Source organism: Lissotriton vulgaris, chromosome 10 (assembly GCF_964263255.1).
Source record: "Lissotriton vulgaris chromosome 10, aLisVul1.2, whole genome shotgun sequence".
Lineage (NCBI taxonomy): Eukaryota > Metazoa > Chordata > Amphibia > Caudata > Salamandridae > Lissotriton > Lissotriton vulgaris.
In genome coordinates this window covers 886,927,270-886,999,358 of record NC_141698.1, presented here as the reverse complement: position 1 = coordinate 886,999,358, position 72,089 = coordinate 886,927,270, and the positions used below count along the sequence as shown (strand labels likewise).

The 72,089-nt window shown below is 47.7% G+C and overlaps 1 protein-coding gene across 1 annotated transcript; it reads left to right on the top strand.

Annotated features, from left to right (window-relative positions):
* The first annotated feature begins 16,993 nt into the window (after positions 1-16,993).
* On the top strand, positions 16,994-51,193 carry MTERF1 (mitochondrial transcription termination factor 1). Its single transcript, XM_086941843.1, has 2 exons — positions 16,994-17,171; positions 49,997-51,193. Exon 2 carries the CDS (start codon positions 50,027-50,029, stop codon positions 51,161-51,163), a length of 1,137 nt encoding a protein of 378 aa, XP_086797969.1. The 5' UTR covers positions 16,994-17,171; positions 49,997-50,026; the 3' UTR covers positions 51,164-51,193.
* Positions 51,194-72,089: the final 20,896 nt, after the last annotated feature.

The window sequence follows — 72,089 nt, the reverse complement described above, 5'->3', positions numbered from 1 at the left end:
AGCCATGGACAAGGAGAGGGAGTAGTTTCAGTTCCGGTTGATCAGAGAGGGCCTTACGTCACAGTTGCCACATCGGGCGTCGTTGAGCCTTTTCTGTTGGACACTGGTGCAGTGAAAAGTTCCATAATGCATTCGAAACTCCCTGGCGCACCTTTGTCTGGCTTAACAAATGTTTCCGTTGGATTCTCTGGCGCCCCTGTTAGCAATCCAGTTTCGTGCCCTTTGCCACTTACAATTCGGCCTCGAGAGCTGAAAGCTCCGTTGATTTTGACCACTGGCTGTGGTGAGAATCTTTTGGGCCTGGATTTGCTAAAACGTTTGTATGCGACTTTGTACTGTTCTCCTGCGGGAGTAAAGCTTACTTTGGGTGAGAGAGTTGTCTCTCCAATGTACTTGTCTCTCGATAAGCTTCCACCGGAATTGAGTTCTCTTCCTGCATCTTTGTGGGCAACAGGTCCCAATGACGTGGGCCTGCTGGACATCTCCCCTTATGTTGTGCACTTGAAATCTAATGTGCGACTGCCACGTATTCCCCAGTATCGAATCTCTCTTGACGGTGAACGAGCACTGTTGGCGATCATCTATGATCTGATCGAGAAAGATGTTATTGAGGAGACTCGGGGAAACGTGTGCAACAGCCCTGTACTGCCTATTTTGAAACGTACCGATCCCTCCAAACCACCTGTTTATCGTTTTGTTATTGATTTGCGGGAGGTAAATAAAATTGTGATTCCTCAGTTCCCTGTTGTGCCTGACATCACGGCGCTACTGACTCTGATTCCAGCTTCTGCATCTTGGTTTTCGGTGATCGATCTGAAGAATGCTTTCTTTAGCATTCCGATTGCCGAAGAAAGCGGAGACCTTTTCGGTTTCTCTCTTGGTGGCCGTAGCTTCCGGTTTAAACGTGCTCCTCAGGGCTACTGTGAGAGTCCATCGATATACAGTCAAGCCTTGAAGGGCCAACTAGATGCATTTGTGTTGCCGGCTGGTGCAGCCTTAATCCAATACGTCGATGACCTATTGGTGGCCGCAGACACTCAGGACATTTGTAAAGTTGCTACGGTGTCGTTGTTGCAACATCTCTGTGACTTACATCACAAGGTGTCGCCCTCTAAACTTCAATATTGTTGTCAAGAAGTAACCTATTTAGGTCACTTATTGTCAAAGGAGGGAAGACGGTTGACCCCAGAGAGAATTGCAGCGATTGCGCGAATGACTGTGCCAACAACCCAAAGAGATGTGCGTGCCTTTTTAGGTATCACGTCATACTGCAGACAGTGGATTCCAAATTTTTCATTGTTAGCGAAACCATTGGTGACTCTTACGTGCAAGGATGTTCCAACTCCTTTACCATGGACGGAAGAATGTCAGAAAAGTTTTTCTGAACTACGTGACGCATTGTGTTCGGCTCCTGTGTTAGGTACCCCTGACTACAGTAAGCTGTTTACATTATACGTTCACGAGAGGGAAGGTTGTGCGTTGAGTGTTTTAACGCAACCCTTTGGTGGTAAGCAACGTCCATGTGCATATTTTTCCTCGACCTTGGACCCGGTAGCTAGAGCATTGCCGAGTTGTTTGAGAGCAACAGCGGCAGCTGCGGTGTCCATCCGACAATCAGCAGCATTGGTCATGGATAATATGCTTACGGTGATGGTTCCGCATGCAGTTGACACTCTTTTGAATCGTACGAAAACCCAGCACTTGACGAGTGCGAGGTTGTCTGGGTACGAGTTGACGCTTTTGGCAAGTCATATTCAGATAAAACGTTGTAATGTCCTAAACCCGGCGACTCTATTGCCAATCAGTGCGGAGTCAGATGAAGTAGCAGTGCATGACTGTTACTTAAAGACTGAGGAGGAAACAAAAGGTCGAGTGGACCTTAAAAACACTCCTTTGGAAGATCCCGATGGAACCTTGTATGTGGACGGTTCATGTTTTAAATTGCCAAATGGTGATGTGACGACTGCGTATGCTGTAGTAACTTTGAATACTGTTGTGGAAGCTGCGAGATTGAATCAGAACTCTGCCCAAGCTGCAGAACTGATTGCCTTAACTAGAGCGTGTGTGTTGGCGAAAGGGAAACGAGTGAATGTGTTTACCGACAGCCAATACGCTTTTGGCGTCGCCCATAGCTTTGGACGGTTGTGGAGAGAGAGAGGTTTTATGACGTCGCATGGTACGAAGATTCAGCATGGACAGCTTGTGAATGATCTTTTGGATGCACTTACGTTGCCTAAGCAGGTAGCGATTGTTAAATGTAGTGCGCATCGTAAGGTGACGGATGATGTTGGCCGTGGTAATGCGTTTGCGGATGAGACTGCTAAGGAGACTGCCCGGAACCTTAGCACTAGAATGTATGTCACGAGTTCGGTTAGGTGGCCTACAGAGACTGGTATGTGCGAGGATACTATCCAGAGTGTGAAAGCGATTCAGAATGAGGCCACCGAGACTGAAAAGATGAAGTGGAAAGAGAGTACGGGAAAGTTGGATGCGAATGGTTGTTGGGTTGATTTGTCGGAGCATAAGAGATGGATGTTGCCAGATGAGTATGTGCTGGCTGTAGTGACAATGGCACATGGGTTAGCACATATTAGTGTGAAAGGTATTTGTAAATTGTTGTCCCCTGTGTGGAAGAATGATGGTATCACGAAATGTGCTGAGAGATTGGTCAAGAATTGTATGGTATGTATGTTGTACAATCCTGGTAAGGGAACCCCTACACCTCCTGGCCATTTTGCTCCCCCTTCATGTCCCTTTGAGGTGATTCAACTAGACTTCATCCATATGGAGCGATGCAATAACCTGAAATACGTTTTAGTTGTGGTTTGCGCATTCTCCCGATGGATCGAAGCCTACCCTCTCAAAGACAATACTGCCCTGTCTACTGCGAAAATCCTACTGAAGGAATACTTTCCTCGGTATGGAATGCCCCGGATCGTGTGGTCTGATAACGGAAGTGAGTTTGTGGGGAGTGTGATGAAGAGTGTGTGTAAGGGCCTTGGAATTAATCAGAAATTCCATAGCGCCAATCATCCCCAGTCAGCAGGTTTGGTTGAAGGGTATAATGGCACCCTTAAACTCAAACTAGCGAAGATTCAGGCTACGACTGGTCTTTCGTGGCCTGACGCCTTGCCCTTAGCTCTGTTGTCAACAAGGGCGACCGTACACTCCCGAGTAGGGCTCGGTCCCTATGAAATAGTGTTCGGCCGTCCTGCGAATGTTTGGGGGGTCCCTAGACCGAATGTGTTTTCTGATCTTGAGTACCCAATGTTGATTGATTATCTTCATGATCTGACTGCTAAACTGAGGTTAATTCACCAACAGGTTTACGAAGCACTGCCGACGCAGACGGAGGGTCCAGGCCACCAGCTCCAACCGGGAGACTGGGTGGTTACTCAAAACTTCGCTCGCAAAAGAAATCTTGAGCCCCGTTTCACTGGACCTTTCCAGGTCCTCCTTGCCACGAGAACTGCTGTCCGCTTGGAAGGTCGCAAGAACTGGGTGCACGCCACCCACACCAAAAAGGTACCTATACCTTTACCGGCGGATTCGTGGGTGAGGAAGGGCATTGCTTCATCTGAAACCGAAGGATTGCAGACCTTTGTACCCTTTAGCGACGCACAGCCTGTTGGAGAATCCTCAGTGCAGCAGAAAGACATCGTTGAACATTTGCCATCACAAGACTCAAGATCTGAACAATCGACTGATCGACAGAACTCTGTTCCCTCATCGGATCCATTGTTTGACGAACAGACACGTCCTGGGAAAACTCGATACTTTTTGCGATCCAGCACCAAAGACTAATAAAATTTTCGTTTCTGTCCCTCGACATCTGCATTATCCCATTTGCTACGATCAGTCTGAACACTCGTATAATTGTGATTATTTTTGTAAACATTGAGTTTCGTTCCACATGTGTTTTTGCTTCCACAGCTAAGAGACTTTGTATATATTTGTGAATAAGATACCTTGCATCCAGGTGTACCGTAGGGCCGCGCGTATATTTCCTTCTGGTTAGTAGGTCTTGGCACTAGGTCAAAGACCGTCGGTTTCTGGGAACTCCTAGGGATTGACTACTGCTACACAGAACGAAGTGCGTCAAGAAACGTTGCGGACGGTTTTAGGGGATGGCGTTTTCGAAGCTGATGGATTTGGAAGAAGCTCAGGCGCAAAGATTTAAACTGCAACAGATCATTCGTACCAAATGTTTTATGTTTCAAGTGTTCCTTCTGTTTCTGCTTCTTTCTTCACTATTGGCGGGTGGGGTGTATTACATGATGCCGTACTTCCTACCTTCTGCCATACCTACTCCTACTTCTGAACTTAAACCTACCTCCACTGCATCCCCTCATTCTTTCCATATCTTACCCGAACACGAACAGGCTAGACGTGCGGAATTTAGAAATAATTCCTTTATTCAGCTCCTTCATCAGCACCAGTTAGTGGTTAACACTACTAATTGTTGGGTGTGTGGGTTAATGCCACATACCACGGATAAGGGAATTCCATATCTGGTCCTTCCTTATAGTTCCCAGGGTTCAGCTCGAGCATTTCAAACAATGTTTCGAAATGCACTAGATTCCTACCCCAATCGAGAGCCACATCCTTCCCACTCTGGTCCTGGTTCGTACCAAAAGCCTTTGGCTATAGCGATAGATGATTTAGATAGGGATATCTATGAACCGTCGCTCATCCCAGAGGAAGAGGTACAAGCTTATAGGGTCCTGAGTAAGGTTGAGTATAGTGTACTCACGGGTGAACAATAGCTTAGAAGCTCGCCCCCGATATGGGTCGTACCCCACCGTGGTAATTTCTGTCTACTAGGTCGTGGCCGAAGATCGAGAGCTCGTCTTGGAGAGAGTGCTTGCTCTGAGACTTATATCCTGCCGATGCTCTCTTCCCCTGTGTTTCTGGCTGCCAAGGGTACATACTTTGTCTGCCATGATCGTGCGTATACATGGTTACCCTCTGACTTCGTGGGCTCATGTTATATCGCAAATCTGTTGCCTCCGACGTTCACTGTTGATGCAGACTATCACAAGACTAGAGTTGTGAGAGGCGTGATTAGCGAAGAGGACATTGCCGGTCAAGAGGCAGGAGACTTTTTTAAGGGTTTCCTTCCGTTTTGGGGACCTATGGTTAATAGTAGGAACCTGAGACAATTGACTCGAGTGGTGGAATCGACAGCTAATATCACTGCCAGTGCCCTTGGTAATATCACCACAGAACTTCAGGCGGATAGGCTTATGACGTTACAAAACCGAATGGTTTTAGACGTTGTTTTAGCAGATCGAGGTGGAGTATGTAAGGTGATCCATTCGAGCTGCTGTATTTTCATTCCAGATAACGCTCCGACTGTTTATCAAGCCATCTCAAAGTTGCATAAGATCTCTGAGTCCATACACGTGGACGTAGGGGATTGAACGCTACTAGGGTGGTTTTGGGGCCTGATGTTGACTTGGGGTTGGAAGATTCTGATGATCATCGGAGTTGTTGTAGCGTTTCTGTTCACGTGTTGCCTTTGTGTGCAGTGTGGTCCTGCCTTATGTGGCCTCTGTGCTACGACGTGTATAAGACAGCCGCCTGTTACCAAAGGAGCTCGGTTGGACAGAGTTATGTTGCAGCAACATCTAGATGGTCTGATGAATATCGAGTATGATTCTGACTAGTGCTTGCCTACATGAGGGCAAAAGGAGCGTCTGAGGTTCCGTGACGATCGTAAGTGATGTTTTCGACTCACACGAATATGGTCGAGTCTGGTATCTATGAACCGCAAATGACGAGTCTAGTGGGTGTGCGCAGTTTCGCTGTGCTAACCTGTATCGTTCGTTTGTTTCGTGGGTTATCTATCTGTACCCACGGGTTCCATCTTAGATACGGCATCCATTTTGTCTCTTGCCCTCAAGTAGCCAGCGAACGGACGCTGTCCGCTTCGCGACCCTGGGATTCCCAAGACTCTTGCGGAAGACACGTTTCCTTTGAAAGTGTCTTTATAATGAGGGGGATGATAGTATAAGGCAGATGGCCCCGCTCGAGGTACATCTTGCCGTGCCGGTCTATTGTCTTAGCCGTGCATCTCATTAGGCACGTCTCTTTGATGCCTGCAGCTCGTGTTTCCCGATACCGCCCCTTTTACACCCTTTCCGATCTCCCCACTGTTTCTGCCTTCCTCTGCACCTGTCCTTGTTCCTTCTTCGATCTGTTTACTGCCGATTGGAATGTACTAATGGTGGGAAGATGGGTTTTTACAGTTGGGAATCACCGAATGTTTCTGTACTTATGTTCCGGACCTTGAATACATCAAAGCGACCCCTCTTGGGGATAATGATGGGAACCAAGTTGTAAACCTTTGTGTACCATGTTAACCTATGAGAGAGAACTGTATAAAAAGGAGCGATCCACAGTAGCAAATTGAATCAGATCCCGCGAACTTACATGCTGTGTACTTCACGTGACTTCTGTGTTCCCTGCAGTAAATAAACCTCGAATCTTTGACGCCGAAGGAAGTGTCCCGTGTCTCTGTCATTTGTACGCCGGAACAGGTTACCCACGAAGGTTTCAGGTTTTGTCCCCTGGCACCGCTGGGTCTTAAATAACCCAGTCCTTCACACTCATGACCCCAGCACGGAAAACAAAAATTAAGTATTTACGTGAGTGCAGCATTTATTTTTAAAAACATCAATAGCAACCTTTGGTTTTGTTTGGGAAATGGTGATCAGACCTGGCCGGTTGATTGGGACAGAGGGGGCCACGACCTCGACCTTTTGCCCCTCACGAACACTGTCTGTCAGGCTGTACAAAGGTCTGCCTCTCAGACACTCTTCACTTTCCGGTCAGGCCAGGCAACCAGGAGCGAGACATCATGCGCTAAATGCCCAGGCTCCTGGCTTTCTGAGCTGAACTTTGCTGGGCTGAAGAAGTCACAGCTCCTGTGGGTGTGACCTCCTCAGCTCAGCAAAGGTCCCTGCGGCCCTCCCCTAAGTGACGAGGTATAGCGTCACTGATTGCCTCGCACCTGGGTGCTTCAGTTTTAAGCCCTGAAGTGCCCAGGGTTAAGTGTCAATAAGAGACACTTCATAACAGAGTGGGGTGGGGTCAGCAGTCTGACTGACCCCATCCTACTCTGTGATGACGTTGGAACTGCTGCCTTCCCTCATTGGCTGACCTTAGGTAGCAGTCCAAAGCCTCCTGGAACCTCCAAGGCAGAGCTGGCTGCAGGTAAGTGTGTGTTTTATTTTATTTTTAATACATTTTTGGTATGTGTATGTATGAATTTTTGGGAAAGAGTGTTGTGAATGGATGTGTTAGTGTGTGTGTGCATGCGTGTGAATGCTTAGCTGTGAGTGCTATGTGTATGTGTGCGTGTGTGTGTCCCATCCAACCCCCCTCCCTCCAAAGCTTACCGTCCGCCACTGATGGTGATGGGGCGAAAGTAAAGGGGACGGAGCCCTGATGCTCTGGACGAGAAACTGCTGTTGGCTTCCTGCCCTCTTTCTACCTTCTGTTCTTTTTAAACCACCCCACTCTTCCTGTTGTCCGTTTTTTCAGCCCCCTTTCCTCCCATCATCATTCTCTTCAACACACCCTGCCTCTCTAATACACCCACTGTTATGTTATGTTATGATAAATATTTTTATATAGCTTTCAGCTGCCTCAGCAAAGAGGCGTCCCGGCGCTAGTAGCAGTGTCAATAAGGAAATACGGGACTAAGCCACGGGAAAAATAAAGGTTTTGGCAGCCTTACTATAGGACATGAGGCTACCAGACAGAGAATCTGCATAGGTAGGGAATTCCACAACTTAGCCACCAGACAGCCAAAAGATCATCCGCCAGCTCGGAGACGCTTCACTCGGGGACCATAGCCAGATGTTGCCCAGCTGGTCGTAGCTGGTGCATGGGTACGTAGGGTACCAACAATTTAGACAGGATCTCAGGGAAAGACATTTTTAAGATTTTAAAGGTTAGGCACGGGGTTTTAAATTCAATCCTTTTAGTCATAGGCAACCAATGAAGGTGACAAATCGCCCCCGTCGCAGAACAAGTTCTGGGAAGCCTTAGCAGGACTCGAGCTGCTGCGTTCTGAACACGATGCAGATGAGTCATTTCTGCCTTATTTGCCCCTAGCAGGAGCGAATTAGCATGGTCCAATCTGGACAGGATGGCCGCCTGTACTATCATCTGGCGGGTGGATGGATCAGAGAACCCCAAAAAGGATCTCAACCCCCCGGAGTAGGCCAAAGCAGGTACCTGCTATTTTCTTGGTGTATTCCTGAAAGCTGAGAGTGGCATCCAGTCAAACCCCAAGATTTTTTACTGCCAACTTGGGGGTGGGAGCGCAGCCCAAGGTCTTGGGCCACCAATGCTCACTCCAAAGTCCCTGAGCTCTCGCCACCAGCAACACCTCGGACTTGTTAACGTTGAGCTGAAGGCAGTTGTTGGTCATCCACTCAGCGACCACCGTTAGGCCATGCCAAAATTTGGCAGCGCCCCGCGTAGGGTCGTCAGAGAGGGCCACTACCAACTGCGTATCATCAGAATACGAGACCATGGTAAGACCGTTGTCCCTGGCCACCGTGGCTAGGGGTTGAACGTATAGATTGAAAAGTACGGGGTTGAGGGCAGAGCCCTGAGGAACACCCTGCATGATGGAATGGAAGCTGGAAAAAAAGGGTTGAGCAGATACTTGGAATGTTCTGTCTAACAGAAATGAACCAAACCATTCCAAGGCTGGACCTATGACACCAGCCCCTCACAGACGGTCTAGACGGATCCAGTGGGAGACCGTGTCAAACGTGGCGCTAAGATCAAGTAGTATCAGTGCCGCTGTGGGCCCTCCTTCCAGAATGGTCCGCAGATGTTCGGCCACAGCTAGGAGGGCAGTTTCGGTGCTGTGACCAGGGCAAAAAGCATTCTGGGACAGATCTAAGAAGCCGGTGTTATTCAAAAAGCATGTGAGAATGTTGTTAACGTCTGCCTCTGCAATTTTAGCTAACCATGGCAGTAGCGAAATAGGACAGAAATTTTCCAATTTAGCTGGATCCAGCAAGGGTTTCTTAAGTAGAGGAACTACTCTAGCTTGCTTCCACATCCTAAGGACAACTGCTGTGGTAAGCAAGATGTTAATCATCTGACACAATGGTACAAGAAGCACAGGTAGGGAGTCCCTAAACTGAGCTGGTTTCATAGGATCCATGGGAAAACCAGAGATAGACGGAATGGCTGCCAGGTTGTGCGTAGGAGTTGAACCATGTGCAACAGCAAGACCCGTGGTGGGCCCCGGAAAGGACTTATAAATCTCTTCCACCTTATTCACAAAAAAAGTAGCCAGGTCCTCACACTGCCGCTCAGAATATTTCCTGCTTTTAAGATCGTTAAGGATTTTAAAAATACACTTGGCAGGGTTTTTACTGGACTTAATTACCTTAGTAAAATAAGCTGCCAGTGCGTAGTGTAGGGCCCTGTGATAGTTCTTGATGCCATCCTGGTAGCCTTTTTTGGCCACCGGATCATATTCCCTCCGCCAGACTCGTTCCAGTCATTTACAAGATTTGCAATGGTAGCCAAAGAATCGTTGAACCACGGCTTGGAATTAGTGCGAAGGCCCTTGGACTATTAGGCTGGAATAAGTGAATCCAAGGTAAATAGAATCCAGTCACAAAGTGATTTATATGCCAGATCGGGGTCACTGGCTAAAATAGGGGGGGCTAAGTGAAAGGATGGCATGAAACTCCTCCAGATTCAATGTATGCCACCGTCATCAAAAGGAAGCTGTTTAATCAGCTCTGTACGCAGGCTCGTGCAGCGAAAGTGACATGGAAAGCAAAAAATGGTCGGACCAGCACACTGGGCTGGAAGTCTTAAACAGTAAGGGACGGGATTTTAGAGAAAACGGGGTCGAGCAGGTGACCAGCACTATGAGTAGGCCCCACCACAAGCTGATTTAATTGACAAGTAGTGAAGTCAGCAAGTAGATTGTTGATTTTAAGATCAGCAGAGCAATCAAAATGTAAATTCAAATCGCCTACAACACTGAAATTTCCGGTCGGCAAGGCCAGAGAACCTACAGCTTCGAGGATAGAAATGGTAAATTCCGTTGCTGGCCCGGGGAACAATATAATAACAGCCCTATCAAGGTAAAATGAGCGCTAAAGGAGATCCCGAGTGAGCACATTTGCAGCCCGCCACATCCTAATTAATGAATGAGCAGCAGTAGCAAGATTTAAAAATAACATCTATGCCCCCGCCTCTAGATTCTCTATTTAAAGTCAAGATGCGCAAGCCGGGAGGAAGCACTAAACCATCACATCTGACAGCCAAGTTTCAGGTAAAAAGTAAACATCTGGAACTTTGTCCTGAATTCAAAATTTGCAAACATTCGTGACAAGAATTTTCAATTCTATTAAGGACTAGGAGGCAAGGATTATGCTTAGTCTCATTTCTTTATTGAAATGCTCAGCAGCCAAGTAAAAAACCACATTACCCAGAAACACTTGGGTAATAACCATAGAGTCTTGTTAGTATAAATAGGTGCACAGACAATCCCACTTCCTCTTTCTTTGGTGAGGAGAGTCCAGGAAACAGTAAACAATCCAAAAGTCAATGCAACAGCAAAGAACAGTCCATTGAAGGTAACGAAGGGAGACATCCCAAACAGCCGAAGGCAGAAAACCAGGAGACTTCTTTAGAGAAGAAAACAGGCGCTCCTACGAGGAACTGGAGGCGCATCACTTGGGATCAGAACCTGAAAAAGATACAAAGCCGTAATAGCCATCCCAAAAAATCATACATAATTCGAAGTAAGGGTGGGAAAAGAAGACAATGCAATATATACTGTTGTAACAAAGTAATGCAAATCAATTGTCAGTAATACAATGTATAATCTATGGGTGGGATAATCCTCGCCTCCTAGTCCTTAATAGAATTGAAAATTCTTGTCACGAATGTTTGCAAATTTTGAATTCTATTGCAGGACAGGAGGCTCCGATTATGCTTGTTCAAAGCTCATCCAACACCACAGACACAACCGTAGGCACAGGTTTAAAGTAAAAAGTCTTAAACACTGAATCTGTTGACCAATCAGCAGCTTTCATAAGGTCCCCCAATGTGACCCCCAGTGAAAAAGCCTTAGAGGCCATGGCTCCACGAGCAGAATGAGCCCCAAAAACAGAAACATCAATCCCTGCCTCTCCCATAAACCACCGTACCCAGCGAGCCAACGTAGCTGTAGTAACGGGGCGGAAAGGCTTCAGCAATGCAATTAACAGTTGACCCTGCATATCAGAACGAATAAGAGAAGTACTCACCTCATAAGCTTTTAGGCATTGGACCACACAGAGGTTGGGACGCGCCGGAAAAGAAGGGTAAGAGATAATCTCAGTATCAGTCTTGGTGCGCCGGGAAAGGCGAAATGTAACCCCTTCAGGAGTAAAACTCCGACCAGCAAGATCCAATGCGTGAACGTCAGAAATCCGTTTGCAAGAAAGCAAACATAACAACATGGTAAGCTTGGCCGAAAGTTGTTTGCGTGAAAGCAAGGAATTAACTGGCCAGGCCTCTAAAAATCGCAAAACAACCGAAACGTCCCATAAGGCCACATATTTGGGACGCGGAAGGACAGCCATACGAACGCCCTTAAGGACCTTGGACACTAAAGGATGTTCTCCTACAGGCTTACCGTCAATCGGAACATGACCTGCCGAAATAGCAGAGCGGAAATTATTGATAGTACGGTACGCCAGACCAGAAGCTGAATACAGTGAGGCCAGAAAATTGACAATTAAAGAAACATCTGCTGATGTTGGATCAGCTTGCCGTTGAGCACACCAGTCACTCCAACGGTTCCAGGAACCTCTGTAACGCTTGTGGGTATTTGGTGCCCAGGCATTGCTGAGGAGTCTGGTAGCGTCCGAAGAAAGGCCTGACACAGCCCACCGTTCCCCGAAATTCGCCACGCCAGGAGAAGGAGAGAGCCTGACTGAACTAGGGGATGCGGATTCTGAAGCGGATCTAACAGGAGATTCCGCTTCTGAGGCAGAAGAAATGGCAATGCGCATGTCATTTCCAATAGAACAGGGAACCAAGGCTGAGCCCGCCACAGAGGAGTGATCAGAATCAGCTCCGCCTGAAAACGTTTCACATATGCCAGAACCCTGGGGATCATCATAAACGGGGGAAACGCATAACATAGGGAGGTCGGCCACGGTTGAAGGAATGCATCCGTCGCCAGAGCCTCCGGGTCCGGTCTCCAGCTGAAGAACCGGGGAAGTTGTGCATTGAGCCGGGACGCAAAGAGGTCGATCTGACAAGGGCCCCAGGTCCGTAGAAGTTGTCGAAATACCCGCGGATGGAGTCTCCAGTCGCTGAAATCCCTCAGGTACCTGGAATTCCAATCCGCCACCACATTGCGACAACCCGGAAGGTATTCCGCAATAACTGTGATCCCGTTGTGCAGACAGTAATGCCAAAACTCCTTGGCTATTTCCGCCAACAACCTCGAACGAGTCCCTCCGAGCTTGTTGATATAACGGACTGCTGATACATTGTCCATTCGGAGAAGTATACAGCAGCGGGACTGAAGAGGAGACAGACATTTGATCGCGAACGATCCCGCCAGCAACTCCAGACAATTGATGTGGAGACAGCGTTCCTGGGGGGACCAACGCCCCCCTGTCGTGACCGGACCGCAGCGGGCTCCCCAGCCCCATTGACTGGCATCCGACTCGATCACAATCTCCGGAGAGGATCCGAAGAGGGCCCTGCCGTTCCAGGCCTCCATGTGATTCAACCACCACGTCATCTCCGACTTCGCCTCCTCCGACAGAGGGATGCGATCTGAATAGCGAAGGCCTCTCTGAAGATGCTGGATCTTCAAACGCTGCAACGCACGGTAATGCAGTGGGGCCGGAAATATCGCCTGTAGAGAAGACGCTAAAAGCCCTACAACTCGAGCTAATGATCTCAACGACACCGTCGGACTCGAGACAACAGACTTCAATTCCCGTTTGATGTAACAAACTTTCTGACGAGGTAGCAGAAGTTGACAAGAAAGGGAATTGATTTGAAACCCCAAGAAATCTATTACCTGTGTAGGTTGAAGTACAGACTTGGGAACATTCACCAAAAACCCCAGAGACTGGAGCAGGTCTACAGTCCACGTCAGGTGAGACATAAGCTTTATCGGACAATCCGCTAACAGGAGGATGTCGTCCAAATAAATGATCAAGCGAAGTCCTCGACTGCGGAGAGATTCCACGACCGGACGTAACAGTTTCGTGAAGCACCATGGTGCTGACGAAAGGCCGAATGGAAGAACCTGATATTGATACCACATCCCCAGCCACTGGAATTGAAGAAAACGGCAATGGGGCGGAAAAATCAGAACCGAGAGGTATGCATCCTTGAGGTCTAGACGGACCATCCAATCCCGTTCCCTCAGGAGATCCCTCAACAGATGGATCCCCTCCATCTTGAAGTGGCGGTAAACCACTCCCGCATTGAAGTCCTTCAGGTTGAGGACCAACCTCGATCCCCCTCCCTTCTTCTCCACAAGGAAGATTGAGCTGACAAAGCCCTGAGGGTGGCGCACCGTCGGCACAATCGCCCCTTTGGCTTCCAGAGACCTGAGTTCCTCTGTGATGAACTCTCGACTTTGGTTTGAGAAATGGAGAGGAAAAGGAAGACGGGACTGACGTACAGGATGATAAAATTCCAGTTTGAAGCCCTGAACTGTCTCCAGCACCCATGCATCGCTGGAGATTGATCGCCAGTTCTCTAGGAAAAGGCGAATCCTGCCCCCCAGAACAACACTGCATGCAGGAAGAATGCTCACCTGAAGTGGCGGAATCGTAGTAGCCGCCGGCGGATCCACCAGCACGTCCTTTTTTGAACTGGCCACGTCCTTTTCTTGAGGGGTAGAAGTTTGAACGAGGGGTATAACCCGAGTCCTGCTGACTTCCTCTCTGGGACTGGTACCCCTTCTGGGAGGACTGTTGCTGACCACGGCCGGAGGAACGTCCTCTACTTCTTCCGGCCCTGTTGAAAACCGGACGAAGGGTCCGGCGGAGAGACGCTTGAGCCTTATCCAGGCCGCTGAATGTATTTACAAAGTTGGTCAGCTCCTTCAAAAATGGTTGCCCAAAAAGAAGACCCTGAGCCGCAGGACCCGACTCAGAAGTAGCTAATTCTTGCAACTTAGGATCCAGCTTCAGCAAAATGGACCTGCGCCTCTCAGCAGAGAGCGCACAGTTGGCATTACCCAACTGGCAAATGGCGCGTTGAGCCCAATTAATCAGCTCATCCGGATCCACCATCCGGTTAGTGCTTTTAGCCAGGAAACCAAGATCCAACATTTTGGTGAGGGGACCCAGGAGATCTAACACCTTGTCCTGGCAAGCCCGCCAGGACCTATCTAGACCTTTTTTGGGGTCTTTCGCAAACTTGCGGAGGTACGTTGTCATAGTTGGATCAATCTCAGTAGTCTCCGCCAGATGATCAGCCAAGTCTGGTCGCGGGCACTCAGATCGGAGACAGGCACGTACCTCCTTTTCAAAGGGTTGGCGTATGTGCTGCTGGACGTACTCCGTCACAGCCTGGGAAGGAAGCCAAGCCGTGGACTGGGGATGGATAATGTCCTCCGGCTCAAAAGTCAGGACTGGCGGATGCGAAGACGCATCAACAAAATGCTCCTTGCATCTCTTTTTCTTGGGAGGGGGAGGAGCGGGATCCGAGGAAGACGATGACTGCAGGTCATCGCTCTCACCTTCTTCAACAACAACGTCTGACTTGGCAGAGGATAAGGACAGCGGCAATTTTTTGAAGACAGAAGAATGTGGGTTGGCAGGAGAAGACGACGACTTCTTAGCCGCAGGGACCCAACCCTGCTGTTCAGCATATTTAGTCAAGTGCCTTTTGAGAGGCGTGATAGCACGCACTAGTGCTTTATTCATTGTGTGTTGGACTCCCCGGTCCAAAGCTTCCACCAAATGTTGCTCCATGGAGTCCGGAGCCTCCTCATCGTACTCTTCCTCATCCTCATAAAAGTATTCACTCATGATTCACAATAGATGTGAAAAATATATGCCCACAAATGAGGAATGCAAAGTATAAACAAGCCAAAGGCTCAATTAAGGGGGGTGAAAAAACCCACACAGCAAGCCAAAGCTGTAGAGACTACAGGTGAAAATATGTAGAGAGTGGAGGGAAGGCTTACTGTCACCAAAAACGCCACCCTAGGCAAAGCCTATGCAAAATTTTACAACCAGCGTCCTATTTTAGACACCGGCGTCGACAGGGTCAATCCTGGAGGCTTGTGGGCGTGTACGCCGCAGGGGACGACCTTCTGAGAAGCTCCGGTGAGGAAACAACACGGAGCGCCGGAAATACCAAAACGCGCATGCGCGTTAAACCGGCCGCCTGAACAGGAAGGAGAGCAGCTCGCGCGAACAGCGCGAGGCAGCCCTGACCCCAATAAACCACTCCACAATAAATGAAAGAACCCAGGCACAAAGCGCCCGACTTCAGGGTGGAGATGCCTCGCACCCAACCGCGCCGCCACCGAAACGCAACGCGAACGGAATGGCGAAGACAAGCGCAAGCAGCGCGAGACGCGCGGAAAACAAAGCGGCAGATATGATAAACAGACGCCGCTTAAGCAATACAAAGTGCAAGGCAATTAACAACAATAAGGTAAGAAGCACTTAACTGGCTGCGGAGCAGCAAAGAAAGAGGAAGTGGGATTGTCTGTGCACCTATTTATACTAACAAGACTCTATGGTTATTACCCAAGTGTTTCTGGGTAATGTGTTTTTTTACTTGGCTGCTGAGCATTTCAATAAAGAAATGAGACTAAGCATAATCGGAGCCTCCTGTCCTGCAATAGAATTAGATCGTGGATCTCCATATGATGTTTAACTGCCCTCCTCAAGCTGCACATCATCAGTATTGACACTGCCTGCCTTGCTGGATACGTTCTACTGTCTCAGCCGGCACTTGTTTTACAAGCCACTCCCTCGAGGGCTGGTCACATTCACACCCCACACACATCCAACAGAGGCATCACGAGGGACTTGGGCCTGTTAATAAAATGACTCGAGTGCCCATGTTCGTGGACGGTTAACGAACCATATCCACGGTGCATACATGCCAACATTTTTTTGACAGGGACGTGGGAGATTTAAAAAAAAATAAAATTGGGAGAATGAAAATTCCCATTGACTTCTATTGTAGAAAATGCAATTTCAGGCGGTAGACAACTAAAATAAAGCCATTTTTGGCTGGAAAAAACGGTAGTCTCCTGCCTGAATCAGCTCTATTGGCATGTCGGTGTCTGTGTCAATTATTTAGTCGCATATGGGCCTTGGACCCAGGATTCTACACTGCTGCACTTTCGCGAACTATGTCCCGTCTAGCCACCATCACAACTACAGTGCAAAAGAGTTGCTGATACCTTTCTAGGGTTAGTTCACCTCATGCCTAACTTCGGGGTGCACATTATTTGTTCCCCACCGTCCTCCCTCGTGGGGCTTGCCACCCCCAACGCCCCTCTGCTTTTTAAAGACTTTACACAGCAGCATGGGCTGCTGTGAAACATGTAAAGAAAAATGTTAACTAAGCCAATACATTTCTCATATGTGAAACTTATTGGCTTTGCCAATGCTTGCTCTTTTCCCTTCATTTTCTAGCTGATTGTGTACTGCTGCAAATGTATTTACTCCTGAGTTTGCAAATCAGACATTTCTCGTTTTTGATTGCGAGTTCTGCTGCAAATTCATTCCTTTTAATTTAAAGCCGTTTGCAATGGGGCATTTTTGGAATTAACACGATTCAGATGCATTTACTTTTTATTTGCGCACAAATCGCAATTACATTAATAAAAACATGAACCGCAGTTAGATGTTACACAAGCCGGAGGTAAAGCTAAAAACTCTAGCTCCGGCAAACTTTGCTAATTGTATTTTCAACTATAAAGTATAGACTAATAAAAGAATGAAAAGATACCGGCCAGCCTATCACAAGAGTGATCTCTGTGACAAATCATGAGCCTGATTTTGAGACCAATGAAAACGCGGTTTACAGGTTTACTGCAGGAAATAATTCTCAGTTTCGTTTCTGCGGCATGAGAATGGGACACGGTGACTGTTTTTAGCTGTACTGGTGTTTCCTGATGAATCTTGGTAAGAAAGACGACACCCATGGGGGGTATATCACTTCGCATCTGTTTTCAGCAGCTCGGGTTTTATATATGTTTATAAATTAGAAGAGTGGTAGGCAACTCGTAAATTCTGCGACAAAAAGACTTTGCCTGAATAAATAAAACGGCGCTATCAATTTGGAAGCACGAGACCTTCCGAGCCATAGTGATATGAAAAGGGAGTATGGAAAATAATTTACTTGCTACTACTGTCGGAATGCATTTTGAGTTTGGTTTTTTATGTTCACAACTTCAGCAACAACAAAAGAGCAAATCTTAAAGCAGGTGTGTTGCAGGCATTTTTGCTACAGCGATAGTAGAGTACGTTTTCGGTCCACACTGGAAACGTAATTATAATAGCTGTTTGTTTATTTATTTAATGTATTTATTTAATGCATTTTTATAAAGCGCGGACTTTACCAGAAGGTGTCAGAGCACTGTACAATAGAACCAGTTACGTTACATGAGAGAACTGTTGCAGGAATAGAACAAACAAAAATAGCATGAACAAGACTGTACAAGCAAAAGTAAGAATAAATATGATACATTTTACAATGACTAAAGAACTTCCTGGCGAACAATAGCAGGCCATAGAATCAAAACAACGCAGGCAAAAGGAACACAATTTCAAACACAGCAAGCACAGGATGTATAAGCAAAAATATAAACATATGTGACAAATTTACATTGACTAAAGAACTTCCTGGCAGGGTCTGAGAAGGAGGGAATTAGTTCTGAAAGTGTCTTTGGAATAAAAGAGATTTGAGGTCCGCTTTGAAGAGCTGGATGGAGGTGATGGCACGGAGCGTAGGAGGAAGCGAGTTCCAGGTTCCACGCCCATTCTCTGTTGAAGAATGTTAAGGAGGGTGTTGTGATTAACAGTGTCAAAAGCTGCAGAGAGGTCAAGAAGAATCAGAAGGCACGATTCTCCTGAATCGAGAATATGCAGCGCATCATCGATCACTTGCAGCAGGGTTGTTTCAGTGCTGCAGTTTTGAATAAAGCCCGACTGGAACATGTGGAGGAGATTATTGTCCATAATGTGTAGGGACAGTTGTTTTGCAACACATTTTTCTGTGATCTTTGAAAGAAAAGGGAGATTGGTCATGGGGCGGAAGTTATTGAGGTCATTTGCATCTGCAGAGGTTTTTTTTAGAAGGGGGGTAACCTGTCCTGTTTTGAGGACACTTGGGAGGGATCCTTGACTGAGGAAGAGATTGACTAGCCTGGTCCAGTAGGAGAGAGTGTTAGTATAGAAATTAATGGCGATGCCACTGGAAATGGGGTCAGAGGAATGGTTGGAGGGTTTGGTTTCGCGGATACATTTGAGGAGATCACCCGTTCGAGTACACCCAAAGAATAACTAGAGGTAACGAGCCAGCAAATTAACAGGTAGAACCAAACTAAGGGTCTCCGTGAAGATAAAGTTTCTCAACAATTAAAAATACATCTGGAAGCTTTGGCAGTAATGCCATAATGGCACTGAATTGGTAAGTACTTATGAAAAGTGATCATTTTAAAACATAAACCTTTAGGGAACCAAGTGGCTAGACAGTTGTCATGTAAACCCTGTAAGTGGCCTAGATCATTATAGAGCAACAGTGTAGTCAATTAAATCAAACACAATAGGTTTTTGTACAACTGGTGCTTTAAGTCGCATATTTGATAGTGCTTTCTAATGCAATAATGAAGAACAAGCATTGGCATTACCAATAGGTCTCGCCTTTGGGACCGTATAAGTGTGTAGCGTTACAGCACATGATCCTGGATGATTCATTATAGCTTAATTTCTGAATATGTGTCGGGTTATATCAATCCAAAATTGGAACCTGTGAAAGCTCGTGACATTAGAAGCAGTGCTCTAATAAGTGATAATGAAGAAAAAGTAAAATAAAATATTTGCCTAGGATCCCATAATTTGTTAAAGCATAAAAGCTTTGACTGAGCTCAGATTCTGTGATTGTGCAAGTCAGAAAGAAGATAAACCACCCGATCAAACAAGCAGACGGGCTGGGAAGCATACGTGTAAATAAATACCTGGAAGTAACGCGCGCGCCATGACGCACTGACCGAGCATGTTAACTGTAACACTGTGCACAGAGGAGCCAATATAGAGTTCAACAGAATGAACGCAGGTGGAGTTCATACATTTTTTTTTTTAAATACAGTCATGTTCCGCGTGGCTGTGTTGAGATTAGCAAGCATTCACAACGAAGAAACTCCATTCGTGTTTATTTAAGCAGAGCAGGGTGAAAATAGCGTAATTTGTCCACAGACGCACAGAACGGACTTCCATGTGAGCGCAGTGCATGCAACCACCCTCAGTTCCCACCTATTGACTGGTTTCTTTCAGTGTTCCTCTTCAGCCCTGGCATGACATGGCACACGGGATTGGCAGCGGGTGTGGGAAAGGTTTACATTTTTTCACGAATACATAGTTCTGTCAGGTCGATATTTTGCCATTGGGTGTTTTTGAGTAGGGATATTTTTCTTAGTTGCTTACTTCACATGGCCCGCAAATGGTTATCACCTGATGCCACTTATGATATCACATATGACACAAGCGCGTGATGTCATCAGTCACTATGAGGCATGCGCAGTTGGTGAAGTTTGTGAACCTCTCTGGTGATTGAACGTCGGAGTGCATAAATAAATGATACATGTTTATAGCGCTCGGGACCCAGAAGTAGGGCCTCTCGAGGCACCTAGCTGCAGGAGCTTTAGGGTGCAGCTCACCAGAGGGGATGAAGGCACTATGTTGACATCACTCTACCCCAAGGGTTCAGGTGGCACCAGGCCGCGGTGCACGTGGGTTGAAGGTTCTGGCCATCCCAGCAGCACTCTGCTCTTTGACCCATCCCGTCCACCTTTGGAGGGAGGTCACTCTGTTTCCTTCCCTACATTGGTGGTTCCCTTTTTAAAGGCAGGAGTTCCAGAGAGGGACTTCCGGTTGTGGTGACACACATGTACACACATCACATGTGACACCACGCAGACACAGTGAGGTTGTGACGGTGTGGACACAGGCCGGGGTGCCAGCAGCCCACTCCTCTGGGGAGCCTGGGAGCCAACGGAATGCAGAAGAGGTGCCCTCGCCAGGGGACATAGATAAGTGATGCAGATGAGCTGATGGGGGCCCTCGCTTGGGGGTAATGGCCACTACAACGCGGCCGTTTCCACGCATAACATTAACCACGCATGCTTTACAACGCATGCGTGGTTAACACGAATAACCTTTATCACGTATACCTTTACTACGAGATACGTAGTAAAAGCATGTGTGGTAAAGGCTAAAATTAAACGAGACCTGTTGCATTGCAAATGCTTGTTTAGAATGGTATGGCCTGGTATTGTATAATATGTATAATGTGGTAACCTACAGTATGGACTGCCATTGTATTAAATGGTATGGTCTGTTATTATTATACAGTATTGTATGTTATGGTTTGTTATTGTATAATATGGTATGTTTTTGTCTAATATTGTATGGTATAGTGTGGTATGCATGGCCTTTTATTGTATCGTATACTATGGAATATGAGTAAGGTATAGCATGTTATTGATGTGTACAACCTATGAACTAACTGTATACATACAGGTGCATTTAGGCATGCGCGAAATCACTCGTTGGTACAATTTTAAAATATGTAACTGAAGTTGGCTTTCCCCAATTGGAATGCGACCAAAATGTGGACAAGTCAGAAACAAATGTAGCCTTAGTAAATGCTTTACCATGTGGCTTTATTAAAATGCGGACAAGACTGGCTGGAAAAAACGGCTTACTGGAAAGCAAAGTTTTGAAAAAATCAGGAAAGAGAACGAGTGATGGGAGCAAACTAGAACATGATGTGCTTTAGTTGCATACACTTTTTGGATTATTTATTTACAACACAAGCGTCGCCTAAGATCAAGCATTGGTTGTGCCAGAGGAGGGATTACAAATATTTCAAGCTTGTCTATAGGCTTGCAGAGCAGACCGGGTGGAGCATCCTCCTCAGAGAGTAGGGAAAGGTACAAGGAAGCGGACAAGGACGTAATGAGGTCTGAGCTAGATCACACACACCTGTCATATTTTATATACAGCCCCTTACGTTTGAGATGTTCTCCTGCAATACAAATGTTACCTTTCTGGCCATCTAAACAGCAGCCACCTTGCTGTAAACTCTACCACTGCTGCTTAGTGGCATCAAAAACAATTACCACAAAAATAATCCTTCATGCACTTGATTTAAACAGGGGAAAATGAACTTCGCCAATATGTTCTGCTATTCTGCTTGTCATACACTATTGACAGGTCGGGAGGAGCGTTTTATTTCTTCCCAGCTGTTCACGCAGACCTTTCTCTCATGCTCGCTCACAGTGCCAAGAAGAGCGTGCTAGATTTAGGAAAGCGCATCACAGCGTGAGCTATTTTTAAACCTCCTTGCACGCGCGGCCATGGCTGAGTCAGCACGTGTGGCGCGAGGACAGTAGCGCACAGGCGCAGTGATGCTGCACATAGTAAGTAATCCTTTAATTCTGTCTAGGGACAAATAGGTTTACGTGGATGCAGGGTCACCACATGATGTCATGAAGTCTCAACTTGAGCTAGCATTGTTGTATCAAAAACTGAAAAAATTGCAGGAATCAATTATCATGAAAAAGGTAACGTACAGCAAAATGTGCTTCATGCCTAAAATGTGCCCAAAGGAATTGAGTTCAATCTGGATGTGCATTTATAGCATGCATACCATGCGTGAAGTAAACCATTAATGCTAAATATTGGCCCCTCTACTGTTTTACTCACAAACATGCCCGGGAAAAATCCTGCCCAAACTCGAAAATGACAATTACTTGGTGCTCGTACAATCAAAGAGGCAATTGTATGATGGTAAGATGGTCTCTGACGCTTGGGGCGTTACACGAACACTAAAGACAAACTGCCAACATATCCGTCTTGTATCATTACATATGAGTCAATACACATGTTCGGAAACAAACACGAAAACTCCAGATACCTCTAGAAACTTGCAAAAGCTAACTAGCCGAAGCCAGGAACTCGCCCAATGCTCCAGTGTGCTAAATACAGCCCATACATTTGGCGTTCGGACAGTTATAACACTGCTATTTACAGCAATTAAATCTGAAAACAAAGTGAACAGTCCTAAAGTTAAGGCTAGTTACAACCTCCTAACCAGTGCAACGTGCGATATACAGTGTGCGGTGCTTAGCTATAAAAACGTGCCTCAATCCGTTCTCTGGAATGCCGCCATCACCATGCTCCGTTCACTAAGTGAGAACTCCGGACGCCTTTTAAACAGACTGTGGCGTTTTTCAAAAAGTAATGTGACCTAAATGTTGGCGCAAGTAAAATCTACATGGGAACAACAGACTATGGATAGTGCACAGGTTGTGAATTAGTAACAAAAACCAACAAGAAAAGCGCTAGCGCGGCAGCAGGTGGGAGGGATTCACTCGCGGGAGCAATAATTGCGACCAGATGTGCCGCGCACTCCCGCAAGTGGATCTCCTAACGTGCACGCGTTGCCATTGAAGGCAATGACAACGCATGCACGTGCTTGGCTGAAAAGCCGAAGCGCTAGGAAAAGGTCGTTTTCCTTTGCAGTGCATGCGCTGCGAAGGCTCGACCTAAAAAGGAGTTTTGGTGAAATAAAATAATTTCATAAGATCATTCAGTTTGAGCTGGCAAGCAGTGATGTATCAAGGTTTTGTTTGGTTTCACTTTGTACAAATCAGCCACTAAATGGACTTCTCCATTTTTTTTGTTAAAGCTTTGTTTTTACCTCTTTGTACATTCTGCACCACTTGATGTCTTTGGAGAAAGTAATCTGGAAGACCCAAGTAAAGTGTTTTGCCATAATCAAGTCTGAAGTTTAGTGCTTGAATAAGTGTTTTCTTTACAGTAATTAATAGGAGAGGTAGGAAGAAAAGGGAGGTGTCCACGCTTTTTAGGTTTTGCCTCGCCAAAAAGATGCGCTCTGCGCATCTTTTTTGCGCAGCAAAAACGAAATGAGAACTGTAGTGTGGCTTTGGGTCGGCCCTCGTCATTCATTGGCTGGCTCCGTAAATGGAGCCTTGCCATTGGACGAGGGGCCTGTCCGTCAATGCCGGACCAGACACGGGGGCGTTCCCGAGATTCTTTGGCTTTTGCCGACGTCACGCGACGCCGGGAACGCCCCCGTGTCTGGTCCGGCATTGCCGGCACCTGCCTTCCTGCTCTGCGTGTTTGTTCCCGCCCCCGCCCCCCCCGCCCCCCCTCCCGCTCTCCGTGCACCTGCCTTCCTGCTCTGCGTGTTTCTTCCCGCCCCCCCCCACCCCCCCTCCCGCTCTCCGTGTGTTTGTTCCCACCCTCCCCTCCCGCTCTCCGTGTGTTTTATTTATGCGTGTTCGCAGAAGGGGCATGGGAGGTGAATCTGTCCGTCAACGCGGACCCGTTTTCGTGTTTTTCAAGGAATTGTCCCCATCGCCGCCCGGCCCGCGACCAGGAAGTCAGGCAGGCCGGGGGCGGACCTGCGGGACACTCGTCATTCCCCAGGCCGCGCTCTGATTGGCTGCCGGCCCGGGACCTAAGTGGAGGAAGAAGCAGCCTGCAACCTACGCTGGAGACCGAGGAGAGTCCCGAGGAGAGGGAGCTCTTAAGCCGCCGACGAGACCCGGTGAGTGCCTGAGAAGGCATGTAACACGTTAAAGACTATTAAAGTTCTAACGTTTTTGTTACTATTTCACTTTTATGACCCACTTGAGGGCGATGTGCTCTCTCTTATTTCTGCTTCTTTGTTATAGCCTCCAAATGCATGGAAGTGTGTAACTCTGGAGCATAAGTGCGGGGCTCTGGGGTATCTATTTCGGGCACCAAGAGAACGCGAGCAGAAGAAAGGAAGGACTTCTCCAGTGCTTCGATCTCTTAAATAGTTACGAGACAGAGTGTGTGTTGCTTTTTTTTCGGTGTGATCTGGTCCTGGATGTGTGTTGAAAGCAGCGATGCAGGATGGTGGAAAGACGAAAACAACAAAGTGGATGTCAAGCAACAACCTGGGTTGGTGCGGTCGGATGGGATTAAACGGTGCACAGGAGCAACGCGGGACCAGGTGCATAGCTACTATTGGTGCAGCAGATGCTTTTCTCAACCAGTGCCTCCTTTCCCCTCAGTAAGTGGGGCTCGACAGCCCCGGATGTCTGTGAGCGGGCAAGAACGCTTCAACGCCTTGTGCGGGGTCGTAAGCGCTATATAAATACAATTGCGAAACAAGGACACGTTTCGTTCGGGCTTTAGCAGCCCTCGGATCTCTCCCGGCCAGGCTCTGTTTGAACTATGCATTCCGTAGCATAGGAGTACCAGAATTCCAAATTGTGTGGCTTGTCAGACACCTGGGTAGAGCCAACCGCAGCGCCGTCTCACTTTCACCCAAGGGGGAGTGCTTTATCCGCTCGTGTGTATGGCAGTGGCCGCTGAACCCAGTGCCCCCGCCTAAATGCCACAACCCTGTTCTGCGTTGAAGCGCTTGGGGCAGCCTGTCGCCCACCCCCGCTGTTCCAGGCCGGGCCCGTGTGTGTTAGGGTGGCACGAGAGGGGCGCCCGCGTGCATGGAGCCTCGCCGTCGCGCGCTCTCCCAGGTGCACATGATTAGGTCGCGGGGCGGAGCGGAGCACGTCTTTCGGGCCGTTCAAAGGGGAGGCAGAGTTCAGCGGCAAGCCTGGGAGTGGCACCGCGGACTTCCCAGCTCTTCCTCTAGGACTGGAAGAACCTGTCCTGGCACATTCTGCACATTCTGGGCACGAGGAAGCCAGAAAACATTCACTTGCGAGGCGCGCGTACCTGCATATCCAGGGGGCAGACAAGCAAAGAAACTTAACTTTGACGTGCCAGGGCCTGAGGTGCCAGGGCTGTTAAGACCGTTCACGAGTCTCCTAGAGAACCAGGACAGGAGGCACACAAGTCTGTGTTAACCTTTCAAGTTGCTTATCACTTGGTGCCTGAGGCAACTAAGTGTTAACGTTAGAGGCCCTAGCCCCTAGTGCCTTAGAACCTGGAGCATGAAGCCGGCGCTAGTATGAACCCTTGAAGCGCCAGTCCGCTGCAGCTTCTGCCACGAGGCGCCAAGGGCATATCGTTATGGCTGGACACTTCATGTCCCTCTGCAGCTAGGGCGCACTAACCACGAGGTACATTGGCCTGAAACAACTAATCAACTTTGCAATTACCTTTTCAGTTTTGAATAGTCCAGATGCGGAGTCAACCGATTCACATAAGTTTGAAGGGAGTGACCCCTATGGCCCAAAGCATGCGGCAACCTGGCGTATCATATGGCGTTTGTTCACAGCTGAGCACCTGACGCAGCCAGTAAACCTAGTCACTCTGTTGCACAAGGGATAGAACCCGAAGTTCACAAGTTTCCCAGAGTGTACTACATGGGGCAACAAAACCACAATAATTTACTGAGACACAAGTCCAGCAAAGACCATGACCTGAGGCAGTTCTTTCTTGCTAAGAGCATAAGATGTGACCAGGGGCAGTGCTCTGTATTTAGCTGAGATGGGGACGTTGCCTCAGAGAATACCAAAAGCTTAAATATATTTTTGGATTGACCCAGAGCCTCCATCTTGACTAATAATAATGCATACAATCCATGTTAACAAGAGCTAAGTCATGCTGTGTATGTTGCTATATGTGTACAAGAGCTAAGTCATGCTGTGTATGTGTGTATGATGCTAAATGTGTATTATGCTATGTGTATGTGTGGGTCTGTAGCTGTGTATGCGTGCAGATGTGTCCAGGAGCTGAGTGATGCTGTCTGTGTGTAATGCTATGTTTGTATAATACTGTGTGTGTGTGTGTAACTGTGTCTGTCTGTATAACTGTGCATGTCTGTAGCTGTGTGTGTATGTAGCTGTGTATACAAAGCCTGTCAATGTGTGTAGAGGAGGAGCTCTGTGTGTGTGTGTATAGCTCTGTGTACATATACCTACAGGCTCAAAGCTTTGAAGACTTCTAAGAACATTATGGCGTCATCCAACCACATGCAGCCAGTGCTTATTTTGTAAAAGAATCGGTGCGGGCTCCCAAAGCTCTGCTCGGATGTCTGTGGCCTGCGCTATTAAATGTCGTACACCAATCACCAAGGCTTCGTAGTGTTAAATCCAGCTCATGCCTCTCTAATCCACCACGTGGCACTCCCGCCCCCTGTATCTTAGTCAGTATTTGTAAAGTGCAACTCTTGCAGGTTCCTGCTTTATCCCTTTGCAATGTTTTTCTTTCTTTCTTTCTCTTCCTCCTTCTTTCCTTTTTGTGAATTTTCCCCTCTCTTGCTCTCAGTAAATGTCTGATGCAAGAAAATAAGTGCCGGTCTGCAAAAATGAGCCTGTGGGCCCCACCGTCAACCACTGGTTCAAATTAAGCATTGCATGCAGCAGAAACATAAATGACAAAATACATAAATGGTGCCCTGCAACCAGTAATTGAACGGCTTCTCCCCAGAACCGCAGAAGTGAATCGCCTTCAATGGGGAACACCCACTCCTTAGCTCTAAGCAGTCAGTTTAACTTTAAAAGGAACCTTGTTAGACAAATACCGACATCTTTTAAAGAATCTCATCATTCATGAAGAGGGGCAAGAGATTATTTATTTATGTTTACAAAAAACATAAATAAAAATAATGTCAAGAGCAATGCCAATAGCTCTAACTTTAACAAAGGCAAAACCATTGCATTGTAAATGCTTGTTGTCTTCTATCAGTCAGGAAGGAAGTTGGGCATTTCAGAGCTAATCCACCAATTCCAATTGATTGAAGACGAGCCAGCAGTTTCTTATGGGGAAGGGTGTTAAAGACCCCGCCACCATTGCTGTCCACAATGGTGGCGAGGTTCAAAGGCGTGGATAAAAAAACTAAATATTTTGTAATCTTTTTCAGTCTTTCACCTTCAGGTAACTGTATATAAAATAAGTCCTGGCTTAAATGTAAAATAAATGCAAGTTAAGTTAATCAATGAGAAACGAACTATCCTACTTTATGAAACCTTGATTAGTTAATGCACTGCAGCGGTCTGTGCCAGTAACCAGAGAGCCAAGGGATTTAATCCTGGTCGTCGCAGTAGAGAATAGTGAGGGGAGTAAGACAGGCCCTTGTGGTGCAGGGGCCTGTGTTACGCCTGATTCAGAGCTAGACTGGCTTGAGCTTTCAGTGGCTTGCCCTCCTCTTAGAGTAACCCTTTAGAAATGCCTGACACTCTCTCCAGAGCTTGATAGTAGGCAAAAAGACTAATTATCCATCCTGGGTTTTGGAGAGGGGGCTGGCATGTATGTGCACTCTTCAATATTCATCAGGGAGCGCACACACAGGAACATAGAGCTCTTAAGTTTCTCAGGTCCATGCATAAGTAAGTATCTAGTCCTGATCTTATAAGAGAATCAAGTGGGCTACAAGTCCTCGCATCCCAAGACTAAAACCTGGACAGACTTGGAAAACTTGAGAGCTCTGTAACCCCGGCTCATTATATTACACAAAGGACTGTTCTTCTGACATTAGGGCATACCAGGAGTATGTTTTGATAACAGTACAAGATGTGTGCTTGAATGCGTATTACACTACACCTTTTCCTGGCACATAGATGTCACCAGGGCACATGTAGAATTCCTTATTAGTCTATCATGCCACATGAACCGTTGTTTAAGGTACATAGGTCAATATATCATCAACATAAGCTTTATGCAGCTTAAAGGTGGGTGTTGAGAAATTATTGTCCGCAGGTTTACCTAGAACTGTGATATTAGATCTGATATAAAAACACATTTATCGTTATGTGAGAGTGCTACAGAAGTCCTTGTTTTTTTATGTACACTACCTTTGTGAAGTGACCCTAAAACCTCCAACTCCCAATTTGTAAAAGTTAAAGAGAGCACAGTCCTTTCGGTTTGTACTAAATTCTTTGATTTGCCCCTGACCATTTTAATCTTATTCCCATTTTTGATGTTTTGGGGAGAGTTCGCAAAGTCATATATCGGTACTTAAATGAGTACTGCTGGAATATTGTTTTATGTTCTCCATAATGTCTTTGTGACGAGGCCTCTTATTGTCCATTTGACAAGAAAATAGTCTACATCCCTTCTTGATGGTTATGGGAATGTGGCTCTCTACTTGCAGAGCAGTGGCGGTGTTCATTCATACTGATCCAAAGCTTTGCATTGAGTCAAAGCTACACATTTGCAAGTGCATTGTAATAAATTTGAAAATGAAATCAGAATAAATGGTAGTTAACTGTATGGACATGTATTCTAAACTCAGGCTCGAGAATGAATGTGATAATAATCAACTGTGCTAAGGGTAGTAATGCTCATTTGAAAGGTGGTAGGAAGTGGGATGCAGTGAATGAGAGTAGGAGGGGAGCGTGAGAGTGAGCAAAACCTGTGGGAGGTGAATGGGATAGAGGTGGAAAGAGAAAATGAGAGGTGGAGAGGAAAAGTAGGAGGTGAAGAGAGAGAGAGAGACAGAGCAAAATCTGCGAGAGACCTTTGGGAAAGAGTGAAATGCCTCCATTGTGTGTGGCAGAAGGTAATATTGTGAGATGAGTAGCAGTCTGTTGCAGGGTATGAAATGCATATGGTTTTGTGCTGATGTGAGTTGTTAAATGGCAGCTGATGGAAGAGGAGTACTGAGTTAAGGATGGAAGGTGTGTGAGAGGGTGGTAGAACTTGGTGGGGTGCTGTTAGCGAGAGCAGGGTGCAGAGGATCTGGGGAGAGCTGGGGTTATAGGAAATACGGTGTGTGGGAGTGTGGCAGGACTGTTATTTGAAATTCTATTTTTCAGTGCTGCAGGTAACAAGTAACATTTGATGGTGCTCCGCATGTGAACTTATTGCTGAAGATGTCTGTTGTGAACAGTTGCTCACTGAGCTATCTTGATGGTTGTGGGATCATTTAAGGGTTGTTGTCAGTTATGATCTATGGAGGAGGGCCAGGAGCAAATCTGCTTTACAGAGTGGGGATGAATTGAGCGGATGTTCGATAATCCATGGGACTAACATTAAGCTTAAACAGCAAGATGGCTAAGTGAGATGACATGTTGCTGCCGAACTGTTCTAACAAAAAACGTTTCGAAGCTGGAGGGTCTGAGGTAAGATTTAGAGACCACACAGGATTAATTACCCCAAAACTAGACTAAAAAACAACACAAAATCCTGGGGTCTAAAGAAATGATATGTCAAGTGTAACAATTTTACTACTAACTGTTTTACACATATAGTATATGAAATGCCAACAACAAACCAGTGACTAGGCCCAATCAGATAAATAACTGGGCATTTCCCTTTTAAGGACGAAATCCCTCACTCACCAGAGGTGACATGCTTTATCATAGGGATTCCCCTCCCAGAGCAACCTAGTTCCTCTGGGGTCTACAACCCCCTCTCTGAGAGGGAGGAGCTCAGGGATGTTTTGATGTTATCTAGGATGTACTAAATCCACCTATGAGGAGCTAATAGTGTGAGTGAGGAGCAGCGCAAAATATATAGTGAAAAACTGGTAGGATGTGAATTAAAACTTGCTCGAGGCCGTCCAAAAAACTCCTTATTGTAGGACGTACTCCGCTAGGGTTAAAAGCAGTGCACCAACGGTCTAAATTTAAAACCACGGTGGTGTCAAAATGATATACATTAGGTTGAAATGTACCATAATTGTAAGGTCACAAGTTTGAATCTTAGCAAGGCCGACACAGTCTTCCATTCTTGACCCCGCGCACAATTTAGTGAGGACATCACAGACTTCATCACTCCACACGCGCTCCCCTCCAAAGATTACATCCTTCTGGGAGACCTCAATTTTCACCTTGAAAAGAACAACGACCGCAACTCCACCACCCTTTTGGACAACCTCGCCAACCTCGGACTTAAACTACTGGTCACTTCCCCCACCCACATCGCAGGTCACACTTTCGACCCTATCTTCACCTCCAGCAATCATGTCTCCTTCAGCCACACTACGGCTCTCCTCTGGACTGACCACAGCTGCGTTCACTTTACCTACAACAAGCCCAAACACAACAACCACCCCCAACCAACTCTGCAAAGAAACTGGAACAAAATCACCATCGACCAGATCTCCTCATCGCTTCTTCTAAATCCCCCAGCCCACTCCTCAAACCCCGACCAAGCCGCCACCAACCTCACCCTATGGTTATCCAACAGCGCCGACATCCTAGCACCACTGAAAAAACGACAAATCAAACTTGGCAGCAAGAAGGCCTCCTGGTTCAACGATGATCTTAAGAAATCCAAGAAACTCTGCCGCTCCCTAGAGAAGGCCTGGAAAAAAGACCCAACCACCAGTACCAAGGACGCCTTCAAAAACGCCACCCGCATACACCACCAACTGAGCCGAAAAGCCAAGAAAACCGCCTTCAAGGACCGACTAGATAGCAACGCCCACAACAGCAAGGAACTTTTCAACATCGTCAAGAGATTTACCAACCCCTCGGCCAATTCTAACGACATCACCCCTTCTCAAGCCCTCTGCGACTCCCTAGCCTCATTCTTCCACAACAAAATTGCAGACATCCACAACAGCTTCGACAACGAACCCGGAGACCAACCCACCCAACCACCTGATGGACCTTCACCCCCTTCGAACATCCTTAATGACTGGAACCCAATCTCCACTGAGGACACCATCCGCCTGATGAACTCCATCCACTCAGGATCCCCCACAGACCCATGCCCTCACCAAATCTTCAACAAAGCAGACTCCATCATAGCACCGCACCTCCGAGACGTCATCAACTGCTCCCTCAACTCCGCCACCTTCCCGGAAAGCTGTAAACACGCTGAACTCAGCGCCCTTCTGAAGAAACCCACAGCTGACCCCACCGAACTCAAAAACTACCGTCCCATCTCGCTCCTTCCATTCCCGGCCAAAGTCATCGAGAAAGCTGTCAACAACCAGCTCGCCGCCTTCCTCGAAGCCAACAAATCCCTCGACTCCTCACAATCCGGCTTCCGAGCAAAACACAGCACAGAGACCGCCCTCATCGCAGCAACAGACGACATTCGGACTCTACTGGACAATGGAGACACAGTCGCCCTCATCCTCCTCGACCTCTCCGCAGCCTTCGACACAGTCTGCCATAGCACCCTTCTACAGCGCCTCAGAAACATCGGAATCCAAGGAAAAGCACTAGAATGGATCACCTCGTTCCTCACCGGAAGAACCCAGAGAGTCCGCCTACCACCATTCAAGTCAGAGGCCACTGAAGTCATCTGCGGCGTACCACAAGGATCTTCACTCAGCCCCACCCTTTTCAACGTTTACATGAGCCCCCTCGCAGCCATCGCACGCCAACACAACCTCAACATCATCTCCTACGCGGATGACACTCAACTGATCCTATCACTCACCAATGACCCTAGCACCGCCAAAACTAACCTACACGAAGGAATGAAAGAAGTAGCCGAATGGATGAAACACAGCCGTCTGAAACTGAACTCAGATAAAACAGAAGTCCTCATCTTAGGTACCTCCCCCTCTGCATGGGACGACTCTTGGTGGCCAGAAGCCCTTGGAAAAGCACCCATCCCGACAGACCACGCACGGAACCTGGGTGTCATCCTGGACTCCTCACTTTCGATGAACAGACAAGTCAACGCCGTCTCTTCATCCTGCTTCAACATTCTTCGCATGCTCAAAAAAACATTTCGTTGGATCCCCACCGAAACTAGGAAAACGGTCACCCACGCTCTGGTCACGAGCCGACTGGACTATGGAAACACCCTCTACGCCGGTACCACCGCTAAACCTCAGAAAAAACTCCAACGAATCCAAAACGCCTCAGCCAGGCTCATATTAGACATCCCACGTAAAGAACATATCTCTGGTCACCTGAAAAACCTCCACTGGCTTCCCGTCAATAAGAGGATCACTTTCCGGCTCCTAACCCACGCACACAAAGCACTCTACGAAATCGGACCAGAATGCCTCAACACACGACTGTCCTTCTACACGCCCTCCCGCCAGCTACGATCATCCAACCAAGCCCTTGCCACTGTACCCCGCATCAACAAAACCACCATGGGAGGCAGATCCTTCTCCTACCTGGCAGCTAAAACCTGGAACTCACTTCCCAATTACCTTCGCCTTACCCAGAACCACCTAGCATTCAGAAAGCAACTTAAAACATGGATATTTGACAAGTAATTCCCCACCCCTCCTCTAGCGCCTTGAGACCCTCTGGGTATGTAGTGCGCTATATAAATTTTTTGACTTGACTTGACTTGACTTGACATAAATTAAGTAACAGTAAGAAACAGCAGAAGTGCTTTGAGAAGCACTGTATAAAAAAAGTAGTTGTTTGTATTGATGTGAAATACTAAAAGATAAAACTTCCAATACATTTGCAGTCGCCTTCTTGGAACGGAAGATTAAAACTTAACTAGAAAAAAGGATGCTGCATCATGACCTATATATTTGCATCCAAACATATGTATCATCACCCTCTTGCAGCCTATATTTGTTTTTCCAATGCTGCTTTCCATTAGGAAACAAGCTAATTTCCTTTTTCCTGATAGAGAACTGCATTGGTAACAAGCATTTGCAATGCAATGGGTCTCGCATTTATTGAGAGTTTAAGGTATTGACTGTAAATGACAATGCCTTTTATTTATAGGTTTTGATTATGAACACATAAATAAAAGGCATTGTCATATACAATGCCAATAGCTCAAAGTCTTGTAAATGCAAGACCTATTCAAAGAAGTGGCCGCTATTGTCCCAGGCTGCATAGAAAATGAAAGTGCACATGCTGCACTGAATGTGTCAGAAAAGCATGTCGTGCCTGCAGTAGGAGAAACTATTAAAATAAAATAGTGCTTACAGACTAAAAAGACTCACTATGTAACAACCGAAGTAAATGGGCCAGTCCTCATGGGAGACAACAAATGAAGACAAGGAGGTACTAAGGAGGGACTAACAAGCCTATTAAAGAATCAGAAGCCAGGATTTACGAAGGACAATGATACAAGCCAATGACAAATGCGGCGGAGAGTGGGCGGGGCTTCTATTCCATACTCTCCTACAGCATGGCTCCAAGATCAGCGCAAGCGCTACCCAGGCTTGAGCTAATAAAAAGGAGCACTATCTATTTCCTAATAGGTAGCTCTAACTGCTCATGAGATGCTGCAAAACATAACTATTTTGTTAGTTCCATGTTCTGAGATCCACAAACTGGAGTGTATTGTGGTCCTTCCACCCGTGGTCGGGGCAAACCTTCTACCGACAACATCCGAGCCCTGATGGACAACGGAGACACAGCGGCCCTCATCCTCCTAGAACTCTCCGCGGCTTTCGACACTGTCTGCCACCGCACCCTAGTACGGCGCCTCAGCCACGTCGGAATCCAGGAGAAGGCACTGGAATGGATCATCTCCTTCCTCGACGGAAGAACACAGAGTCCGCCTACCACCGTACAAGTCAGAGGCCACCGGCGTCATCTGCGGCGTCCCTCAAGGATCCTCGCTGAGCCCCACCCTCTTCAACGTCTACATGAGCCCCCTCGCGGCCATCGCACGCCAACACAACCTCAACATAATCTCCTACGCTGACGACACCCAGCTGATCCTCTCCCTGACCAACGACCCCGCCGCCGCCAGAGCCAATCTGCACGAAGGGATGAAAGATGTAGCCGAGTGGATGACGACCAGCCGCCTGAAACTGAACGCAGACAAGACGGAGGTCCTCATCCTGGGCTCCTCGCCCTCCACCTGGGACGACTCCTGGTGGCCTCCCGCCCTGGGCACCGCACCCAAACCGACCGACCACGCACGCAACCTGCGCTTCATCCTGGACTCCTCCCTCTCCATGACCAGGCAAGTCAACGCCGTCTCCTCGGCGTGCTTCAACATCCTACGCATGCTACGGAAGATCTTCTGGTGGATCCCCACCGAGACCAGGAAGACCGTCACCCAGGCCCTCGTCACCAGTCGACTGGACTACGGCAACACCCTCTACGCCGGTACCACCGCCAAGCTCCAGAAGAGACTCCAGTGGATCCAGAACACCTCAGCCAGACTCATCCTCGACATCCCACGAACCAGCCACATCTCCGGACATCTGAGAGACCTGCACTGGCTCCCCGTCAACAAAAGAATCACCTTCCGCCTCCTCACCCACGCACTCAAAGCCCTACACGACCAAGGCCCGAGCTACCTCAACAACCGAAGCAACTTCTACGCTCCCAAACGCCACCTCCGATCAGCCAACCACGCCCTCGCCGCCGTCCCCCGCATCCGAAGAGCGACAACAGGAGGAAGGTCCTTCTCCTACCTGGCCGCCAAGACCTGGAACTCCCTCCCGACTGACGTGCGACTGACCCAAGACCACCTCTCCTTCAGGAAGAAGCTGAAGACCTGGCTGTTCGAGCAGTAACAGCACCCCCCCCCCCCCCAAAGCGCCTTGAGACCCTACGGGTAAGTAGTGCGCTCTATAAATGTCTTTGATTGATTGATTACCATGCATGTGGTATGGGCAAATCTATCTGGATGCAACTGTTTGACCGCATGAATATGAAAACTGTGACACCTGTCGCTTTATCAAGGGCTAACAATATTAAAGAATATACACTGATAACTGGAAAATCCTGGTTATATGATAAATAATTGCTGATTAGATGTGGAATTTTTGTTACATATTGATTCAAGTATGTATTTTAAAGTATAATTTTCTGGATGCATGTATTTTTGTCAGCAAGTGTAAAATGCCCTTTTTCACTATCTGAGTAAAGATACAGTTATGGTGCATCATGTTGTTTTAATGTTAAATAAATCGTTTACAAAAATGAATGCAGCGATGGCAACTGAAAAGTCAGATAAAAGTAAAAGACTAGCATTTACCTTGTGCAGCAAGAATCATGTATGAGGGGCAGAACTGCCTGACCTACATGCCACATTCTGATCAGTAAAAAGAAAAATGGCTATGCTACATGCAGGATTAAAACCTCTGGCAAATGCATTAACATTAACATCTGATACGCCTTGCCAAGACTTAGATTGCTGCCAAAAACAATGAACCCCAAAAAGCTGAACTGTGTCAAACGTGGCAGACCATGCATGTACATATGCTCTGCTCTACAATCATTTACTTAGAGTTTCTTATTGTTTCAAGAGGCAATTCTTTTCCTCAAAGATAAGTCAGGGCAAGTCTAAACTGTTGAGGCACAGTCTACAAGTTCAAATGTCATGGGACCAAAAAAAAGACTCCTCTGTCACTGTAATATAAAAACAAGCATTTGCAATGCAATTGGTCTCGCATTAGGAAAGTTTGAGCTGTTGGTATTGTAAATGACACATTTTTATTTATGTGTTGGTTTTGAAAATAGAGAAATTAATAGCTTTGAAATTTACAAAGACAATACTTTCAACTTTCGCAAATGTGACACCTATAGCATTTGTAATGCAATATGTGTTGTATTAAGTGACTTAGATGTATTGCTATTACAAATAACAATTGCTTTTAATTTTTTTAAATAATTAATACTTAAATAAAAGTTATTGTAATTTATAATGGCAATAGCTTAAACTTTTGTAAATAACTTTTGTGAAGATTATGTTCAGTGTATTTTATTGTGACGAAAATCCAAGAACAGAAGTGAAATATTAACATTTTTTTGTGACATTTGTAATAAAGCTTAAAAAAATGAGAGAACATATTTGAACCAGTTGTTGTTGAATGGTTGCACAGATTGATGCTGTGGTGGTGCTGAGTGATGTTGTGGTGGCGACGAGTGATGATGTGGTGTTCAGTGATGCTGTGGTACCTCATAGTGATGTTGTGGTGCCCCTGAGTGATGCTGTGGTGGTGCTGAGTGATGCGATAGATAGAGTGTAATTATGTGGCGTGTAACTATGTGGCACTGAGTGGTATTTAGAGTGTATGTTGCATTGAGTGCAGTGTAATTATGTGGCGTGTAATTATGTGGCACTGAGTGGTATTTGGAGTGTATGTTGCGTTGAGCGCAGTTTAATTGTGTAGCATATAATTATGTGGCACTGAGTGGTATTTGGAGTGTGTGTTGCGTTGAGCGCAGTGTAATTATGTGGCGTGTAACTATGTGGCACTGAGTGGTATTTGGAGTGTATGTGGAGTGTATGTTGCATTGAGTGCAGTGTAATTATGTGGCGTGTAATTATGTGGCACTGAGTGGTATTTGGAGTGTATGTTGCGTTGAGCGCAGTATAATTGTGTAGCATATAATTATGTGGCACTGAGTGGTATTTGGAGTGTGTGTTGCGTTGAGCGCAGTGTAATTATGTGGCGTGTAATTATGTAAACAAAACAGGTGATGGACCGAATGTGGGTCAATGTCACACATTCATCCCAGTCCAAAGATCTGGGCCCAAATCCATCGTTTTTTGCACTCCACACCACCCTGGGTTAGACAATGGCGATATGCAAATCAGCTCTGACCCTGTGCCCCATGGGAACAGTCCAGTCCGAACTACAAAAGCCATGTCCTTCCCAGAACGGAATCAAGCATCCGAGGACCGGACCGGTTTCGAGGTAACACCTCTCATCAGCCCGGCTAGCTTGACTCAAGTGGTGTGGAGTGCCTGGGACCCACGTCTGAGCATCCCCAGCGCACTTATGGCGAAATTTGCAAACAAAACAGGTGATGGACCGAATGTGGATCAATGTCACACATTCATCCCAGTCCAAAGATCTGGGCCCAAATCCATCGTTTTTTTGCACTCCACACCACCCTGGGTTAGACAATGGCGATATGCAAATCAGCTCTGACCCTGTGCCCCATGGGAACAGTCCAGTCCGAACTACAAAAGCCATGTCCTTCCCAGAACGGAATCAAGCATCCGAGGACCGGACCGGTTTCGAGGTAACACCTCATCAGCCCGGCTAGCTTGACTCCAGTGGTGTGGAGTGCCTGGGACCCACGTCTGAGCATCCCCAGCGCACTTATGGCGAAATTTGCAAACAAAACAGGTGATGGACCGAATGTAGATCAATGTCACACATTCATCCCAGTCCAAAGATCTGGGCCCAAATCCATCGTTTTTTTGCACTCCACACCACCCTGGGTTAGACAATGGCGATATGCAAATCAGCTCTGACCCTGTGCCCCATGGGAACAGTCCAGTCCGAACTACAAAAGCCATGTCCTTCCCAGAACGGAATCAAGCATCCGAGGACCGGACCGGTTTCGAGGTAACACCTCTCATCAGCCCGGCTAGCTTGACTCCAGTGGTGTGGAGTGCCTGGGACCCACGTCTGGGCATCCCCAGCGCACTTAGGGCGGGTGGTGTGGAGTGCAAAAAAACGATGGATTTGGGCCCAGATCTTTGGACTGGGGTGAGTGTGTGACATTGATCCACATTCGGTCCATCACCTGTTGTGTTTGCATATTCCGCCCTAAGTGCACTGGGGATGCCCAGACGTGGGTCCCAGGCACTCCACACCACTGGAGTCAAGCTAGCCGGGCTGATGGGAGGTGTTACCTCGAAACCGGTCCGGTCCTCTGATGCTTGATTCCGTTCTGGGAAGGACATGGCTTTTGTAGATCGGACTGGACTGTTCCCATGGGGCACAGGGTGAGTGTGTGACATTGATCCACATTCGGTCCATCACCTGTTGTGTTTTGCATATTCCGCCCTAAGTGCGCTGGGGATGCCCAGACGTGGGTCCCAGGTACTCCACACCACTTGAGTCAAGCTAGCCGGGCTGATGAGAGGTGTTACCTCGAAACCGGTCCGGTCCTCTGATGCTTGATTACGTTCTGGGAAGGACATGGCTTTTGTAGTTCGGACTGGACTGTTCCCATGGGGCACAGGGTCAGAGCTGATTTGCATATCGCCATTGTCTAACCCAGGGTGGTGTGGAGTGCAAAAAAACGATGGATTTGTACCCAGATCTTTGGACTGGGGTGAGTGTGTGACATTGATCCACATTCGGTCCATCACCTGTTGTGTAATTATGTGGCACTGAGTGGTATTTGGAGTGTATGTTGCATTGAGCGCAGTGTAATTATGTGGCATGTAATTATGTGGCACTGATTGGTATTTGGAGTGTATGTTGCGTTGAGCGCAGTATAAGTATGTAGCATATAATTATGTGGAACTGAGTGGTATTGTTTGGAGTGAATGTTGTTTTCAGTAGAGTGTAATTATGTGGCATGTATACACTTGGCGTGGAACGACTAAATACACAAAGAGTAACCCGAAATTACCTGGCAAAGTGAATATGCAGCCTCAACGGAAGCGTGGTCCTACTGCAATAAAACAACCTCCAGAAGTGGTGTTAAAACCAGGATGGGGGAATGCCCCAAGGTCCAATGTTCACAATATGTTATGAATTCTTGTATAGCGCATGACTCACCCGGGGGCATCTCAGCGCTTACCAAGGGGATACCAGGAAGGATATCAGAGAATTTGATTCAGAAAAAAATAGATTTAGAACAGGAAACTTTTTAATTGTTTCCTGAAAGACAGATATGAAGTGGATTTACACAGGACCACTGGAAGCCAATTCCAGTATTTGGGGGCAATATAAGAGAAAGCTCTGCCACCTGTGCGACTTAACCGGATACGAGGGACCTTCAAGAGGGCTAAAACATTCGATCTTAGATTGCATTCGGATATCTGTTTGAAAAGTTTATTTTGCAGGGAGCGAGGTCCCCAGCCTTTAAGTGCTTTAAAGGAAAGACAGCAGACCTTAAAGAATGATCTTTCTTTCACCGGTAGCCAGTGCAGTTGTCTGAGTAAGGGCGGGGATGGGGATCCTGGGGGGCAATTAAGGACCATTCTTGTGGCAGTATTCTGTATCACCTGAAGTTTTGCTAAAGTAGTCACACCTCCTTCAGCCAACAGGGCGTTACCGTAGTCGAGCCGACTAATGACCATTGCCTGGACTACTGTTCTATGATGTTCAAGTGGAAGATAGGGAAGTATTCTACGTAGTAGGCGCAGGCTATAATAGCAAGACCCTGAGATGTTCTTAACGTCTTTCATGGTGAGTTTAGAGTCCAACTGGATTATCAGACACTTTGCTGAGGAAGACGGAGTAGGGGCTTCACCCAATTGGGGAGGCCACCAGTCAGATGTCCAGGAGAGGGCCTCTTTGCCTAAGGTCATAAGATCCGTTTTTCCTGGGTTGAGCTGGAGACAGCGCTCCCTCATCCAGTCCGCAATAGCTAACATTTCGCCAGAGAAACGTAGTTTCTCATCAGTGGTATTTAAGCCTATTGGGAACAGCAGCTGTGTATCGTCGGCAAATGATACTATCTCGAAGCCGAATGGTTGGACTATCTTGGCCAGGGGGGCCAAGTACATGTCAAAGAGGGTGGGACTAAGGCACAAACCCTGAGGCACCCCTTTGTCCAATAAGAACTTTTTTTGGGATACAAACGGGCCCAGCGTGGTGGTTTGCCATCTGTCCGTTAGAACATTTCTCAGCCACTGCAAGGCTGTACCCCTGATGCCACACTCAAGCAATCTAACAATAGAACAAGAAACTGTGATAACTAAAAAGAAACACAAGTTTCATCGTTAAGGACATCTGTGGATGTCCCGGGCTCAAGTATATGTGTCTAACGAACCCAAATTCTCACCGTTCTGCAACTGACAAGAGTCCCACACTGACTGACATGCACTCAATACTCTGACAACCGGAAGACCGGAAAGTCGGTCTCAAATATAGGAGTCTCAAAGACATTGAAAGTGGACTTGAAGCAAACCTTGCGGGGAGCCGCAATGATGGAACGGTCAAATAGCACACTCTGATGGAAACCCTAAACTGAAATGCAGCTGCTAGAAAATGTTCTTTCCAATACCTATTATGACAAAACACTACATTAAGGCCATGGTTGAATCAACAGTGAATACGCTCCAAGAGGATCTACAAGTATAATTGAAAATCTTGGCCTGCTAGTGACGTGCGTGGCTGTTACTATCATGAACCTCACCCCCTGTACTAAAAGACGAAAAAAAACGAAACTAGTGCCATTCTGACTCCTAGATTAGTAACCATGAGGGGCAATGACTAAAACCTTCATCCAACTTTGACCGAACTAAAATAAGTGATGCATCAAGAATGCTCTCAAAGTAAACAAGACAACAATGCGGCGCAACGTGAACCAGCCTGCAATCAGCCGAAATGGGCGGGGTAGACCCCTGCCTTTACACAACCCCTCGACACAATGCTGCGAACAAAGCCCCCACCGCGACAAGAAGGAATCGCCAGCCTGCCTCCCTCCCCTAGCAGGGGATATTTAATGCACTAATCTAGCACAGCGTGGAAAATATTCAGCGAGCGGATAATTTTGTTTAATAACACGTCAATTAATTAGCTATTTTTAGAAGGGGCGGCGGGGCCGAGCACCTGCAAGTCGCGAAAAATGGTGAAACGGCTTTTAAACAATTCAACAGCCTGCAAAGACACATCTAAACTCATCTGGGAAGCTCTCTAGCTCATTCAAAAACGTTACCTTGTTGAGGCTAAAAGTCTCGTCTCCTGAGTGAACAAAACAGAAAGCAGCCTATATCCGGCCCGGGGAGACGACCTGGGAGGGCGAGGGCTGCCCGCACATGCACGGTGCCTGCAACTTTCGCGTGCCCTGCGGCTGTTGTCCTGTCCTCTCTTTTTCAACAGGGTGCGTCGGTGACCCCGGAGGACTGTGGTGGAGGGGTGGTCCTGGGGATGTCGGTGCTGTAGTGGAAGTGTTGGGTGACCTTCGTGAAGAGCCTGGAGTTGGCACCGCGCCCCAGCGAAGGCCTGGCATGGAGGTCGCATGCTGAACGGGCGCTCTGGCAGACGGGGCTCCACGCCGATTGGGAGGGGGGTGACATTTGTGGTGGTCGGTGAGAAGTAGGAGTGTCGGTGTGGAAGCTACTGGAGCCCGTGGGCAAGCGGGCATCAGAGTTCCAGTTTGTGGCCTCCTACCAGGAGCTGATGCTGGAGTGCAACAACAAATGGTAAGTCTGGGGGTATAGCTGTATGGAAGAATGTGAAGTTAAAGCGAACTGTGGGCAATGATCTCTGTTATCGACGTGAAATTAATATGCTTCGGTTTGTGTTGGCATACAGCGCCTGGGTGCATGTAGCGCCTGGGCGGCCCTGAGTGGTGTCATAACAGGGGCTTACGCGCGAAAGTGAAACGGACAGGAGATGTGCTCCTGGCTGTACGCGCGAAAGTGAAACTGCCTGGAGATGTGCATGTGGCTGTACGTGCGCGTCCACAGACCAGAATCTGCTCGTGCACCTGTCCGTACCACTTGGGAAGCAAGTCAGTAACAATAGATCTCACTGGCGACAGCGCTGTCGCGCTGCATCGCCAGGCGAGACCTAAACAGTAAAGCTCAATTCTAACTTCCAGCTCCATTTACAGTTCAAATAAATAGCCACACTGAAAAACTTTTGTGTGCTTGAACGTTTAGTAAACCTTTGAATTATATTCAGAAATTATAAATCCTTGGTCTAATCAGTATTTGTAGATTTTCCAAAGGGCAAATTAACTTACTCTGTAGTCTATAATTTCTGGTGGACTTTTTTGTATAAGTTAGTCTGTTTTATGGTAATGAAAATGTGAGGACAGGGGTGTTATTGAAGAGAGAAGGGGGTCTGTGAAAAGTTTCTGAAAGGCCACAAGGTGGGGAAGCTTTGTGGTTAACCTTACTGTTTTTTAGGTCTCGCCTATTCCAGTCCGCAAGGAATGAATAGTCTAATGCAGCTAAACCACTACTTAAACTAAAGGCTCACCAAAGGCTCTTCCAAGGCTCTCAAAAGACTCTCAAGCGGATTTTCAACAGTTCACGCGAATCACGTGACCACACAAGCACGCGCATTTCCCCTACATGCTTCCCCAGCGTGCTTAAACCCATTTGCTCCTGGGCTTCAAATTAAAGTCATCTGTTGCTTCCTCAGCGCACTCGGCCTCACTTCTCCTCCCCCTAATTAACACACACCTCTTTCACGGCCGCGAGGCCATGCTTCAAAGGGATCCGCTCCCCCGGCACTAAAAGCTTCTGTCCGCGATGTTCATTCAGGCCCTGTCTCTCCCACCTACTCCCTTTCTCTACTTTTAGTCAGGCTCTCGCTGTAATGCGCTCTCTCCCCCCTCACCTCTTTCCTACATATTGCCCCTTTGTTTCTCTCTTCTCTGCTTTATATCGACCGCCTCTCAATACCATTTCTTTTCCCCTCTGCCTTTCTCTTCAACTCTCCCCCGCCCACTGCTTCACACTTCATGGCCAGATCGGCTCTTGTGAACACACGGTAGCCCAGGCCTCTCCTTGCTGGGTTTGAGGTAGAGGTGCCAATCAAAGGGTCTCCGGGACTGAACCAGCTGTCTGAGGGCAACGCTCGCCCACCATCCCCCAAACAAAACGCCAAAAACGTATTATGCGCCTATGTTTGGTTCATCTTCGCAGCTCTGTAAATAAACACGGAGCGACACTCTCCAGACATGAACATATCAAACACATTGGCAATAAACTCCGGATTGCCCATGCAGTTATTTTCCTCCTGGTAATCTCCCTACCCCCCTTCCTGTACCGCCTACCCCTCCATTCTGCAGCCTCTTTATCCGTTCTCTCCCTACTACACTCTCTCTAGCCTTGCTCACTCCCCTCCCTTCACCTCATTTCCTCTACCGATCTGTCCCAGACTTTTTCCCTCGCCACCATCCTCTTTTACATTCAGACCCTGTCTCACCTTCACCCCTCACACACCCTCACACAACCTCACTCACTCACACCCTCACACACATCACTCACCCTCACCCTCACTCACCCTCACCCTCACACACCCTGTCACCCTCACTCACCCTCTCACCCTCACTCACCCTCACACCCTCACCCACCCTCACCCATTCTCCCTCACCCTCACACACCCTCACACCCACCCTCACCCACCGTCACATCCTCACACACCCTCACTCACCTTAACACCCTCACACCCCCTCACCCTCATACCCTCACCACCTCATCCTCACACACCCTCACAACCCTCACTCCCCTTCACCCCTCACACACCTTCACCCCTCACACACCTTCACCCCCACACACCATCACCCTCACACACCCTCACTCACCCTCACACCCTCACCCCCTCACTCACATTCACCCCTCTTACACCCTCACCCTCACACACCATCACTCACCCTCACACCCCCACACACCATCAGTCACCCTCACACACCCTCACTCACACCCTCACCCTCACTCACACCCTCACCCTTACTCACCCTCACTCACCCTCACACCCTCACTCACCCTCACACCCTCACTCACCTTCACCCCTCACACACCTTCACCCCTCACACACCATCACCCTCACACACCCTCACTCACACACCATCACCCTCACACACCCTCACTCACCCTCACACCCTCAGCCCCTCACCCTCACACCCTCAGCCCCTCACCCTCACACCCTCACTCACCCTCACACCCTCACTCACCTTCACCCCTCACACACCCTCACACCCTCGCCCTCACTCCCTCTCACCCTCACCCACCCTCACCCCCTCACCCTCACCCACCCTCACTCACCCTCCCACACCCTCACATCCTCACCCACCCACACCCCCTCACGCTCACACCCTCACCCCCTCATCCTCACACACCCTCACCCACTTTCACACCCTCACACACCCTCACACCCTCCCCCCTCATCCTCACACCTCCTCACCATCACACACCCTCATATCCTCACACCCTCACTCACACCCTCACCCTCCCTCACACCCCCACACCCTATCACCCTCCCTCTATCTATTGCCCTCCCTCTATCTATCGCCCTCCCTCTATCTATCTATTTGCCTCCTTCTATCTATCTATCGCCCTCCTTCTATCTATCTATCGCCCTCCCTCTATCTATCTATCGCCCTCCTTCTATCTATCTATCGCCCTCCTTCTATCTATCTATCACCCTCCTTCTATCTATCTATCACCCTCCTTCTATCTGTCTATCGCCCTCCTATCTATCTATCGCCCTCCTTCTATCTATCGCCCTCCCTCTATCTATCGCCCTCCCTCTATCTATCGCCCTCCCTCTATCGCCCTCCCTCTATCTATCGCCCTCACTCTATCTATCTATCGCCCTCACTCTATCTATCTATCGCCCTCACTCTATCTATCGCCTTCCCTCTGTCTATCGCCCTCACTCTATCTATCTATCGCCTTCCCTCTATCTATCTATCTATCGCCCTCCCTCTATCGCCCTCCCTCTATCTATCGCCCTCACTCTATCTATCTATCGCCCTCACTCTATCTATCGCCCTCACTCTATCTATCTATCGCCCTCACTCTATCTATCGCCTTCCCTCTGTCTATCGCCCTCACTCTATCTATCGCCTTCCCTCTATCTATCTATCTATCGCCCTCCCTCTATCGCCCTCCCTCTATCTATCGCCCTCACTCTATCTATCTATCGCCCTCACTCTATCTATCTATCGCCCTCACTCTATCTATCTATCGCCCTCACTCTATCTATCGCCTTCCCTCTGTCTATCGCCCTCACTCTATCTATCGCCTTCCCTCTATCTACCTATCTATCGCCTTCCCTCTATCTATCTATCGCCCTCCTTCTATCTATCGCCCTCCTTCTATCTATCGCCCTCCCTCTATCTATCTATTGGCCTCCTTCTATCTATCTATCGCCCTCCTTCTATCTATCTATCGCCCTCCCTCTATCTATCTATCGCCCTCCTTCTATCTATCTATCGCCCTCCTTCTATCTATCTATCACCCTCCTTCTATCTGTCTATCGCCCTCCTATCTATCTATCGCCCTCCTTCTATCTATCGCCCTCCTTCTATCTATCGCCCTCCTTCTATCTATCGCCCTCCCTCTATCTATCGCCCTCTATCTATCGCCCTCTATCTATCGCCCTCCCTCTATCTATCGCCCTCCCTCTATCTATCTTTCGCCCTCACTCTATCTATCGCCCTCCCTCTATGTATCTATCGCCCTCCCTCTATCTATCGCCCTCCCTCTATCTATCGCCCTCCCTCTATCTATCTATCGCCTTCCCTCTATCTATCGCCTTCCCTCTATCTATCGCCTTCCCTCTATCTATCGCCCTCACTCTATCTATCTATCGCCCTCACTCTATCTATCTATCGCCCTCACTCTATCTATCTATCGCCCTCACTCTATCTATCTATCGCCTTCCCTCTATCTATCGCCTTCCCTCTATCTATCGCCCTCACTCTATCTATCTATCGCCCTCACTCTATCTATCGCCCTCCCTCTATGTATCTATCGCCCTCCCTCTATGTATCTATCGCCCTCCCTCTATGTATCTATCGCCCTCCCTCTATGTATCTATCGCCCTCCCTCTATGTATCTATCGCCCTCCCTCTATGTATCTATCGCCCTCCCTCTATGTATCTATCGCCCTCCCTCTATGTATCTATCGCCCTCCCTCTATGTATCTATCGCCCTCCCTCTATCTATCGCCCTCCCTCTATCTATCTATCGCCTTCCCTCTATCTATCTATCGCCCTCACTCTATCTATCTATCGCCCTCACTCTATCTATCTATCGCCCTCACTCTATCTATCTATCGCCTTCCCTCTATCTATCGCCCTCACTCTATCTATCTATCGCCTTCCCTCTATCTATCTATCGCCTTCCCTCTATCTATCTATCGCCTTCCCTCTATCTATCTATCGCCCTCACTCTATCTATCTTTCGCCCTCACTCTATCTATCTTTCGCCCTCACTCTATCTATCTATCGCCCTCCCTCTAGCTATCGCCCTCACTCTATCTATGGCACCGCCACAGCATCACTCGGGGGCACCAAAACATCACTATGCGCTACCTCTGCATCACTGAACGCCACAGCATCACTCGTCGCCACCACAACATCACTCAGTGCCACCACAGTATCAATCTGTGCAACCATTCAACAACAACTGGTTCAAATATGTTCTCTCAATGTTTCAAGCTTTATTGCAAATATCACAAAAAGATGGTAATATTTCACTTCTGTTCTTGAATTTTCGTCACAATAAAATACACTGAACATAATCTTCACAAAAATTATTTACAAAACTTTAAGCTATTGCCATTATAAATTTCAATAACTTTTATTTAAGTATTAATTATGTAAAAAAAATTAAAAGCCATTGTTATTTGTAATATCAATACATCTAAGTCAGGTAAATACAAAACATGTAGCATTACAAATGCTATGGGTGTCACATTTGCAAAAGATAAAAGTATTGGCATTGTAAATGACAAAGCTATTAATTTAGCTATTTTCAAAACCAACACATAAATAAAAAATGTGTCATTTACAAGACCAATAGCTCAAACTTTCCTAATGCGAGACCTATTGCATTGCAAATGCTTGTTTGAGAACATTTCCCATTCTAACCACAACTTCTGCAAAGGTCAGGAGTAAGTGTTTTTCCTGAGGGAAGGGAATGTTCTAGCTTTAGAAACTGTTATCCTACCATTTAGATTTGAATGTTTGCTGAGAAAAACAAAATAAAATCGGTTTAAAAAAAGTGTAAAACACACTGTGAACCCCTTCCCAAATGTCATTAGACTTATGAAACTAGGCTAAGGGGCTATGTCTGGACATTTTCCAATGTCAGTCCTATCGAATTGAAACCGTTCTCTACTGGTGAAGTGGAATTTTCATGGGCGGTCTTCAGCATGCCACACTGAGCTTGTGAGGCTGTAAAGAAGCACCGATAAAACCGAATTGAAGCAGCGCCCTTGTAGCTAAGCTTCTACTCTCATAACAACCTGGCAATATCCTAAAATCGCTCTTTTAGGATGCCCTCCTGGTACCCAGCGTTTGGAGCGCAACAACACCACTGGTGCGATATGCAGTGCTATACACACACAAACAACACAGGTCATTTTGCTGTAAGCAACCAAAAGCCGAGTCTGCGAATGTCTGGGTAAGGGGCCTGTAGTGAATTCCGACAACGTCCTCGGGCTCCAAGACACCTCGTGTGCCCCTGGTACATTCACAAGTGTTTGACAGTTGTGAGCAGAGGGATATTTTCGTGTTAATAATGTAACGTGCTGTGGCGTGGGCTCACCGGCATCTGTTGAAAAGCGCAAGCTGCCTTTATCAGCTGAAGAACAGCGTCGGCACCAAACGGGGGTTGACATGGAAGGCTGCCATCAATGTACAAGCCACTAATTCCGGGACAGAAACTTCAGAAATCTAGACTACCATGTAGCCTGCTGGTACAACAAGAAACAAAACACTTGGCAGCGGGATGGGGACATTCAGCACAGCAGCAGACCGTAAGGAAGTGAATGAGCCAGGAAGGTTTGGAGGGAGGGACCCAGCGCATGGAGACGAACCTCGCACAGCCGTCGGCCTGAGGGAGAAATACAAATAAATAAACAAGTGAGGACAGGCCATTGTAAATGTGAGAAACAGCCTGATTCTCAGCCCTGCTCACAGAAAAAGCATTGCAGCGGAGCAAGAATGCTCTGCAAAAGAAAAGGGAGTGTTCACCCAAAATGTGCTGAAAACCAAGAAAAAACAGTCCCTAGAGAAACAGATAAATTGAAGAAAGCGTAATGATACTGTAGTTAGTCCCTACTGCTGGGAGGAATGAAAGTGAAAAGGAGGGACAAAGAGGCAGGACTGACCACTAGCAAACAAGAATTTTCAAAGGACACTGCAACAAACAAATCAGATAGGTTTAAGCCCCTAAGAGAAGTATACTAAAGTATACAAGAGGTCGCTCGCTTACGCTCAACCTAAAAATCATTGGCAGGGGCAACAGGTCAGTTACAGGTGTGAAAGGCGACACATATTGGCTTTGCCAATACTTGTTCTTTTCCCTTTTTTTGATCCTCTAATGCCAGTGCTGGCAATGGGATTCTTTGGGTGTTTGTGTTGCTACAAGTCGTTTTCATTGGCAATACTTCTTGCAAAAGGAAATGTGGTGAATTACCTGGGGGAAGGGGTCCCTTTCCATTCGTAGCTGACTGGGTTAAAGACCATGCAAATACCCATCAAATCGAGACCCACTACAGATATATTTAGCCTCCCAAGTTGCAGATGATGAATATAATGATTGAAAAACGCTACAGACGTTTTGTATCTGCAAAGTATACACATACAGGCTGCAAAACGTACCATGAATGGAAGCTGTACCACTAAGACACGTGCTATATTATAAACCAGAAATTTACTGCAGGAGCGGTAATTAGTTTACATTTTAAAATCTTGGTTTAAGATCATTCGGGCTAATCTCCACTATGTCTCTGGTCCAATGGAGCTTTACTATTGTTTAAGAAGATAAAGAGCTGTACATCACATAAAGTATCGCAATCGCTAATCTATTTTCAGACAATGAGTTTGTTATGAGTTGAAGGGTCTTATTAATACAAACTTATAGAAATTCATGTTTATTAAAAGTTACAAATTAATTTGTAATAATCCTGATCATCATATATGAACAGAAATTGAAAATCCATATTAGTCAATCAAATCATAGTAAAAGCATTAAGCGCATTCCATAAAGGTAAGAATCTCTCTTCTAGGAATGGGAAAAAGGTGTCTGCCAGAACCCATATAAAGAGCTCTATTTTGAGAGAGTGAGACTAAAAGTATAAATCTTAAGCATCAAAAGTCAGCTAAATAAAATAATAATCAGTCAAAGCAGATCTTCTCATGTGGAGAAAGGCTAAAGAAACTCAGTAGAGAGACAGAACAAAGCGAAAATAGCTTAAAGGTCTGTGGTAGTAATAGGAGTGATTACCTACTCTTGGAACATGCACCATTATAGACCACACATTTTATCAATGCTGGAGTTTGTGGTGTCTTCTTTTTTTTCGGCCAGTCATTCATCTTTTGAAGCAGTCATGGGAACAGAATCACTCCTCCTCTTCTCCCAGAAACACAATGACTCTAGGTAGCAGCTTTTAATGTTGCAACTATTTCTTATCTTTTAGCGGTTTCATCTGTTCTACTTGTAATTCCCCATGAGGGAAGTATCATATCTATCTTTCTAAATAACAGACTTATTAATTTATTATCAGCGAACATTGTTTAAGTAGAAACATTTACAGAATTAAATATAAACATTTATACAACTATTATTCATTATGAAAAACATGTCCAAGGAGAGGTCAAGAAATAAACATTTTAAACAACGTAAGCACTCTTTTAGTCATGTCAGCTAGTCTGGCTATGTTGTTTCAGCCATTGAGGCCTAGTAGAGTAAATATGGTTGCCTACTAACATTTTTGCATTTAAACACATTTTTATTTTTCATTAAAGCCCACACATTAATTCTGCACATTATTATAAACAACATTATTTTCTCAACCTAATTAAACACTTCTCCGGCCCTAGATTAGTACTTTTCTAGAAACTACTGATCAATTTCCTTTGCTAATATACGATAATAATGTTGCTCCCATTCCCTGAATGTATTATTGTATCTTTCTCCTTCTTTTTCTTTTTGGCAACTTTAAATAAACAACGAAAATAAGTAATTTTTCAAGTAGAGCATCTATACAAGTTAAGCCGTAATAGTTTAGTGCCTTTTAGGTCATGCTTAAATTTTTTTACCAGCACAACATTTAGCACCTAACATCTCCTCTATTCTACCCTATGAACTATGTGTCTGTAAAACATTTCCACGTATGAAAGTTTTTTTAAAAATAACATTTGAAAATCTATATTTTGTGCATTGCTTAGCCTGTGTCTAATGTGTCTAAATCAAATACCTGTGTCGCACAGATATGATCCATAAAAAAATGATCCTATATATGGTATATGAAATAATGTATCATTAAAGATTGATTTCTTGCCTTCTGTCTTTTTCTGACACAGATTGAGATTTCAGTGTTGGTGTAAAAAAAAATGGCTGCACGAGGACTGGTACAGAGTATGGCTACCCTGCTGCTAAAGAGTGTGAGATGCTCTTGTTTATTGAGGCTCTCAGAACCGACATTGCTCAATACTGTGGCTTGCAGGTTCCTTAGCTGGACACCCCGGAACATTAAGAGATTGTCAAAAGAAAACATTGGCTTAGTGAATAACCTGGTAAACCTGGGTGTAGATGTACAGTCTGCACGAAAACGTCAGCCGGGTGTCCTCAAGAAGATGATCACACACGAAGATGGACTTATCGGGTTCCTACAAGCCAAGGGGGCGAGTAAAGCCTTTGTTGCTGGCATAATTTCAAGATACCCACGATCAATCACTCGTACAGTCGAACATTTGGAAAAGAAATGGGAGATATGGCATGGAATCCTAAAGAGTGACTCCGAAATACTAAAGGTATTGGACCGGTCTCCAGAAGCTTTTTTCCGTTCAAGTAACAATGCCAATTTGGAAAAAAATGTTACATTTCTCTCTTCTCTTGGCTTGACACCATCTGATCTGGCTCGGTTGCTGGCAAAAGCACCTCGAACGTTCTCCAATCGCATGGAGTTGAATCAGCAAATGGTGGACTATTTGCATGACGTGCATGTGAGCCTAGGTGGTGAAAATGCAGAAAAGTTTGTGAAACTGATCCTAACCAAAAACATCTTCGTTCTTATTCAGAGTGTTAAGAGAGTGAAAGCTAACATTGAATTCCTGCAAACCTCTCTCAGGCTGACTGATAAGGAGCTGTTGGACTTGCTGCAAGGCCTTGGTGCTGATATATTGGATCTCTGTCATGAGTACATCAAAAGAAACTTCCATCATATTCAGCAGAAACTATTCCCCCTAGGCTGCAATGATGATCAGATTAACAGCTTTATTTTACGTTACCCATCCATGCTCTTCCTGTCGCCAAAAAACTTCACTAATAAAATAGATTGCTTGCTGAAAACAGGAGTCGAGGTAGAACAAATACTGGAAAGACCCAGAGTCCTTGATGTAAGCATCAGCACCATGGCAAGCAGAATCGTCCGGCTGCAACAAATTGGCTACAACTTTCAAAGTTTTGGAGTGGGCCTTTTGGATTTAAGTAAAACACGATTTGAAGCTAAATTTGAAAAATTACAATAATCATTAAAAAAAACTTAATTTGATGCAAAAGGCACATCTGTAATGTGTTTTATGCTTTGCAGGTAGGTTGTACACTAATCACTGTATCTTTCCAAGTTCTCTCTGGGTCACACTGATGTTATTTACAAAATAATATTATAGTTTGCCGCATAGATCAAAGCTGTTTTCATCTTTTTGAAAGCAAAGGATTTTTTTTAAACGCTACACGCTGCTGTATAGCCAACACAATGCACAGGCCAGATGAAGTTGGCAAGTAATTACGGACAAGATTATGTAAGACACCAGCCAAGATGATGAGTATTTTTGCAGGTCTGGAAAATAGTTTTTTTGCAAAGATGATGCTTAAGCTTTACAATAAGAAGCAACCGTATCAAGACTCTGTAGAGTTGTTATTTGTGACAGATAACAAGAATAATCTAGCAGGATGTGAATATAATGCTGGATGTTTTCAGAATTAGAGCTCTCATTCGGAGTGAGCTGGGAAACTCTACAAACCTTCATTAGGCATTTATGGTATACAGAATGAATACATATTTTGTCATTTCAGTATACCCATTCTTTGCAGGTGGCAAACCACTAAAGCGCTAGTGGCGGGGGAAAACTGCATCTGAGTAGCACCTTGAGAGCTGTTACACTTATTATTTGTGTATATTACCGAAATTTTGTGTCTTCTTCAGCCAGTCTGGAGTGTGTGTGTGTGTCTGTGTGTGCAAGTGTTTACATTCATATTTAAAGGCTTACTATAGAATCTTTCTCTGGGGACTGCAGTTTAACCTATGACTACGTTTCACAGTGTCTCCAACCAGTAGCTCATGAGCTACTGTAGCTATTTAAAGATTAACTTGCTAATAGGTTTGAAAGAGTTTGAAATATGTGTTGAATAGACACAGACATAACATAGAGATGTAAACAAAGACTGCTGGGTTTACTGATAACTCTGGACATCCCGGGTGTGTTAATACAGGTGACACATGCCTACCTTTGTTGCTGCATGCTTTGATCCCCTTTCTATGAGTGACATGGAGATTTATCTGGCTTCTGCTCTTCAAGAGAGCTGAATGATGTGGTTTCCTGTGACTTCCTTAAAAGGCCATCTGTGCATTGTTTGGTAGAGTTTTTATTGAGCACACACAAATACCAAAGACTTAGCATTGCACATCAGCTCGGAGTTAGCTAAGGAAATTAACCATGTACGCTTGGGTGAGGAGAGCCCTTCGCTGTGGAGGAATCTATTTTCGGAGGTTTGCTTTTTACCACACGGAGGTGACGGATATGTCCTTGGCCGCGGCTCCAGATGTAGCTTAGGTGGCTTTGCCTCTGGGCATGACAGGGGGCTCATAGCAAGACGGGAAGCCTCCCGCAAGCCTTTCTGAAGCTCAAACCACAGTGCTCCCAGATGGCAGAGTGCCTAGGACACGGGGAGAAGGCCAGTCCCCCAAAGCAGCAGTCAGAATTTGGCAAATTCAGGTCCCACAGGCCAGCCGCACTCCAAGCCCCCAGCCCCGAGGATCTGTCCAAGGTTCCCCACAGGGAATGTTATAGAATCTGAGCGCCAGGTGCATCCTCACACCCCGACTGGGTAGAGTGGCGGGAATGTAGGGGCAAAGATGCCTCCTCTTGAGCTTAGGCTCAACAGCTACCTCTATTTTGGCAGCTCTGATCAGAGGTGAACCAACAGAATTGGCAGAAAGATCATGGACGAGGAAGGGGCAGGGGCCGAAATGAGAGACCGAGACAAAAGAAAAGTGAGTGTGGAAGAAATTAAAAAAGTCAGTTTCCAACAGTAAGAAAACAAGGAGAAGCCGGCGGAACAAGATCAGAAACAACCCCAGTGGGAGTGGAAACAAGGGGACAAAATAAAGGACAATGAAGATTAATTTGGTAAATGTATCTAATCGTACTTTGAGTGATATTGAGACTAGTCGTAAGATATGGTTTATCCTTTTTGCCCCACTACTCCTTTGAACTAGTCCCGGAGTAGATTTGACCAGTACCATTTTATTAGAAAATTGAAAATATGTAAATGGCAGAAGTTAAAAGTAAAAGCAGGGACAACATCTTAAATTAGTAAAAAATCTACACCTCATGCCATAACTATTAATGATATGGATAAATTACTCAGTTTGACTGAACTTAAATTTGAATGACTCTGATCTTGTACCTGGGGATGTTTCTACACTAGGTTTTGCCACTGATGATTGGTGCCCGAATGTTTTTAAACCTAAATCCACATTCTATCCCTCGCTCCCTCCCAGTGCTATTGATACATTTGAGGCTCTGATGGTGAAGGACCTAAAATGTTTAACTAGGAAATCAGGTTGGAAAAATGATAATCTGATGAAAAAAGAAAGGCTAGCTGTGAAAAATCTACAGGATGATCATAATATAATGATTAGCCAGTCAGACAAAGGAGGGAATGTAGTGATTCAGAATATTGAGGATTACATTAATGAGGGTATGCGCAAGTTGAACAATCCTGATTGTTCTGTGGTGGTTTCTAAAGAAATGATTGAGAGCGCCAATGTTAAATATCATGAAATTATATATGGGTGGGAGAAGAAAGGTCTCCTAGAATGGGATGAGTATGCGTTTCTCTTAACAGATTTCTGAAAATTGAAGTGCTGTATCTACTTCCATAACCTCACAAACATGCCTTTAAACCACCTGGGAGACCTATTGTCTCTAGCGAAGGGTCCTTGCTAGAACATAATTCTAAGTATGTAGATTACTTTTTACGTCCGTATGTGCAAACATCACCTTCACACATACAGGACGGTAAGGACTTCTTACATAAAGTCAGGAATGAGAAGATGGCCTCTTTCTTATGACCCTGGATGTGTGTCCCTTATACACATCCATTATACATTTAAATGGATTAAAAGCTTGCAGTCATTATTTGAAATCTCGATCTCTCTCATACTTCCAACATACTGAGATGATACTGTCCATAATAGACTTCTGTCTTTAAAAGAACTATTTATATTTTCAATGAAACATTTTAGACAAACACAAGGCACTGTGATGGGCACCTATTTTGCTCCTAGTTATGCCAATCCGATGATGGGGGGGGTGGGGGATGTTGAGAACAACAGGTGCCCAACCAATACTTACAATATGGCGACCATGTGAAGATGCGGGTGCGCTATATAGATGACCTCTTTATCATTTGGAGGTGTAGTGAGCATCAAACTAAGGATTTAATCGCCAATTTGAATGGCAATTGCGGTAATCTAAGATTTGGAGGCAAGATCAATGACAGTAAGATCGATTTCCTGGATATACAGATCCAAGTCCGGAAAAATAAATGAACATCCAAGTTGATCCGGAAGGAAACAGCCGGTAACACTGTCTTGCATGCAGATAGTCATCATCCTAAAAATCTGATAAAGAGTATTCCCTATGGTGAATTTCTATGGGCTTGAAGGAATTGTACATCTGATGCAGATTTATAGAAGAATGGGAGTGCATGTCATCAAGATTCCTTTAACGTGGCTACAAAAGAACAGATATAGCGACTGCGCCTAATAAAATATCTAAAGTGAGTCAATAAATGGCACTTGCTCCTAAGGGATTAGATGAAAAGATTGAGGATACTTGTATTAGGTTCATTACCACATATAATGTTGGCTCACACGATAGCAAGAAAAGCCTCACTAAGCATTGGGATGTGTTAGACAGAACCAACCTTGACTGATGCTCTAGGGCATTATCCTAACCTAACATACAGGAAAAGCAACTCCCTTAGTGATGAGGGTTGTCGAAGCAAATTTACTCAGATCAAGTCTAGGATTGGTCCAATACAGGGCTTTGACACGTGCATGGCATGTAAGGGTTTTAAGTCCATTCCAATGTTAAGAAAGTTTTCTTTCCTGTCACAACATCCTCTAGATTGATTGACAAACATCTAACTTGTTTTCCGGATTACTGTTTGTATGTTTAAAATTTATAATCCAGCCAGCACATTTAGTTCCAAAACACTCCTGGAACTTCGTTGAAAATAGGACTGCAGGGAGATTACGAGACACACTTATCTGGGTGACCGGCATGGGGCTCGAGGATGCCCATGGATTTGATTAACATCTGGCAAATGATGCTGGAATATAGTTATAATTAATTAATATTGGCCGTAATGAAATTGAAAGCCCTGACGAAGTTCCAGCAGTGTTTTGGAACAAAACTTGGTGGCTCGATTATGTTTTGAATTTGAAGATTAATAAATAAAGGATTTCATTGCAAAATTCATGAGATTGGACTTCTCCGGCACTAAACGGCGGCAAGTGCCAGAGGATTTGTGCACGGGACATTTTACGGTTAATGATTAATTCATTTAATTTCATTTCAAAATCTTTATTCGGATATATTAATTATCCATAAAAGCACAAATCCAAATATCACAACCTATAATAATAAAACATAAGTCTGATAAGAGGGGAGACAGTGAAAAATAAAACGGATCATGGCAGAAATAGTTTTTAATCAAGCATCAAATAAATACATCATGAATTTCCATGCAGGTTAAAAATACAATATAGAAAAACAGAGTCCGACAAGATGAATCTACAGTATAAAATATACAAAAACAGGCTTCAAAGAGTACACATTGAATTTCGAGCATGTGCTGCCGCTTTCAAGAAGGAGCCTACGTGGAAGGTTAAATCCTCATCAATACGTGAGGTGCAGCCCAAACAGTCTGTTGCCGGGCCTTGCTCTCTAGTTTTACGGATTACTGTGTTTATGTACTGACTTGCCCCTACCAAACATCTTATGTTCAAAGCACTATGTTTCAAGTCAAAAAGCGCATTTTGGAGCATATGAGTGTTATTCAAAATAAGGATAAACAATATCAAGTAATAAGACATTTTGATGAGCTACATAAAAGCAACCGAAATCTGCTCCGTTTATATGTACTTGATGGCATTCCTCAGACAAGTAGAGGGGAAGACAGAATACGTAAATTGCAGCACTAGGAATGCAAGTATATACTTGATGTTCACACAAAGGTGCCAAATGGTCAAAACTCAGACGAGGAGTTAGCTTGCTTTTTAGGAAAATTATTAAATGTAAAGAGTTGTTATTAATTTTATTGTTCTTTGTTATATATAACAAATGAATTATTTGCTGTGTTGCTTCTGGAATCTTTTTTGATTTCACAGTTTTTAGGTTGAGGTCTAAACACTTAGGGGCCCCATTAGGATGATGGGCGGTGGCACCACTGCGGTGGTGGCGGGGCGGAAAAACAGCATTTACCGCCCGCGAGCAGCAGAACACACGTCCGCTGCATTAGGATATGTAAATACAGGTCTTTTCCCGTCTGCCGCGGAGCGCCGCGCACTGCCATCAAAGTGCGCCCGCCAACGCGGCGGAGGGAGCCAATCGAGATGCACCGCCGCGCCCGATGACGTCCGCCCCACCCGACAAATCAGGATGGCGCAAACAAGCAGACGCACTGCAGCGGACACACCGCACAGCAGAAGCAGGCGGAAAGACGACAGTGAAGCACGAACGCCGATACCCGACATGAACCCCATCGACCCAGCCCTCCATATGCATCCGGTAATGTACCTGCTGCAACACTATAGCCAGATGGTCCGCCGCGGACGCCGCCGCAGGTACGCCACTACACATATGCACCACACTACACACATTCTGACACAGGGCCCAAGCACCACACAGGCAACCTGCTGGGGGGCAAAACACATCCGCATGGGCACCCACACATCACCCACCTCATAACAAGGCACCCCACAGCATCCGGAACACACAACGTCCGCAAACCAGCAGCGACATCACGGTCACGTCACCGCCGCGGTCAACACATGCGCACCATGCAGAAGGCAGGGCCACACCAAGGCATGGGCAGGGCACAAACATCATAGGGACACACCACCCGCAACTACACTGCACCCCACCAGAGCCAATCACAGGTCAGGTGCACATCCCGTGCACCCCATGCACACTAACAAGCACTGTAACTACAAGCACAATACACACACATCAACACACAACACACAGCCAGGGACACAGGCACTGCAGGATTAGCTGACAAGGAACACACAACACCAGTGAACTCCCACAGCCCACACAATTGCATACAATTATCCACACAGGGCAAGACAAAACAAACAACAGGCATACAACTCCTGGCTGACACATGTGTGTCTCACACTATACAGGGGCACACATGCATACACTACAAACTTACACCCTTCACACAGCACACCTCTGCTACACCCAACACCACACATGACATGCAAGCCATGCCACCAGGACTAATGTCCAACACAATATGACTATACACATACACGCCTGGGCATAGAGAAAGGAAAACACACACATACCTCTTGACATCACAGCCAGAAACAAACCCACTGAACCGCAGCACACCCTGTGCTGCCAGTGTCCCCCAACATTACCTGTGAACAGTGTATTCAACAATAGCAAATCACCAACAAGAGAATTGCAGTCCTGTAAAATAGCCATCACAGAGTACAACATCAGTAGTGCCAGAATGGACTGAAGACCCTGTCACCCCTGTATACAAATCAGATGGCTACAAAGAGCCTTGCAATGTAGAAATCATAAATAGAGCATGGTACACACTCAAGCTAATGCAGACAAGAAAAGGACTATAATCAGCAAGGAGACTGAGAAAACACACAACAGAAGTAACTGTATTTATTCACAAATCGCACAGATGTAGCAATACAATATTAGTTGACAACAGCAAGCAACAAAATCAGGTACAAATGGCAGAGACTATGCACAGGTGAAACACAAACAAGAAGGCCAGAGTCCATGGCAGGGGAGACAGCAAGTACATGAGAGGCTGCACAGGGGAGAGTACAGCACATCAGAGCAACAGGCCCAGAGTCCATGGCAGGGGAGAGTACAGCACAGCAGAGCAACAAGCCCAGAGTCCATGGCAGGGGAGAGTACAGGACAGCAGAGCAACAGGCCCAGAGTCCATGGCAGGGGAGACAGCAAGTACATGAGAGGCTGCTCAGGGGAGAGTACAGCACATCAGAGCAACAGGCCCAGAGTCCATGGCAGGGGAGACAGCAAGTACATGAGAGGCTGCACAGGGGAGAGTACAGCACATCAGAGCAACAGGCACAGAGTCCATGGCAGGGGAGAGTACAGCACATCAGAGCAACAGGCCCAGAGTCCATGGCAGGGGAGAGTACAGCACAGCAGAGCAACAGGCCCAGAGTCCATGGCAGGGGAGACAGCAAGTACATGAGAGGCTGCACAGGGGAGAGTACAGCACATCAGAGCAACAGGCCCAGAGTCCATGGCAGGGGAGAGTACAGCACAGCAGAGCAACAGGCCCAGAGTCCATGGCAGGGGAGACAGCAAGTACATGAGAGGCTGCACAGGGGGGAGTAGAGCACATCAGAGCAACAGGCCCAGAGTCCATGGCAGGGGAGAGTACAGCACATCAGAGCAACAGGCCCAGAGTCCATGGCAGGGGAGACAGCAAGTACATGAGAGGCTGCACAGGGGAGAGTACAGCACATCAGAGCAACAGGCCCAGAGTCCATGGCAGGGGAGAGTACAGCACATCAGAGCAACAGGCTCAGAGTCCATGGCAGGGGAGAGTACAGCACAGCAGAGCAACAGGCCCAGAGTCCATGGCAGGGGAGACCGCAAGTACATGAGAGGCTGCACAGGGGAGAGTACAGCACATCAGAGCAACAGGCCCAGAGTCCATGGCAGGGGAGAGTACAGCACAGCAGAGCAACAGGCCCAGAGTCCATGGCAGGGGAGACAGCAAGTACATGAGAGGCTGCACAGGGGAGAGTACAGCACAGCAGAGCAACAGGCCCAGAGTCCATGGCAGGGGAGACAGCAAGTACATGAGAGGCTGCACAGGGGAGAGTCAAACACATCAGAGCAACAGGCCCAGAGTCCATGGCAGGGGAGAGTACAGCACATCAGAGCAACAGGCCCAGAGTCTATGGCAGGGGAGAGTACAGCACAGCAGAGCAACAGGCCCAGAGTCCATGGCAGGGGAGACAGCAAGTTCATGAGAAGCTGCACAGGGGAGAGTACAGCACAGCAGACCAACAGGCCCAGAGTCCATGGCAGGGGAGACAGCAAGTACATGAGAGGCTGCATAGGGGAGAGTACAGCACATCAGAGCAACAGGCCCAGAGTCCATGGCAGGGGAGAGTACAGCACATCAGAGCAACAGGCCCAGAGTCCATGGCAGGGGAGAGTACAGCACATCAGAGCAACAAGCCCAGAGTCCATGGCAGGGGAGACAGCAAGTACATATGAGGCTGCACAGGGGAGAGTACAGCACAGCAGAGCAACAGGCCCAGAGTCCATGGCAGGGGAGAGTACAGCACAGCAGAGCAACAGGCCCAGAGTCCATGGCAGGGGAGACAACAAGTACATTAGAGGCTGCACAAGGGAGAGTACAGCACAGCAGAGCAACAGGCCCAGAGTCCATGCCAGGGGAGAGTACAGCACAGCAGAGCAACAGGCCCAGAGTCCATGGCAGGGGAGACAGCAAGTACATGAGAGGCTGCACAGGGGAGAGTACAGCACAGCGGAGCAACAGGGCCAGCGACACACACAGGTCGCAAACAATGGTCTTCACTAGCACACTTGTGTGGGGAACTGGCGCATGAGTGTGTTGGCAACTCAATCCTGGCAGTCATGTGGACTGGGACCTGGCTGTGTACTGTGGACAGCAGGCCCACTTGACTGGGCTGAAAGAGGCCCATGTGATGTCGTAATTACAGAGGGCCTGGAAGGTGGAGGGCTGTGTGGACCAGGTGGCACAGTGGCACGTGGAGGTGGAGTCATGCACATCCCTGACACAGTGTGGGTGGGAGAGGTTGGAGTGGTGCCCTTCCACTTTTTGGGTACATCAAATGGCTTCCCTGTCTTGGGGTTGATGGGAAGTGGTGATGACACAATAGGCACACACACTGGCACTCCCTCTGGTGATGTGCTTGATCCTGCTGAACGCTTGGGCTGGCTATGCCTCCGGACCACCTTAGCCTCTCTGGAAGGTGTACCCCCTACAGTGGCCACCCTGCCACTTCCCCCAGGGGTGGTGTCTACACTGCCCTCCCGTCTCTTCTTCCCAGGGCTGGTCACAACACTGCCCTCCTTTCCCTTGATCACTGTGCTGGATACAACAGGGCTCCCCCCTGCCTCAATGACTGGGCTGGTCACAACAGGGCTCTCCTCTGCCTCAATGACATGGCTGGTCACAACAGGGCTCTCCTCTGCCTCAATGACAGGGCTGGTCACAACAGGGCTCACCTCCACCTTCCTAGATGTACTGTGTTTTGGGGTTGATGTGGGTGGTTGTGTCCCTGTGCTCCCCCCTGGTGTACCCATGTCATGAAACACATCCTCTGTGGGCATAGGAGAGTCAATTACTGGAGATACCTCTGCAGCGAATGAGCCTGATTTCTGCCACAATGATCTACTGGCATTGGTCTTCTGTGACTTTCCTTTGTCTGTGCATATTGGGGGGGCCCTGCTCTTCTTTGGGAATGGAGTCTGTGGACGTGATAGTCTGACGTGTGCTCCTAGTGTTGTACCTTTTAGGTGATGTAGGTGCCAAGTGGTCACTGTGATCTGATTTGGCCACTGAATGGCTGGTCGTCACAGGCACATGAGCTGCAATGGGAGCATGTGCCTGTTGGAGGGCTGACGTTACTGTGGCTGACAATGCCTGCACTGTACGGTGTAGCCCATCAACGTTAGAGTGTATGCCCTCCATGAATGCAATCACCTGGCCCAATTTGTTATCGTGGGCACTGAAGGCATTGAGCAGGGTGGTCTGGCCCACGCAAATTTGCCGCAGGACCTCAACGCACTCTGCACTGAGGGCAGCAGGGGGGACAGGTGCAGGGGCAGCAGTGCCATGTGTGAATGTCACTCTTCCCCTCTTAGTAACATGGATACAGCCAGCACCAGAGGACGTGGATGGGAGGCAGGGCACTGGCCGCTGGTTGTCAGATGCAGCAGCAGACTCCCCATCCCCTGTGCCTGCTAACATGGATGCATCACCGCTGGCATCAGATGAAGTGGTACTCTGTGTCTCAGCCACGGATTCCTCCTGCATACTCCTGTCACCCTCAGATGCACTGGTGTGCTCACTGTCACTTGGCTCAGTCACACTTTGCTCCGCTGCCGCTGTCGTGCTGGTCTCGCCACCACTTGTGTCTGGATCATGTTCCGCCGTGGCGTCTTGCGATTCTGCATAAGTGGGAGAAATAGGGTCGTGTAAGTGTCATCATCTGGTCACACGATTACAGATCAATGCAGCACTGTACAGGCCTTGGGCTACATGGTATTAATCACACCTTGCAATCACTATGCAGCTACACACCATATAGTCCACAACAGTGCCTGTCATGCAGACAAACAGACTGGAGTGAGGCATGTCAATGCCACACAGCACAACACCCTGCCATAGGATGGAGTGCCCCCACACCACATACACCTGCCCCATGGACATGATGTGGCCACAACACTCATCACCACTGACAGCCATACAGGGAACCAGAGGGGACCACACACACCTGTACTCACTACACATGCCACGATGCCAACCAGGCCACAGCAAGCACCATGTGCCAATCAGGGTACACATTGTTGTCGGATGTGTGGGCCTAAAACATCGTGGTGCATGCAAAGTAGACAGACATGGAGTCAGAACCATGAAGTGGACACTGCAGTCCGGCCCAATATGGACTCCCCACACAATCCCAATGAAGTGTGACCATGTGGCCACAATTAATCTGTCACAGATTGAGGACTGCAGGCAGGAGCAGCACAATAAGGCGATGGTGGGCCAATGCCTCATACAGGCACACATCACAGTCGCTACTCACATCACACAACACAGCATGGCAACACACGCACACGCACATGTGTCACCGCTGCCACAGGCCCCTGTACACAAGCATCCACTCCCAGACACACTATCCCTCCCCAGATACTCACCATCTTTGTCTTGCAGCTGATGCCCCTTCAGACGTGCATCCAGGTCTGGAATGGTCACTGCCAGTAAGCGTCCCATCCGAGGAGTCATGGTGCGCCGTGCCAAACGCCATGTGCGTGGTATCATCCCCAAGGTCATCTCTGCCACTTGCTTAGCCAGCCGGCTGATGTCGTCCCACCTCTTGTGACAGTGTGTGTGTGTCGTCTGTTTGATACCCACAGGGCTCGCACCTTTGCTGCTATGGCCCTCCACACGGCCTTACGTTGGTGAGCCTTGAGCTGCAGGTATGAGAGTAAAGAAGGGCAAAAGAACATTTATTAACTGTGAAATGTCAGCATTCATCAGTACAGCAGCCAGACAATGACTCAGGACTCACAGTAACCTCCCTCCCTCACGAACTGGGGGTACCCTCACAAGGGCACTCTGCATGACATGAACATAAGTGAATGCATGCACACATTGTGGTTCCTAGTCTCAATGATATTCACACAAATGCATGATGCCTCTACACAAATGCATTGACAGCAGTGTGTAAATCAGTAATTATAGAGGGCACTGATGGGGCATATCTAATATTCAGTGTGCAGCTACTGTAGCAGGTGAATCTGTTGATGTTCAACGTTTGGCAGTGCTGCCACTGAACCTACTCTGTGGGTCACACTGACTCCGACTACAGGGGCAGCCACAAATGTCTTCACAAGCATTCATTGTCCTGCCATCTAAAAGGATAACAACCGTTGGTTCTGTTTGGGCGACAATGTAACACACCCCACTCACACGTACGAGTACAGGGATAGGAAAGAGTTACATCGCAACACACACACTCCCTCGAGCTGGAGACAGCTTGTCTGTCAGTGTTTGTCATCATCCCACATCACCAATCATATAATTCAGCATCACCACTACACGTCTGACACCACCCTGCCCTACAGCTCCCTTCATGGTGACTTGCGACAACATTAGGCCCACCAAACAGCCGTGGGTACTGTGCCAGCACCTCGTCCACAAGGACATCAAGCTCCTCACTCGTGAATGGCCTGGCACGGATCTTATTTGTTCTTGACATCCCTGTGGATATGGCAGACCTGTGGCGGAAGTGAGTTGTGAGGGGTCCGAGACAGCAGGCTCTTGGGGCAGCAGCAGGACAGGCTCCGAGACAGCAGGCTCTTGGGGCAGCAGCAGGACAGTCTCCGAGACAGCAGGCTCTTGGGGCAGCAGCAGGACAGGCTCCGAGACAGCAGGCTCTGTGAGCAGTGGAAATGTGAGGCTCACACCCACAGATTTATAGCCCCCTGTGGTCGTTTGGAAGGTCAAAAGCTGCTTCAATTGGTTGTCCTGGTCAGCATTATTCAAAAGCATCCAATGACCGCCTCCGCGGTAGCAGAGCGCACCTTCCGCGATTTTCAAATATGCATCATGCCACCGCCATTATCGCTGCCATTGGCCGCATGCAATGCTCCAAGGCTGTGACGCACCGTGGGTGCCCGGGGAGCACTACCGCGATGGTGCATCATTCAAAAGCATCCAATGACCGCCTCTGCGGTAGCGGAGCACACCTTCCGCGATTTTCAAATATGCATCATGCCACCACCATCATCGCTGCCATTGTCTGCATGCAATGCCCCATGGCGGTGAAGCACTGCCGGCGGCCGGCGGTAGGTACCGCGACTCATGCCGCGGTGCATACCCGCCGCCATATACACATGTCCTCATGCCAATGGCTACCTTGTCTGGGGAGATGGTGGTGCTGGGGTCACACGCCTGCGGCCGGCGGTAAGAACCGCGACTCATGCCACGGTGCATACCCACCGCCATATACACATGTCCTCATTCCAATGGCTACCTTGTCCGGGGAGATGGTGGTGCTGGGGTCACACCGCCGGCGGCCGGTGGTAGGTACCACGACTCATGCCGCGGTGCATACTCACCACCATATACACATGTCCTCATGCCAATGGCTACCTTGTCTGGGAAGATGGTGGTGCTGGGGTCACACCGCCTGCGGCCGGCGGTAAGCACCTCGACTCATGCAGCGTTGCATACCCACCACCATATACACATGCCCTCATGCCAATGGCTACCTTGTCTGGGGAGATGGTAGTGCTGGGGTCACACGGCCGGCGGTAGGTACCGCGACTCATGCCGCGGTGCATACCCACCGCCATATACACATGTCCTCATGCCAATGGCTACCTTGTCTGGGGAGATGGTGGTGCTGGGGTCACACCAGCGGCGGCTGGCGGTAGGTACCGCGACTCATGCCGCGCTGCATACCCACCGCCATATACACCTGTCCTCATGCCAATGGCTACCTTGTCTGGGGAGATGGTGGTGCTGGGGTCACACCGCCTGCGGCCGGCGGTAGGTACCGCGACTCATGCCGCGGTGCATACCCACCGCCATATACACATGTCCTCATGCCAATGGCTACCTTGTCTGGGGAGATGGTGGTGCTGGGGTCACACCGCCTGCGGCCGGCGGTAAGTACCGCGACTCATGCCGCGGTGCATACCCACCACCATATACACATGCCCTCATGCCAATGGCTACCTTGTCTGGGGAGATGGTGGTGCTGGGGTCACACTGCCAGCGGCCGGCGGTAGGTACCGCGACTCATGCCGCGGTGCATACCCACCGCCATATACACATGTCCTCATGCCAATGGCTACCTTGTCTGGGGAGATGGTGGTGCTGGGGTCACACCGGCAGCGGCCGGCAGTAGGTACAGCGACTCATGCCGCGGTGCATACCCACCGCCATATACACATGTCCTCATGCCAATGGCTACCTTGTCTGGGGAGATGGTGGTGCTGGGGTCACACCGCCGGCGGCCGGCGGTAGGTACTGCCATTTTCGTACCCATTGGTGTGTATGTCAATCAAGGACACTGTATCAGCACCCTGCAGCAACATGGAGTAGGGGACATCATTGTACACACGATGCCACACAGCCATGTCATCCACAGGTGGACGCACGTTCAGTGTGAGTCACTTTGGCCTGTTTTTCTGCCATTTTAGTGACACATTTGATGGTTGTTGATGAATGACAGTCTTCAACTGTTGTAAATGATGTCATGACGTAGAATGAGTTGATGGTCAATGCAGACCTTGACCTGGCTGGTGTGACCGCATTGTATCGGACTAGACTTCTGCTATCACAACTGCTCATGCACACAACCGGAAGTGTTCCTGCTACTGTGATCATTGTGTTGATGAATGTGTTCTGACTTTACATGATGCCTTGAGGTGTGGCAGGTACAGCAGATGGGTACGATAGACATAGTAAGTCACAATACCTTTGCGGGTCTTGCTGCAGCTTGTCTGCACATGTGATTTGTTCATCCATCATGTCCGCATTCACTGTCCCAGATGTGTTTGTGGCACTTGTGTATTGTCACTGGAGAGGCGTGACGTCTGTGTGTAGCTATTGGCCAGCCATGTAACCTGAAGTGCCATGCATCTCTCTGGCACTCGTGGATTTACCATGACATCATTGATGTTTAGTGCTATGCCCATCTCATGATGATTGTCACTGACATTTTCTTTTCACTCCTCAACTAGGAGGAGGCCGGATCTCCTACGTCAACTAACAGTGCTGGAGGACATGGAGAATGAGGCAATCATCAGGAAATTCAGGCTGGACAGACCAAGATTGAAGATCTTGTGTGATCTATTGGAGCCCCACCTGCTGCCTCGCCATCACTATCCTATGGCATTCACACCCACCTACAAGGTGATGGCAGCACTCCACTTTTTTGCAACTGGTTCCTTCCAGGAGACCGTGGCTAACGCTGGGGGGATGTCGCAGCCCATGTTCAGCATGGTGCTGCAGGATGTTCTTGCGGCCATGATACTATATCGCAATCGCTACATACATTTCCCCAGGGGACGTGAATTGGCTGCCATGAAGGGTGACTTCTCTCCCCTATGGCGCATCCCACATGTAGTTGGTGCAATCGATTGCACCCATGTGGGTCTGTTGGCACCGCTGGCGACGGAGCACATTTATCGGAACCGCAAACATTACCACTCCATGAATATGCAGGTGGTGTGTCTTGCGGACATGACCATATCACATGTGTGTGCAAAGTATCCAAGTTCGGCACATGATTCGTACATCATGAGGAACAGCATGGTGCCACGGATGATGGAGAATCTGCATCCCGAATGTGCCTGGATTGTGGGTGAGTGTCACTACTGCTATGGCATGCTGTGTGTCACTTGCTGCACTCTGGCTGTACAACATTGCAATGTGTGATTGTCATTCACAGGTGACTCAGCATATCCCAGTCGCCCATGGCTGTTGAGCCCACTCCGGAATCCCCAGACTCCAGCAGACATCCGCTACAATGAGGCCCATGGCAGGACCCGAAGGGTGATCGAGCGGACTTTCGGCCTGCTGAAGTCAAGGTTCAGGTGCCTTGACAGGACCGGAGGCGCACTGGCATACTCGCCTGGGAAGGTGTGCAAGATTTTTGTGGCATGCTGTATGCTGCACAACCTGGCCATCCAGAGGGGTGTCCCCCTGCTCCTGGACGATGGTGATGAAGCAGGGCCACCACCTGCTCAGGGACCTCAATCCAGTGATGAGGACAGTGGAGAGGAGGAAGGAGTTGACCTGCGCCAACAGCTCATTGAACGCAACTTCACTTGAAGGTGGTTGACGAGGTACAATGTGTACATTGTCTGGTGTTTTTGCTCTTGTTATGAATGGCTATGCGCGGATGTTACCGATGGGCACATGTTCTGTCACCCATGTGTGTTATTTGTGAAATAGACGTTCAGTGCAGAGATGTATATTGGACTGTATTTGTGCACATCTGCTAGACATTGTGTAATATGCCTGTGATGTCTTGGATATATTATTTGTACTGTGATCTGTGTGTTGCCACAATGAGACCAGTGACTGTAGTTCTGTTGTGTCTTCCTAGTTGCTACAGAGGGGTCCTGCCATGCATACTGTACATCATTTGTACACATCATGGACATTATCAACAATGTAAATACTGCAATAGATAAATCACTACACAAAATATTGTGCATAAGGTATTTTATTTTGGGAGTGGACATGTGATTGGTGCGTTAATATTTACATGAGGGTGTGGAATGAGCAGTGAGTTGACAGTCCTGTTCAATGAGATGCTGGAGTAGACACCACATTCATGTGGTCACCCAGTCCAACAGAAAGGTGCCATTGCCAGGGCAATGTGGGGAAAGATAGTCCAAACAGTGAATGCAGTTGGGAAGAGGGTTGTCTTCACGGCTGGCTCCGTGACTGGCGTGTGGTAGGTGCTTTGCCTCCGGAGACTCCCAGGCTCTTTTTCGGACGCCCCTAGATCTTTTGGGCGGTGGGGGGCCTGCTGAATGGCCAGCGGCATCAGGGGACTCGTCCCTTTCTGTTGGCGCAGGGGAGGATGGTGCACTGTCATCCTGCGGTGCAACAGAAGGGGACGGAGGTGGTGGTTGGGACACAGGCCTGTCCCTCTGCAACGCCACTTGCTGGCCCATTAGGTCCACCATCTGTCCCAGGCGGTTATCTATGGACCTCATCAGCAGGATGAGCTCTCTCAATAGTTCATCTGACCGGCCACTTTGTCCCTGGACCTCTTGGAAGGCCTCCACAACTCTGGTGAAGTGGTCCAGGGATGGTGTCCACTCCTCCAGAGGTCTGGTGGTGACCCTGGCCCTCCCACGTGCTCTGCTGCCACGGACCTCTTCCCTCGCCACAGGGGGGCCACGCACTCTATCCCTGCCCTCCACGGCAGTTGGTGTGGGATCGTCATCCCTAGGGACAGGGAGGGTGCTGCAGGTGGTACTGGTGGTCCTGGTGGTGTTGGGGGCAGTGGCGGCTGTGGTGGTTGCGGTGGTAGAGGCCGTGGCTGCAGGGGTCTGCTGCGTTGTAGTGGCAGCAGAGTTGGTGGTGGGGAGGATGGGGGCCTGGGACCTCTGGGTCTGTGGCACACCAGATGGGCCGGCATGGAGCTCATCATCCAAACTGTCCTGGGAGTCCACATCTGAGAGTCCATGTTCCGGGGGTGGAGACTGGCTCTGCTGGTCATTGGTGTTGTCCTCAGCAGTGAGTTCTTCGTCACTTGTGGAGTAGATGGGGAGTGGTCAGTATTTGTGTCATCTGCGTATCATCTGTATGTACACTAGTTACATATGCATTAATCAGTAGTACAAATCATGGCAACACCGTGTAACATTTCATAGTGCTGAGGAACATCATGGAGTCATACATGTTGATTGTCAATGCATAGGGTTCTATAGTTTTAGGTTTTATGGATGCAGGTCACACACACACACTTCTTGCGGAATAACAGTAGATACGTACCTGTTAGGTGACTGTGCAGGATGCAATGGCTGACACCTGCTCCTGGGTGGGGGAGGCCTCCATGCTGCTGGAGTGTAGGACAGGGGGCATGATGAGAGTAGTGATACAGGCCTCCCACCCCGAAAATGAGATCCGATACAAGATGGCTACCAACCTGTAAGTCTGTTTGTTACACTGTGCAATGGCTGACACATGCTCCTGGGTGGGGGAGGCATCCATGCTGCTGGGGTGTGGGCCAGGGGGAATGGTGGTAGGAGTAGTGCAGGCCTCCCTCCCTCCCACACCCTCTCAGTGAAGATGGCTACCAACATGTAAGTCTGTTTGTTACACTGTGCAATGGCTGACACATGCTCCTGGGTGGGGGAGGCCTCCATGCTGCTGGGGTGTGGGCCAGGGGAAATGGTGGTAGGAGTAGTGCAGGCCTCCCTCCCTCCCTCCCTCCCACACCCCCTCAGTGAAGATGGCTACCAACCTGTTAGTCTGTTTGTTACACTGTGCAATGGCTGACACCTGCTCCTGGGTGGGGGAGGCCTCCATGTTGCTGGAGTGTAGGACAGGGGGCATGATGGGAGTAGTGATACAGGCCTCCCACCCGAAAATGAGATCCAATACAAGATGGCTACCAACGTGTAAGTCTGTTTGTTACACTGTGCAATGGCTGACACATGCTCCTGGGTGGGGGAGACCTCCATGCTGCTGGGGTGTGGGCCAGGGGGAATGGTGGTAGGAGTAGTGCAGGCCTCCCTCCCTCCCACACCCTCTCAGTGAAGATGGCTGCCAACCTGTTAGTCTGTTTGTTAAAGGGTGCAATGGCTGACACATGCTCCTGGGTGGGGGAGGCCTCCATGCTGCTGGGGTGTGGGCCAGGGGGAATGGTGGTAGGAGTAGTACAGGCCTCCCTCCCTTCCTCCCTCCCACACCCTCTCAGTGAAGATGGCTACCAACCAGTAAGTCTGTTTGTTACACTGTGCAATGGCTGACACCTACTCCTGGGTGGGGGAGACCTCCATGCTGCTGGAGTGTGGACCAGGGGGAAAAGTGGTAGGAGTAGTGCAGGCCTCGCTCCCTCCCTCCCACACCCTCTCAGTGAAGATGGCTACCAACCTGTAAGTCTGTTTGTTACACTGTGCAATGGCTGACACATGCTCCCGGGTGGAGGAGGCCTCCATGCTGCTGGGGTTTGGGCCAGGGTGAATGGTGGTAGGAGTAGTACAGGCCTCCCGCCCTCCCTCCCACACCCTCTCAGTGAAGATGGCTACCAACCTGTAAGTCTGTTTGTTACACTGTGCAATTGGCTGACACATGCTCCTGGGTGGGGGAGGCCTCCATGCTGCTGGGGTGTGGGCCGGGGGGAATGGTGGTAGGAGTAGTGCAGGCCACCCTCCCTCCCTCTCTCACTCCCACACCCTCTCAGTGAAGATGGCTACCAACCTGTAAGTCTGTTTGTTACACTGTGCAATGGCTGACACCTGCTCCTGGGTGGGGGAGGCATCCATGCTGCTGGAGTGTAGGACAGGGGGCATGATGGGAGTAGTGATACAGGCCTCCCACCCCAAAAATGAGATCCAATACAAGATGGCTACCAACCTGTAAGTCTGTTTGTTAAACGGTGCAATGGCTGACACATGCTCCTGGGTTGGGGAGGCCTCCATGCTGCTGGGGTGTGGGACAGGGGCTATGGTGTGAGTTGTTGTACAGACCTCCCTCCCCCATACAGGCCTCCTCAGCAGGATGGCTGGCTACATGTTGGGTGGGGATGGACAGTGTAATGGTGTTTGTGTATTGCAAGGTAGTAATTGGCATTGTGGTGGTTGTCATTTGTCTATACTTACCAGCCTCCGCTCCCCCGGCTACTCCTGTGAGACTCTCAGGTAGCAGTATGGCGAGCACCTTCTCCTCCCATGGTGTGAAGGTCTTCGGTGGGATGGGAGGGCCACTGCCAAACTGGTGAGCCAGCGTCCAGTTCTTGCTCCTCTTGTCCTTGACAACCCTCTTCAGATCATGCCACCGCTTCTGGATCTCCTTCTTGGATATTGGGGTGGCCCCTACTGCATTCACCCTTTGGACTATCCTTTCCCACATTTGTGTCCTGGTGGCTAATGGTGTCTGTTGGACCAGGCTACCAAATAGTTGTGGCTCTACTCTCACAATCTTGTTGACCATGACTGTCAACTCACTCTCTGTGAATTTGGGCATTTTTGGTGCTGTCATGGTGTGTGGGGGTTGAGGTGTTTGTGGGTGCAGGGGTGTGTGGGTGCAGGGGTGTGGTGGGGATGTGTGAGGTGTGTTGTGTGATGGGGGTTTGTTTGTGATGGTGTGATGGTAGTGTTGATGGTGGTGGTGTGTGTGTGTGTGTGCTGTGCTCTATTGTCTCTCCTGTCAGGTGTGGTGTAAGGCCTTCTCTTCTGGAGTGATGCAAAAGATTGTGGTCAGTGAAGGGGGTGGCTTTGTACTCTGCTGCGTGGGTGTGTCCAATTGGATTTAGGTTGTCAGGTGTGTTGTGTGAGTAGTTCTGTGGTTGTATTTTTTATTTTACTAATTTATATTTATGTGTATGTGTGTTGAATATTTGGGGGGCAGTGCTACTTTGTTCATGGGATTTTGGCATCACTGCGGTGTTTTCACATCAACCCCCATATTTTTCCTATTTGTCCGCTGCGGTGGCTTTGCTGCTGCTTGACCGCCATTTCTCCCATTCAATCCTGGGTGCGACCGCGCCGGTCGGTGTTGGCGGTTCCGACCACGACACCCTCGGGGATATGGTAATTTACCGTGCGGTGTGTCCGCTTTCCATGCGGTGGGTTGTGCCTTTTCCGCTGCTTTTCCGACCGCCGCGGTCAATTTTTGTCCGTCTTCGCCCGCGTCGGGCGGGTTTGCTTGGCCCGCTAACGCCACGGACGGTCTTTTGTGGCGGTTGTTCCTAATTTGGCGGACGGTATTTCCGCTGTCCTGGCGGGCGTTTTTTTTCCGCCTCCATGGCGGTCGGGGAGGTTTTCCGCCCGCTATCGTAATGGGCCCCTTAGATTTGAATCTTCTATCTTTAGTTCTCTATGCTTCATTTATCTCATACAGGTTAAATCCTGACACACTCCATTTGACAAGAGCATCTTGGATTTTGTGATTTAAGGTCATAACAGACTGGGACAAAAGTGTTATCTGTATCTATTGTATATATTTATAAAGGAGGATGTAGCCCTATATTATTTCATGAGTTGAGCGTCTAATATACGGAATTGAATTTATGGTAATATATAATTGGGATTCATGACTGCTGGCAGATAAAGGCCCATTTGGGCAGAATTGGAAAGTATATTTTTACTCAATTTGAAATTGTATATGCCTTAGACCTTATAAAGTGATCCATTGGTGGGTGATTATGTATACATTTTGATAAGAGGATTCATGCCAAGATTTGATAGATTATGATCAGAATTTATAGTAATTGGTTGTGAGAAATATGCTTCAATTGGAAACATGTCTTTGTATCTATATCTTTGCAGCCATTTAGGTTGAATTAGAATAAGAGGAAATTGCATTTTTGGCACTTGTCACTTTATATATCATAAGATATTGTAATCGATAATGAAATTGAGACATCTTGTATCATATTGCCTTTTTATA

What these genes read in the sequence shown, in the direction of transcription:
- MTERF1 (XM_086941843.1), top strand. Translation starts at nt 50,027, where the DNA reads ATGGCTGCACGAGGACTGGTACAGAGTATGGCTACCCTGCTGCTAAAG.